The sequence below is a fragment of the Condylostylus longicornis genome, unplaced genomic scaffold (assembly GCF_029603195.1).
Source record: "Condylostylus longicornis isolate FDR11 unplaced genomic scaffold, ASM2960319v2 ptg000037l, whole genome shotgun sequence".
Lineage (NCBI taxonomy): Eukaryota > Metazoa > Arthropoda > Insecta > Diptera > Dolichopodidae > Condylostylus > Condylostylus longicornis.
In genome coordinates, this window is record NW_026578006.1 from 66588 (window position 1) to 138676 (window position 72089).

Genomic DNA, 72089 nt, shown 5'->3' on the forward strand with positions numbered 1-72089 from the left:
CTTTGTATTTTGTAGCCGATTTAAAAAATTTTAAAAAAAATTAACATGAAACATAGACTAAAATTTCACTACCTTCACCAGTTCACTTTTTTAAGCTCCGAATTGCAATTAATGGATTACGAGTTTGTGTCCCTTTTATGTTTAAAAGTTGAATTTCTTACACTTAGAAATTTAAATTTCTTACACTTAGATTTTTAAAAATTGATATGATTCTAAATCTGATATATTGTGATATACAAGAAACAGGCTTGCATGTATTCACGCGCATATATGTCACTGCGAAATTTACATCCAAGTCTTTTTCTGACCGCTCAGTTTACTACCCATGTTTACTTTGTATACAATTATACGTATATAATTGAAATTATACTGTGATACGCAAGTGCCCGAATTTTAGAATTGCTAAAGACTTGAGCGGTTGGAACAAAATCTCAGAGAGTTTCCCTACTAAATTTTACCAAAATTCCTACCAAAAATAAGTCAATAATTTATTAGCTGAGTTTCTTTCGCTATATATTATGGCATGGAATATCCAAAGGATGGAGGAAGCGAAGACCTTATATAGTCTCGGAGGGGTCCATTACTTTTTACCTCCAAAATTTTTGGTTGTATTCTTTGACTAAATACGGATACACAAGCATGTATATAGTAAAACAATTATTTTAATGAAATTTTTAATAGTTGCCAGTGTTAAATACAGTACTTGCCATACTTCCAATTAAAATCTTTAATTGTTATGATATCTAAAACTTCATATTGCGAGAACCTTCCATTTTTATAGCGGAAATTATAAGTATAATAATTTGAGAAGAACTTTTTTTTAAATTGCTATATCGGCATTGTTTCGATTCGAAACCAAATTCTAATTAAAAATTTTACTCATTCTTAGTTCACTAAAAATCTACACAACTTCGCATTTATTCCTAAATCACTGTATATACAAGGGGTGTCCCAGAATTAAGTAGAAAACACAAAAATTTTGAAAAAAAATAAGTCTGGCAGAAAGCACTGTCATTTTAAGAATTAACTGTTACACTTTTATTTTTTTTTTCTTTTCAGATTACCGACTATTAATAGCGAAGTTTTTCAGTAAATTTTTAATATGGTTAAAATTGGTCATCGTTATGTCATTCAATATTTTTATTTGAAAAGTCTTAGTCCAGCCGGTATCAAAAGTGAACTAGATTCTACATCTAGGGGAGTAGCGCAGTTTAAACGTGGATTCACCAGATTTAGCCCCTTCAGATTACTTTCTATTTCCAAACTTGAAAAAATGGGTTGGTGGAAGAAGATTTTTTACAAATGGTAAAGTCTGGCGTTGTTGGCTATTTTGCAGAGTTTCCCAGTTCTTACTATAAAAATGCTATCGAAGCAATTCAACACCATCAAGCTAAAAGGGGACTATGTTGAGAAATAAAAATAAATTTTGTCAAAATTTTTGTGTTTTCTCGGTTAGGCTACTTAATTCTGGGACAGCCCTCGTATATATATAAATCAATCTATTAATCTATTATCTGTTATTACATTTGTTTGTAATTTAAGAATAATAATTCAGAGTTTGATTAAATGTTAAAATTTATTCATTTGCATCTCAATATTTTGCAGATAATTTTAAAAATATTTTGTGTCATAAATATTATTTAATAATAATCAAATTATCTTATTTACATTCTAATAATATTAATAAATACAGACACTTTAATTACATTATATGCATATAATTATATATATATATGTATATACCCATTAATTAAATTAAATTGCTAACAATTTATTTAATAATTAAAACAAAAATTTGTTTATATTTAACTATTAAGTGTGTATGTACAAATATTTTGACTTCTGAATCTTATATATATTGTATAATTATTATAATAATTATTGCTTATATATACCATATACAAAATACATTCAACTTTATTTCTATCTCATTCTTTCACTCAATTCAATTCAAGAAACATTATTATGTATTAATAGAAATATCCTAGTTAACATTAAGAATAATAAGGAATATTAAATTTGAGAAAAAAAAAATAAAAATAAAGAAAATCCGATAATAAAATTTCCTTTTGCTTATACTCGTACTAATGATCTTTATGATAGAATTATCACATAAATGAATAGGCCAAATACCTATATCTATCTCCATCTCTATATAAATACATTAAACTAATGAATTGTCCTTTTAATGCCTTAATTGCAAATCAATAATTGAATTTTGTCCATTTTTAAGAGGTTTCTGTTCTTATTTCTATTATATTGTTGCATATATAGCGTATATAATACAAAAAAAAAAAAAGAATATAGAAATTATGAAATTATTTGCTTTTAATTAATATTAATGATGTCTGGTAACATTGATTTTCAATTTTATAACAAGAAAAATATCATTTCTATATTTCTATTATAATCAATGAATATTTTATTAATTGAAGTGCATAAATAATTTAGGCAATCGAATAAATTAATTGAATTGGAAAATTTCAAAAATAAAAATTTATATGCTATTTATTCTAGATAGATTGAGAGAATTTTGTTTAAAATCTGAAAATTTCTGGTTCTACTCAATGCTTTTAACATTAATCTAACTATAAAATTTTGATTAATTTCATAAAATCTAAATATAGAAATTTTAATCTAATAAAATTTTTTGAAATTTATTTTTTATTTAATTTTAATTTCAAGAGTTTAAGAATTTTTAAAAATTTATTCTATTTGAGATGAGGACTGCCACTCTACCATAAAATTTACAATGAAAGAAACTCAGTTTATGAAGGATTTAAGCTCAGACTATCCTGAATTATTAAATTTTAAATGTATTACAAATGTTTTTGAAAATTAAAAAATTTAAACTAAAATTGAAAGACTTACATATATAAATAAATACCAATCCGTGATGTACGAAAATGTGTTCAAATTATGATTTTTTACATTTTAAAATTCTATGTGGTTTTTTAAATGGTAAACAGTAAAGAAAAGTCACTAATTTGACAGATGGAGAATGTATTAAGGATGGTATTCATTTTTTTTTAATCAAGAATTCTTGATAATTTTTGCTACTTTATTGTTATACTCATACTATTTAAAATGCCACCTATCTGACAAAAATAGTAATTTAAAAGTTCATATTAGATAATATTGTGTAAAAGTAGCAATGACTCTGACTTGCAGTAGCAATGGACCTTGTAAACTTAACAAAAATTAATGATCCGAACGAAACACGTTTTTTTTTTACTCACTTTTATTGCGCATCATAGAATTTACTTAATACTCGTAGCTGTGTTTTTCAATAATTCAATTCCAACTTAGTACTAAATGTGTCCTATGTTTGATAATTGAGTACTGTATGTGCTATCAAAAAAATGTGTTTTATAATGCGGTACTGTGATTGTAGTTTGTTTTATAATTTCGACTACATTTTAGGATTTTTAAGATGTACTCGAAAAAAAAAACTCAGTTTTCATTTTATTGCAATAAAACTCATATTGCATGCCTTTTGTTTCGGAATCTCTTTTAAATGACATTTTGTGTAGGCTCGTTAGTGGGAAGTAAATAAGCGCCACAAGACACAAATTGAAGAGTAAATAATGATCGAACTTTCTTATTATATAAAACACTCCTTTTAAAATCTGTTCTTTTAATAGCACTTAGACCTTAAAATAAAATTTTTCACCATAATTTAAAATCTGTTTAAAAAAAAAATCTATATACGTCAATTTGAGTTTTAAATAAGAATTTGTACTGTGAAATATGAAATGAACGTTTTCAAACTTATGAAAACTTTTTAAAATAGAAAAAAAAAAATCGGCTATTGTTAAAATGAACAGGATGAAATATGGAATTTTTATTTTAAGATATGTAGACATCAAAAAATACAAAAGAAAAGCAAAACAGAAAAAAAAAGTTAAAATAAACAAAACTTTTTGAAATTTAAAAATTTTTTTTGTTGTTTTGTCCATTTTTAACTCCTTAGAAAAACTAAAAATAAAATTTTAAACTATAGTAAAACTTTTTTTTCTTACCCAAATGCCGTAATATGATAATAAACTCTAACATATGCTACCAAGGTTTTGAAATCAACCTCCTAGCTCTGTCCCCCGTATACATACATTTTGTATTTTTGATAAAATTATGAATATAAAATGACAAACCTAAAGATAAGCAAGCTTTCATGTTTCAAAAAATTATAATAGAAACCAAAATGTTCACTTCTCTTTCAAAAAAAAAAATACGCAATTGCAGTACATTTGCATTTTGAATTTTTGAAGATAAAAATATTTTCGTTAAAAATCCTGTTCTTTTCAATTTATGCAGAAAATTTAAAACAAAATTTTATTTTGTGTTTCATGTACATTATAACTTTTTTTTTTATAATGTGAAATTTTTCGATTGTTTGAAATTTCAATATCACAGCTTTTATAGTTTCTAAGATATAGTCAAATAAATTTTGAAGTTGTATGGCAGCTACCCGAACCAGTACCCCAATCATATCCAATTTAAATAATTTAAATAGATTTCTGGCATTTAATATAATAAATCATTTGTGAACATTTAATGAACTTAGCTTAATGAGTTTTTGAGTTATCGTTTGGACGGACAGAAGGACAGGCAAAACTAAATCGACTCAAAATTTCACGGTATTTTTTAGCATTACAAACGGTAAGGCAAATTTAGTATACCCTTCGAACATGTACGTTCGTACGGGTATAAAAATAATTTTCTTCCGCCCTCGATTTTAGAAGAATATTAAACTTTTCTAAAAGCAGACGGAAAAACGTAAAAACGGAATGAATGTAATGTGCAAATTTTTTTCACAATTTTTTTGGAAATGTATTAAAAAATAAAATATTTTGGAATTTCCCGAGATGCATCCGAAAAATTTTTGTACTGATTCCAATACCTTTTATATACGAGTGTGTTATACATTACAAAAAAATGGAATTTAATATTGCTAATCAATAATTAGATTGCGATAATCGCTTTTGATTGCGTTTATTTTTGTGTAAAAACCGGGTTATGTAAATATGTATATATATACATATACATATCTACTTATGCGTATAGAGTAAATTTAATTTCATTTCAAAATCAATTTATAAAAAAAAAAAATCTTTTTTTTTTAAATTTATGCAAACTATGAACTTTGGGGAAAATGAAATTATAATTGTTTTATGATTATCCTGAATTTTTTTTTTTTTTAGAATGAACAAAATAGCAACAAAAAAAATATTCCCTATATTGTAAAATTACGAAAGACTACAGTGGCTTTAGCAAATATGCTAATTTATTGTTCTGACATGGTTTATTTTTTTCTTTTTTATTTCTTTCGTTTTGTTGATTTTTCCTCATATTTTCATTAAAACTAAATTTATGGTTTTAGTTTTTTTTTTTTGTAATTTAGCGAATTAATTAGGAGGTTTTACAATTTTAATTGCCAATAAATTGCATTTAATAATCATTGAGTTCAAAATACAAACAAAAAAAGAAAAGGCTAAACGAACCACAAATTTCTGACACAAATACAACCACAAAAGTCAATTAAAAGATTTTATTAAATTTTTTTTTTTGCATATTATTAAAAAATCTATAATAACTTCAGCAAAAATAATATTTATGCGTAGTTGCTGTTGTGGTTTAAAATGTAGCCAACAGGTGCTGCTATATATTTTATATGTGTATGTGTATGTTTAACTAATAAATATAATTTTGATAATGATAAAATCTGATTATCAAAAAAGAAAATTTAAATTAATTAATGAAAATTTTGTTCGATTTTTTTTTGTCACGAAAATTTATGCACACATAATATTTAAGTTGTAGAGCAACACGCCTTTGTTTTGTGCTAATTTAATTGCATATTAATGGCAGGCATGAAATAATTTAAAATCTATGATAAAACAGTAAGTTAAGTTGACAGTAACTGGTTTTGGTGTGAATATAATGATTATGGCATGAAGGAATAGTGAATGTATTCATACATGAATTTTTATAAAATTTATTTAAATAAAGAGGTTGTTAAAGTAATTCATTATTTTTAATGTGATATTCGAGTGTTGAGTGAATTGTGAATTTTGAGTTTATTGAGAATATTTTAATGCCATTATTATTATACCTATTAGAAAAAATTGAAATTCAGAAATTTGAATTCTTCGGAAAAAAATAGTATATGTTCTTCTGTACAGCAATTATCTACAGAATTTTGCTTGTAAAAGTAGAGGGTTTTGATATGAAATTCAGTTGGTCGTGTCTGTTGATTATAATCAAGAATTATTATAATATGAAAGTATTTGTTTAGCAATTGCAAGGTAATTAATATGAGTTTTTGTGCTCAGAAGTGAAGACCTCATTAAAAGTAAACAAAAATTATATTTGACAACTTTTGAATGAAAGAAAATGAAAATTCTACCAGTGAATCAACATTTATTTTTAATAATTCTTAAATAATTCTTAAATAATTTTCATAATTCTTTACGATAAAATCAAATTGAAAATTTTTTATTTTTTACGATTTTCTTGAAACCACAATTTTTCATTTTGAAATTTAATTTTTAAATTTATTGAATTCATTTTTTTCTTGAATTGGTGAACTTTCAATTTCGAAATTGAATAATAATTGTGAATTTATAAGTTGATTACTGTTTGCAATCTCAAAATTATATTCGCTGTAAATTTTATTTCTTAAATCTTAAAATATAATTGTTATACGTATTCAAAGGACATATTCATGAAGTCCTTTTATATCATTTAAAATTAAATTACTTAATAAATATAATTTACATCAACAGATGTCTCTAAAAAATATTTTACTAATCTAGTGAAAAATAGATGTCACAGTTTGAAATTAAAAATTTCGGAGACACCTATGTGTGAAAATATAATTCGCATAAAGTATATGAAAATATAGATAATTAGAGTCATCTGTTGATTTATTTATCTTAATTCACAATAAACTAAAAAATATTTAGATGGCACTGTAAATTAATATAATAAGGATAATAAAATGAAATTTATACATTTTTCATGTTTATACCAGATTAATTTTAGTCGGGTTACAAACCAAAATTATTTGGGTATGAATTCTGTGATTTAAAAGAAAAAGTTTATGAAACAGATGTCGCTTTAAATTCTCTTACAATTTGAAATTTTTGGAGAATTCAAAAAATTTAAAATAAGTTTCCGGTTACGGCAGTGAAATTACGGAAATATAAGTAACAAAATAAAAATAAATAAATGGTAAGTACACGTAACTAAAACGAATGTTTTAATAATTTATTTTTTTCCACTTACATTAAAATTACATAACTCTTAAAGTAAATATTAATTTTCTTTTTAATATAATAAAGCTCAATTAATTAAACAATTAATAATTTAATGATTTATAATAGTTTTAATAAGGGAAAATATGATGATAAGGGCATAAATTTTATAATTTTTTTTGTATTTGCAATATTAAATTGCTTTTACTAATAACACCGAAATATTTGAAGTTCTTCACTTCTATCATATTAATTTAGTTGAATTAAAAGTGATAAATGGAATTTATATATACATATATAACTACATAAGTAAATATGTATATATATATAGAATTATGTGAATTATAATTACACTTTAATAAAATACAATTTTTATATATCAATAGCATAGCCTGATAATTTAACACCGGGTGCAATTTCTTCATCAACATATCTTGTTTGAAATTCATTATCACCAGAATTTGAATTATTTTGTTTTGAATTATCATTATTCGATGATGAATAATTATTTGTTTTTGGATTATCACGATTCCATGATCTACTATTAGTTTCAGATGATTTAAATTTATTTACTTGACTAAAATTTGTTGTTGTTGAATTTTCATTATTCTGTGATCCTCTACTATTATATTCAAATGTACTTGTATCTTCAGGTCTTGAATAATTAGTTTTTCTCAACATCGATTTAAAATTAAATGGTGGATTATCATTATCGTAATTATTGTCACTCTAAAATAATTTATTAATAAAAGAAATTAATAATTTTAAATTAATTTCATAAATGGAAAATAAAACTTACATTAAAATTTCTACCCAACATTTTCAATTCACTAACATGATTTGGTGGACGAAAATCTCGATTCACCGGTATATTATTATTATAATTTCGACTTCGATTCATTATCGATGCATCATTATTCTTTTGCATATGTGGTGGTAATGGTGCTGCATAATTTTTAATTGAATTCCTCCTTGAACCAGATCGACTTCCACCAGTTCCTTGACTTACCATTATATTTGAATAATTTGAATATCGTTGATTTTGGCTTTGATTAAAATTATCTTTCATTAAATTTTGATTATTACCAGAAAACATTGAATTTTCATTATAATTTTGTTGTAATAAACCTAAATTAGACATATTAGGATCATATTGATTAAAATTTGATCTAATGTCTGTATATTGATTAAAACCAGTTTGATTATTAAAATTGCGATTAGAATTAAAATTTGTATATGGATTGAAGCCAGATTGATTATCAAATTGAGACGTTCGGCTAGCAGAACTAGGTATTATATCTCCACCATATTGATTACTTCGTGCAATAACACCAAGCCTATATTCGTACATATATATATATATATAGATTTTTTAAAAATTATTTCTTAGAAGAACGAAATTCATAATTATATGTTTGGTTTTTGGAAATTTTTGAAATTTATATTAGAAAAAATTAATAAAAATAGAAAATACATAATAATATATTACGTTTAATATATGAGCCCTCTGGAATATTTAGCCGCAACTTCAATCACTTTAATTATTCAGTCATATCTTAATGCAGTCAACTATTAAATTACAAATGAATTAATGGATCAGAAATAATGAACGAATATTTATTACCGATTTAAAATTAATCTGGCAAATATTGAAGAATTGGTGCGAACCGAATCGAAATGTGTCGTTCATATGTGACATTATTTACATATAATAATTGTGAATATGTATAGAAATATATTTTTCAATGATTAAATTAATTATTAAATTGATTTTCGTAATTAAAATGAATGTAATTATTTACAACGAACGACGATGGAATTATTTTGAAATTATTTAGGATTGAACCAAGAGTTTAAAGTAATGTTATGCATGGTTATGTAACACTGGAACTTGTTTACCAAAAAAAATATAATAACAATCGGAATTAAACAATATTTGATGATTTAAAAATGTCTAATTTAAATTACATTATAATATTTGATTTATGTATATTTAAGTGTGAATTGTGTGTATTTACAATGTCAATGCAATAAATATGCTAACCCTCTTGCAATGCAGTATAATTATTCAACATATTTTTGATTTAGATTTAAATTAAATTTACAAATTAAAAATTCTTTTTGAGGTTCTCATTATAAAGCGGAATTAGTTAATATTTTAATTTAGGAAATATGTTTTAATATCAAGAAATGTGATCAATACATAAAAGAATCGATAAATGGCCACTAATAAATGAATTTATAACATTTAAATTCTTTAAATAGGGAAATTTTTGCGATCAGATCTTTAAGAAATTTTCTTGCTAAAGAAAGCAAATAGGGTTTCTCTCGGATTATATATGTATTCTCTATATATAGGATACTCTCTACTTTGTATATAGAGGATACTATATCTCTACTGTATATATAGGATTATACTGCATTAGATTTATAGAGGGTTAACGTATGTAAATGCTATTTTGTTTCATATGTACAAATGTTATGTGTTTTAAGAATAAATTTATTTGATTTAAAATTCAGTAACATTTTTTTTTTCTAATAAATATTGTATTAAATCTATTTTATTATTTAATTTTAAATTATTTTTGATTTATTTTTTAAATCAATTATTAGTTAAATATTAAGAAATTCATTCTATTAATTTAAAATTCGTCATGTTATTCTTAAGCAGAAAAATTCACCTAAATAGAAATTTTACAAATATGTAATAAATGTTACTGAACCCAGAATCAAAAAATTTTTGGTTTTCATACAAATATTTAAAATTAAAATTAAAAAATCTTACATAGATATTTATTTATAACTTAAATAATAATTAATAAAATTCTTAAAAGTCAATTTGAAATTTATTATGCACAAAAAAATTGCTTACTATTAAATAAAATTATATATTGGACAGCCGGCTGTTGTGGGGTAATGAATTTCGAATATAGAAATTTTTCGAACATTTTTAATTTATTAAATTTCTTATTTTTATTTAATTATTATTTAATTTTGTTTTGTAAATTTAAATAAAATCTAGTTATTATTTTAAATAATCAATTAAAAATTTAAAATCGAAATATATTGATTAAATAGAAATATACTTAAATCGATTTCTAATTTAATTCTATTAATAAGGTTGCGATAATCGATAAAATTTCATAAAAATCGATTTTTTGTTTTAATTCCTTTAGTTTAGTATAATAGCAGTTAATGTCATTGCTATAATTATACAAAATGACATTAAATTATCTCAAATTGACTTTCAGTAATACTTAATCTATGTAAAAATAAATTATGAACAAACAAACCAAAAAAAAAGAATTATAAATATTGAATGTTCCATAATAAATTATTTATTCCTACTTTTTCATCATATTTGGATCTCTAACGAATGGCTGGCATAATACATTATCACTTTCATATAATTTATCCCAATTTGTTTGACAACTTTGTTCTTTTTTATATGCATTATATGTCATTAAATATGCAGTTAATGATGGATTCATTTGTAATGGTGCATCCCATGGTTCTTCTTCTGGTTCTGTTGTATTAATTTTCATACGTGATATTGGATTAACTGGATCACACATATATGTTGTATCAAAATATGGTATATCTTGTAAACGAAATGGTAATTTACGTGTTGGTAATGGAACTGGTCCAAATGCTGATACATTAACTTGTTTTACATTAATTTTATCTAAATTAACACCTTTACATATATTCAATAATTGTGAGACAAATTTTTGATTAAAAAAATGAACCTAAAAATAAATGTTTGTTTTTTTGTTATAAAAATTTATTAATTACAATTATTTATAACATTGTATTGTTGTATAAATTTACCTGTTGGGATAAATTTGTAAAATCTATAAATCTTGCTGCACGATAATGTAATAAAACTTGAAATAAGGATTTTGATCTCCATTTTCTTGTATAACTTCTTAAAAATTGAGCTGTTTCTAAATTTAAATTACCGCTTTCAGTACATAATGGACCATATTTTGCTCGTACTCTATATCCTCTATAGACTATGTTTTCATATTTTCCATTTGTTCCAAATTATGTTTCCATTTCAATTATTTGTTTTTCAATTTAATTTTCATATTTTCAATAGGTTTGCATTCCAACAATTTATTTTGCATTTTTGTTACAATGTAATTTATGAGAAATTGGTTGCAGCCCAAATGATTAAATTCAAATATTTTAAAAGAAAGAAAAATAAAAAAAAAAATTCATAAAAAATGTCCTTAATTTAATTAAAATTTCATTTATTTTTATTGTCATTTTTTACTTTTTTTTTATAAAATTAAATTGAAAGTGACACATTTAAAAAAAAGTAAAAAAAAAAAAAGTATTAATGCGTTACGTATTCAGTCTGAATGACAATCAGTTCGTACAATCATCATCAATGTCGAACATTATGATTATTTTTAAAGAAGATTATGCAAAAATGTTGCCAATATGCAGCGAATTAAAAAGGGAAGGAAAAAATTTTTTTTTTAATTTTTTTCTAAACAACACAGAAGGTGTTTAAAAAATGTAATCCAATTTAAAAAAAAGTCAAAGTTTTCGGTAAGTACAAAAGTGTTTAAAGTGAAGTGGAAAAAATAAAAAAAAATTATTTTCCCGCGTTTCTGCTTTCCCGACCCGACGATTTTCAATAATTTTTGTGTTTTTCTTTAGGAAATAATAAGAAATTGTTTTTGTTTTTTTTTAAATTATTATTGTTAATATTTTTAAAATATTTCAAATTTATTTTTCTCTCATTCTTCTTCTTTTATAATACTTTTAAACGTTTTTTCTCTATATGGTCTAAAATTTAATAAAATATTCTTTTATTTCTTTACGGTGTAAGTAAATATATATATATGTCTGTATCTATGTAATTAATACTTAAATAGGTAATTAAATGTTGAAATTAAAAATTTATATGTAGTATTTTTGTAATAAACTATATGATTATCTCAATAATATTGTAAGAAGTCAAATATATAATATATAAAATATACAGTTATTCAAGATTTATATTATCGCCGGCAACACTATTTTTTTGCATCAATTCATAATGAAATTTTAAGATTTGTAGTGTTTACTCGTATTGTGAATTAATTTGGAACTTAAGAAAAAAAACATGTTTTTGAAATTACGGAAAATTAATTCAATAATGAAAAATTTTGAAATGTGCCAAGAAAATATCAATGAAATACGCTTACGTTTCAATACTAGTTCCATAACTAATAATTCGAATATTTTTCTAATACATATTAAGCAAACATAATTCATCTATTTGCAACCGAAAAAGCACAATTAAAATGGTTGGAAATTTTTAAAAACACCAATATATGTGAGCATGTTTTGATTTATTCAATTTCGATATTAGGACATTGTGATTTTTGACATATGTATGAAAACATGCATAAAATTTATTTTTGAAAATAATTATAATTAAAAACGGTAAAAATTAAGTAAATTGAAACATATAAAAACAGAAGAGGATAAATAAAATAATTTATCTGTCAAATAATATTAAAAAATATTTAAAATTGCTATGTCATGTAATCAATATGCGGCGATGCAATAACCCGAGGCTTACTGTATATATTAATATTTTATAATAGTGAGAACACATAATTTTAATATTATGCATTTTGTTTTATAATTTATAAATTTATATAGCGGTATTATTTCTATTCTTCTGTAATTCTTATTTATTTTTAATGATTCTTTCATTTTAACTTTAAATTTTAGACCGGTTTTCTACTACTTTGTGTAAATATAAAATATACATAAAAATGTATATATGTATATATGTATGTATGTTTATAAATAAACTATTGTAAGTATATAGTTTTTAACATTATATAAATAATGTTTTTTTTTAGAATACTGTTTTTTTTTCTTGCAATGTAGTATTAAGATTTATATATTTTTTTTCTTTACTCCTCCTTAATTGAATCAATTGTGGTTTTAACAGCTTCCTCAGCATCTGAAGGTATGTCACTTGTAGACATATAATCAACTTCAGATGCTTCTGATACTAGCTGTTCACTTATTTCATCGTCATTAGCATCATTATTTTCATTGGATTCGTTTGATTCATTAGGTTCATTAGCCTCAGTAGGCTCAGTAGGTTCAGCGGGTTCGGTAGGTTCAGTGGGTTCAGTGGACTCAGTGGGTTCATTAGGTTCTGTTGGTTCATTAGTTTCGTTGGTCGTTTCGTTGGTGGGTTCATTTGAATCATTAGGTTCACTAGATTCAGTAGTTTCCTCACCTTTTTGTATTGTAGTGGCAGCTTCATTCTCTTCTGCTGTTGCAGGTTTTGCTAAATGCAAGAAAAATATATTTATATGTGTGTATGTTTTATTTATAAAAATAATTTTAATTAAATAATTTTTTTAAATTAAATTTAATAAATATTTTAGGTAAACAGAAAACTTACTTTCTAATGGCCTCTTCCCTTCTTTCATTCTACGTCTTGATATGTAAGATCTCATCATCGATTGAACTTTAATAATCTTCTTTACTTGAATTTCATATAATCTAGCAGAAAAAATTATTTTTTTCAATTTTTCTTAATTTCATAATTTGTTTTTCATTACCTTGACAGAAATTCGTCGTTGTAATAACGTAGGAATACTTTTGATTTACCGATTGCCCATCCTTCCATTTTAAGACGAATCAATAACAATCGGCAATTATCTTTTGTGACATCAACAGTTTCATCAAAGTCAAATGCAAGAAATTGATACCTAAAATAAAATTTTAAAATTCAATACAAAACTAAAACAATAACAAAATACTAAAGGCCTCAATATTAATTAAACAGAACATAGCGCGTCGCAGCTGCCGGGAAATGGACAAAAAGGAGACCATTTTTCACTATCTCTGCGAATGTCCGGCTCTGTGCGGTGCTAGACTGGTCATGTGAGATAGAGCATGTGTGACGGGGCTTGACAAAATATCGAAAACTAGCACCGGAGATTTAGAGAGATTTCTCAAGAGAACCGGGTGGCTTAGATAGGCTACCTATAATCGTACGCTTAATGACACCCTAGTGGTCAAGGGGTAGTGGTAGTAAAACATTTGTGCTAATTGGGGTGAGGCAGATCTACTACACCTACCACGTCAATCAACTAACCAAACAACATTATACACGTTTCTCTTTAATATTGATATTTCTCACCCTTATGAGGTGCGTAAACAACATATGATGAAAAAATGTTGAAGTGAGTAAAAAATATATGTATATGGTGAAAAACTATTGTTTACCTTTTTAAGAATTCATGGTATGATATTCTACTTGAATATCCCTGTTGTCTTGCTATGATGGTATCCATAACAGCTAATGCTTTCATTTGTTGTTGTACCATATCTGGATGGAAATTTCTTGGTGCATATTCTAAATCAGCTCGAATACATCTAATGAAATGAAAGCCTACATCTGATTGTTTGGTACTCAATAATTTCATCATTTCTAAGCAAACTGATCTAAATTGAGCTGATATTGTTCTAAGATTTGTAGCTTGAGAGTATTGTCCCCTCGATAATGTATTCAAAACCTGTTTTTTTTAATTTAATGACAGAGAATATAATTTATAATTGTTGAATAGCAGAAAAACATTTTGTTTACATAAGTTCTTTGTTTTCCTTCTTGTTTCTGTTCAGTTTCAAAATCCATTGTTAAATTTCCAGTTTTTGTTAATTGATTTGTAAACAATAACTTAATTGTTTCATCTAATGATGTTCTTAATGATTCAATCATTTCTGGTGGCACAAAATCACGATTTTGATCAGGTATTACTCTCAAATCATATACCACTTTTCCAGTATAATGTGCAACAGCAATTTCATTATTACTTTGCATTTTAATATATGCACTTCGTTTTTCAATTACAGCATCTATTAGCGGTGAAGTTTTATTTTCATTTCAAAATTTTTCAAAATATTTTTTTCTAAATTTTACCTGCGATCGACTCATAACTAAGGTTATCTTTAGTTGCATCATCGAATTTGTAAAAAAGACCTTCTGGCTTTGTTAAAAGTCGGTCTAACGTATCTTTATTATCATGATAATTCAATTGAACTGGAGGTACTTCATCTGCTTCCTTAATCAAATAAAATTAAAAAATTTGAAATTAAAATAAAATTTTAATAAAATTGAGATTTTTTTTAAATTTTTTCTATTGTTGAAAACTTTCCCTTACCTGTTCAAACATTTCTAATGCAAACGTCTTTTGGTTATAGTGATATTGCATCTGTTCATTCATAGTATTGACAATCAGTTGTTGAAGATCATTTCGATGGAAACACTCGAATCCAAACATATCATAAATAACAATAGCATTTGAGTCACCACTTAAAGTTATAAAATATAATCTATTATACTCAACTCAGTTTTGTAGATTTTATATGCTTTGTACTTACAATACAGCTCTGGCGAATGCTAAATTCATATTAATCTTAGCAACAACCCAATCTACAAAACGACAATATATTGTTGCAGCTAATGCATCTCTTGCATCTCTTGCTTCCTCTGGGGTATATTGGCAGCGTTCAGCAATACCACCTTTAACTTTGATATATTGAGTTAATGACCATTGGAATTTCTTTTCATCAACTTTTAATAGATCACATATTTTTGTAACAATGTTACTATCTTCTAATTCCGCACCTTTACTTTCACTTTTAAATCGTATATTACCAATAATAAGAATGGCAGCCAAAATATTACGTACACTTTGTATATTTATTTCTGACATATCTAAATTCAATAAAATTTCTTCGAATTCCTTGTATTTTTCGGCATTCTCTTTTGGTGTATCACGAACATATTTTAATTTGGTTTCTACCTTTTCTTGTGGTACTCTCAAATAACGATAATTTCTATCACCTTTCAATTTATAATCTTTATGTTTATTTTCCGATACTAACCAATCATAGAAGTAATAAAAGATGTGGAAATTATGCTGATTCCTAAAATTGAAAAAAAAATGACAACAAATTAATAAGCAATAAAATTCTTTCTAAATAAGCAAATAAATTCTATGAACATGTCATAAACGTTTCATTAGCTGGAATTGTATTTACTATGAATATTTACATACTTACATGTCAGTAGTTGAGACACGATATTTCTCAAGTAAATTCAATATAAATACGGCTCCACTCATTTTACCAGTTGTACCAAAAGTAATATGATATTGAATATTACAGCGTGTGGAATTATTATTGATTGGTGTACCAGCATTTGTTAACATTAATATTGCTTTTAAAGCATTTTCAATACGTGTTGTTGCTCCCTTATTACCACCACCCAAATAACACAAATGTTTAATAAATAGATGAACATTTGTTGATTTTCCCGAATAAGTTTCACCAGCAAAAATAACATGTTGTGGCACTTTATGATGCATCATATCTTGATAAGCGAGATCAGCAACCGAAAAAATATGCGGGGCATTTTCAGAACGTGATTTAAATTTATATTTTTCATGAAACTGTCCAAATAAATAATTAAAAATAAAAAAAAAATAAAACAATGCCGACTATCTATTTTGATATAAAAAAAAACTTACGCTTTCATCCATGTTAAGTTCAATTTCATTCGAATTCAATGAAAGCAAAATATCGCCAATGAAAGTATAAGATATTCCTTTACTCATTCTGTGAGCTAGTGTTTCTAACACAATACTATCAGCAACATTATCGATAGCAGCTAAATCTTCACAAAGCATTTTTTCCGGTTTTGAATTATATTTTTTAATAAAACCTCGATCAACTAACACTTCTTCAGGTTTTCTATAACTTCCACCTTCTGATTTTTCAATTAAAATTTTTAATTCTTTTTGCATCTATGACAAAAGCACAGTTTTTACAATAGGATAAAAATGAAATGGACTAATTTTTAAAAAATTTAAAATTGACTTACAGTTACTTCATTTTCGAAAGTTTCATTCAAAAATGGATGCTCAACAATTTCCAACATGTGTGCTCGATTTTCAGGATTTTTTTCCAAACATTCAGCAATGAAATCAAGAAAATTTTGACTCCAAGCCGATTGTTTTATTAAAGTTGGCGGTGGATTTCTTACTATTTGAAACATTGCTCTCGTTGGATGCATATCGGCAAATGGTGGTTTACCATCAGCTAATTCAATAGCTGTAATACCCAAAGCCCAAACATCAGATCTGCTGTCATATATTTCGGTCTCCTCTGTTTAAAAATTTAAAATTTTAGAATGAAAGTGTTCAAAAATCAGTTTCAATAATAAAACACCTACTTTTTTCAGGAGCTGTAACAATTTCTGGTGCCATCCAGCATGGTGAACCGATACATGTTCCGGTTTTACCAAAAGTTGAATCAACTTCTCTTGTCAATCCGAAATCACTTAATTTTACTTCACCATTCTTCGTTAATAAAATATTACTTCCTCGAATATCACGATGAATAAAATGATTTCGATTCAATTCGATAGCAGCTTTTGCAGTTTCTTTTAAAATAAATGCAATATGCTCTTCTTTCATTTTTTTATCGAGTGATAAAAGTTTATTAACCATTTCAACAGCAGTTCCTCCATCGCAATACTGTATAAAATCAATTTGAACAATTATTAAAAATTTGGAAAAAATTAAAAATATTTATTATGTGAAATTGACATTAGTTCAAATTTTTGAAACTCAAACACAGTATACTTTGAAACACTATTCAAGCAATAATATAATTTTATACGTTGTCAAAGTGATTGTTATTGTACTACCAATTCGTAAATTGATTGCAATTACAAGTTTGAATTTTTGATAATAATATCGGTTAAGATTGCAAACTGTCTGTTATTTAATGACTTGTGGTTTGTAATAAGTGTACTGACTAGATATACACTTGTTCAAATTCCGACACTTTTAAGTTTTTGTAACATCTAAATAATTCAAAATATATAAAGCGTTCGATCTAGATTTCAACAATTTGTCATAAAATTTAGCAATCCGTCAAAAATTTTGATTCGGTAAAATTCATGTCTTTAGGCTAAGATTTCAAATTAGATTTGAACATTTCAAGCTTTCATGCGACAAATCTCTCTAATTATACAAATGAGTATAAGTAATTGGGTTGCAAAAGAGAAGTGTCAAGTGTCAATAATTTTTATAAATTTAAATTAGGAAAATGAAAACAAAATATCATATTGTAAATGTGTCATTCATTTCTTTACGTTTTATCGTAACGTAAAATTTATTTATTTTTCTGACACATGCATATGTACATATATACATACACAAATATAATTTACATTTGAATTATGTGATAATAGAAAACCATATAAGAATAATCTTCTTAAATCATAAGAGAATTTCCAATAGTTTCTTGTTCACGCAAATTATAATTGGATCAAAAAAAACGTAAAAAAGAAAAGAAGAAGTTATTCAGAGAATAGAAAATAAAGAAAGAATGGGTTTTGATTACATAACATTATCACTATATGTAATTTTCAAGATATGTGAAAATTTTTATTAATTTTTTAGTTTAAGGCTTTTTTTTTTGGAAACTATTTTATTTCTTTATTAGTTTGTGTGTCATGGCCAAAATTTTTATTTAATTATTTTAATTTTTCAGGTACAAATTAGGAAAAAATTAAAATTTTTACCTGTAAAATAAACCAAATATCATCAGGTGCTGCACTATTCTGTTTTTTATAAGTACCATAAAAATCCGGTAAATTTGGGAATCCAGAATGATCACGGAATATTCGATATTCTTCTTCAATTAGAAATTGATGCTCTCTATCGTATGGTTGAATTTTAATTGCAACAATACGACTGTTTTGTAAATCTCGTGCTTTCCATACCTGTAACATTAAATTTTTGAAGTTAATAATCGAATAAGGTTAGTCCAATCAAATCTATAGCTTAATTTTTCAACTTTTAAGCACAGAATATTTAAATTACGTAATGTAGTGGGTTGGGTAAAATAAATTAAATTATGACTTAACAATATTTTTAATTAAATTAAAATAGGCATTTATACGAATAATTATTTAAAAAGGCTAAAATTTTAAATTTTTGCAAATATTATAAGGGGAATAAATCACTTCAGACAAGAGAATAAGTGTTTTCCACATAACATGGTAAGTGCTTCTGATATAAGATAAGGGTTTTGTGTTCTAGATCAAATCCACTCATAGTTTTATGTAAAAAAAAACACTAGAAATAAGTTATTAATATCTTATTCTCTCAATTTCGTTCCATTTTGAGAAAATTTGTTGTTTTTTTACATATTTTGTTCAAATTTAGAAAGAGTGTTTAACTGATATTCTCTTTTTCTCTCCTATATATCTTGCTGGTTTTAATAAGAAAATGTCAATTGAACAAATTCGAATAATAGTGGAAAACAACTCTGCTTCATTGGAATATTTTCTATAACCTTAAGTTACTAAATTTTAAGAAAGCCTACAGTTTTCAAAATTGTAGGCATACTTGAATTTAATTCTTTGCAGGTTTCATAATTTGAATAACTATTATGTCATACAATTTCTCTATACGTCTAAAATACAATACAGTAAAATAGACACCAACGAATGTAGAGCAGAAATTTTTGTAAATTATATAAATAGCTTAGTCAATATTTGTGATACACAAAAAAAAATTCCAATTAAATGAAATTTTCAGAGGTATTGTATGTATATTGTATGTTTTTTCATTTAATTACTAATAGAAATTAATTTTAGGTGAGATGAAGTGTTTTTTGTTTAATATATTACCACAGTTCTTAATTACCTTTGCACAAAATCCAGTACCTAATTCTTCAAGTAAAGTAAATTTATCCGTAGGATCAGGAAGTTGATCATAAGGCATATGCATTTTGATGCAAATTTATTATTTTAATCCTTTTCCTTAAAATTTATATTTTTCCGTTTCGGAAATTATTTATAATAAATTACTTAATTAATAATATTTAATTATAAAGTTTTTAAAATTAAATTTAATTATTTTGATTTTTTTTTTAATATTTTTTATTTTAAATTTTTCTTTTAACTTTTTAAAAAATTAAATTTTTTAAAAAAATTATTCAAAATTTTTTTTTCTTTCTGTAATTTTTAACAATATACGCGATAATATTGTTTTACACCAGTTTTATTGAATAGCGACACTTGCTGACTGATTGACTGAAAATTAAAAAGAAAATTAGAAAAGAAATAGAAACCTTTAATTAAATAAAAAATATAAAATCTCATTAGGGAAATTGTTAACTTTAAAGAAGCCCTAATAATGATTTTTTTAAATAAAATAAAATCAAAAAGTAAATAGAATAGATAATAAATAAAATGTAGGTATACTTGAGGTGTATGTATATGAATGTATGCCAGGTATGGATTTAAGGAATAGGTGAGTTCTTAGGAAATATTTGTAAAAACACAAAAAGGTTCTTTTATATTTCTCTCTTTTTGAATTATTCATAATGAAAATTTGAATAAGTGACTTTGCACTAATCATTTGTGAACAGTAAATTTGGGGTATTATTTTTCAGCATTCGAGAAAATCGAGAATTCCAGTAGGACTTGCACCTCATATTTTTTGATTTATAAATAAAAATGTTCAAAATTGTATGACTTTCAGAAATTTCAATTTTGTGGCCTCATAACTGAAGAATGAAGGCCCAAAAAGGAAAATGTCAACTTGCTTTGGGAGTACCATTGAGTTTCGAAGACCTTGTACATAAATGTCGGATGAAAAGTTTGTAATCCATTCATACATATTAAAACTTTTTAATGTTCAGGCTTGTATTTGAATTATTTCTTAAATTTATAGGTCTATAATTTCTGAAGAAGGGGAAAACTATAAACAAAAAATTTATTCAATCCAAAAAGTTTGTGTAAATGAGAAACAAATTTGGATAAGACTGAAATTGTCGCTTGTAATCATCGAATTAAGAAGTACCAAATTCGATTTAAGAAGTTGTTGTTTGTAACCACAGAATTATTCTGCTTTTTTCAAAATACATATAAATAGTTATAAGTAAAGGTAGATGTAAAAAACCTATAAACATCGATACTAAATATTAAGTACATTTTTGGTTATGCCTTTTTAAAATATTTAAAAAAAAAAGAATTAGTTAAAGAAAATAAGTTGAGAAAGTAGAAAAATTGCAATTTTAAAAGATTATGTTATAAGAAATGCCTTCGTTAAAAATTTTGGTTTTAGAATATTATGCAAAAATTTACGTTATGACGAAACCTTCTTATATTATAGCGTTACAAATTACTTAGAAGGACATTGAATTTAAGTATTTAATTTTTTTTTTGTTTTCTTTCAAAATTTTCAAGAATGTTTAAAATAAGTGCAATAAATGTTGCAACATATTTGCAAAATTTGATGAGACTACACTTAAAATATTTTATTAGGTAACTCATGTTTTTATTTATTTCCTTGGACTTTAAACCATATTGATTTTATTTTTACAGAATTTTTTTTTCTATTGTTGATAATATCGTAAATAATAAGGTAAAGAAATATTTATTAAATCCTTATACATATGGGTTTGTCATGAAATATGGTGTTTATTCAATTTTGAATTTGTGGTAATAGCAAATGAAAGTATTAAGGAATCTGTTAATATACCTACCACCGCCTATTAAGAGAGTTACAGCCTATCAGCTTGCTTTTGAAATTTTATTGTCATTCAAGGTCACAGGCACACTCAAAGAAGTTCTACAGCAGTTATATTAAAATTTCAAGAAAATTTATTGATTTTTGTTAATATATTTGGTATATAGAGTGATTTGGGTATTGGGTATTTGGGTTATAGAGTGACCATATTTATTGAAATCCAAAATAAATAGTACAGTTTAAATTCATTTCCATATTATGTTCAAGTAACAAAAATTCCAAATCGAATTTCTAAATCTATTCAAATTTAATTCTCATGCAAATTATTATATAAGAATATAAGAACTTTTTAATATCGGGTTCGAGTACGTATACCTCGTCAATTATCTGATAATTACGAAATAAAATATAAAAAAAAACCTACTATTTTATATTCTGTAAAAAATTTTTCCGATTGACTAAATTTCACACTACAATAATCTGTGTTAAATAAAATATTTGCTAAATAAATTAAAAAAATTATTTTATTCTTTTAAAATGCACCTACCGCATTTAAGTGGTTTCATGTCCATATTCGAAGTGAATATAATTTACACTAAATAAATATGATAGATATATACTAGAATAATTTAAGTGCAAACTTAAATTAAAAATACGAGAATAAGGTGAAAAACTATAATCTATTTTTAAAACTATTAAACATTTTCGATAAAATGGTATTGTCTAATGCAATGAGACATCTGGATAAAACTGATCATTTGTAAACAGAATATAATTAAGAATGCTATTATATTGCGCCACTGTATTTTTATTATATAAAATTTTTATAATTTTATGGCAAGAACTTGTGTTAAAACAAAAATGATTTATGTATATACTGTCAAGTTTTCTGTATTTTGGTCTACATGATCTTAATATTTGGTTCTACGATTGTTATAGCTATAGTAAAAAGTAGTTTAAATTAAATTAAAGATGGGAAACATATTGAATACGTTTTTTAATGAAAGTTTATTTCAAGATAAATCAAAAAATTACTAAGAAAATTAATAATTATTTAGTTATATACGCGTTATATATGTTAATATTGCTCGAATTTCCGGGTACCATAACTTCTTCTACTTCTCGTAGCAGAAATAATACTAATTAATATTTGCATAAATATATTTGAATATTATTATATTTTTGATATAAAAATTAAATTCATATTCAGTAGAAAAACATCATGCAAATATCCAATATAAAGATTGGGTTTTCTCAATTTGCTGATTGAAAAAATGTTGCAATTGTTCTTTCAAGTCAAAAACGTTGTCTTTCCTTTATCATTTAGGTGGCTGTACAAAAAAAAAACTGCTACTAGTTAGCTTACTCGTAAATAAAATTATAATTTTTGATTTGGTATCCCGAAAGTATGCAAAAAATTGTTTTATAATTTTTGTGAATATTTATTCAAAGGGCTTAAATTACCAACGTTTAAAAAATTTCAAATATTGTAAATGAAGACAGAAAATTGCGAGCATTTTGTTTTCATTTAAAATTATTGAGAGATTTTGAAAATTATTTTTCGTCAAAAAATTTCGTGATTCATTTTAACAATTTAGCAGTTTAGAAGAGTCGAAGTTTGAGGCGAAGTTTCTAAGTCTTACAAATTTGAATTTGTAACATTTTCTTAATTTTTGACTGCTTAAAATTAAGTTTTTCTAAAAATTTCAATTTTTTTTTTTAAATTACGATTTCAGAAGCAAATACAAATATTTTAAGGGCTACTATCGTTTTTTTGGTCACATAAATTTTTTAAACCTCAATTTTTCTTTTTTATTTAATTAAATTTCAAATTTTTTAAATACATATAACAATATTTTAGATTAATTTTAGAATATTACACTGTTCAAATATATTTTACTATTTTAAAGTGTCTTCCAAAAGAAAAAGTACAATTATGTAATTAAATATTGTCCATTCTATACGAACCGAAGAGATTCGAAATTCATTTAAGAGAACTAAAAAATTAAATTAATAATTTAATCATTTTTAATATTGTTAAACATTATAAATATTTTGCACAATTAAAATAATTTCGTTTTATTCAAACAAAAAAAAAACAAAAAAATAATAAAGTTTTTTCCGAACTGGACAATTGTAACATAAGAAATAAACTGAAATAAGTCCCTTTTAATCGAATATGATTTAGAACATAATATTCGAAATTTCACCAAGAAAAATTTAAAGAAACCATAAAAATAATGAATTGTATCGAATAATTTGTATAGTTTTTTTTTTTGTTTATTTAGAATCGATTATATTGTGTTTCTGTCATTATTATTTTTATTGTACTGCTTATATACCATATATATTTGTACATATACATACAAATCCCCTTTAACTTACAATATTTCATTAATTTTATTTTATTTTTTACTCTGAAATTGGATATGATTCTGATCGTTCTACAAAATGGAAATGACCTTTCATTATTTTGTTATTTTTTCAATTTTAATGTCAATATTTTTGAATTTTTAAAGTTATTGAAGGTAAAGTAGGCCTACACTTTGCATAAAATAATAAGTTCGAGTTTCAAAAGTTTCTTTTAAAATTTTACATGAAGTATTTTATATTGAAGAATTGAAGCTCTCAAATTTAATTGGTTATTTTGAAAGAAAAGTAAGAAGCAGTATGTATTAGAATAATGAGCCAGCATGAGTAAAAACCAAAAACTAAGAGTATACTTTCTTCTCTAAGAGAATGGCCATTTGTAGCTTCGATATGGTAGGTGAAGCTTTACAATAAAAATTAGAAATTTATTATATTTGTACTCAATTTTTTATTTACTCGTTTTAGAGTGTAGGCCACTGCTAAAATTTCTCTCTTATCATAATATAAAGAGAGTTGTTGAAATAAATGAGAGAATTTGATGAATCGAATGACATTTCATTCGATCACTTTAATTCTTCTTTAAATACATCAACCTGACAAAATCAAAAAAGAAATAATATCCTAGACTGATTATTGGTGATTTATTTTCCGCCCTTTTTTTTTTTCATTTAAAATGTAGAATTATGTTGTTTGCAATTAGTTCTTGTTTGTCAAAAGGATTAAACAATGTAAATAATTCTATATAGCATAAAATAGTAAATGAACAATATACTTTTCTTTTTTATTTTCTATTGTTAGAATGGTATGTAAAAGTCACTCAATATACCACAAAAAATTTGTTTATTATGGTGATTACAGGGATTAAAAACGAAAAGCGAATATATATAATTTTGTGGTTTTTTGAATTTTAAACCTTATAATGCTCATTTGGGTTATTGAACAATTTCCATGAAATTCTAAACTTATAAAAATTACGGTATTATGTAGTATATATACAGTGAAAAGGGGAGAAATTTGATTGCTTTTGAAAATTTTAGAGAATGTTAAAGGGGAGCATTATAAATATAAAATAAACAAGTTAAAGTTAAACTATTTTTTAACTGGTTAAAAAATTTAAACTTGTTTTCAAGCTATTCAAATTGATATTATTAAAATTATTTATAATATAAATTATTGGTTATTTTTGGGCTTGTAAAATTTTTAAAATCTAATCTTAATCCTTGTTTATTCATCTAACTATGACTATACTCTTTATAATACATAGTTTATTGTAATTTGTGCTTTTTCTGTTCTTGTGAGTTAATTGTCACCGTGACATCATCTTCATAATCCTGTTAAATGAGTGTTTTTAGATATTACGTTTTTTCATTTATTATCGTGAATCACGTGCCAAAGTATTGTGTAGTGCAGTAGTATTTTTTTCGTTTTCGAGTTTTATTTTTTGTTTCTTATAAATCTAATTGTAATATTTTGTGTAGCCTTTCCAGTAGATACCTAAAAGTATAAAACTTGTGTTGGTAATATATAGGTAGCTTTTGTGATCATATAGCTTCATTTTTTTTGAGCTCAAGTCATTTAGAATTTCTAAAATCGATCACATTTTTTTTTCAAAAATTTTTAATGAAAAAAGTGTTGCCGTGCTTGTCAATTAAAACGAAATTTTTCTATTTTTAATGTAATATTTATTATGAATCACAATAATTAAATTTTTTTTTTGTTTTTATATTTTTTATCGTTTATTATTTACAACTTACGATATATAATAAATAAATAATTGTTAATTATACAATACAATGTGTTTTATGATCTAATATCAAATATAAATACAAAATATTCTAAATTTATAATTAACTATTTTTTTTTTGTTTTATAAAATTTTTTTATTTTTTAAATTTTTTATTTGTTTGCTTGTTCTCTTCAATATTAATTTTTAATTTTTTATTAATTTTTTTGTTTTAATTAAATTTTAGTATTTTAAGTCTTTTTTTTTTTGTTTTACCCTGTATTGGTTTTGTATTTTGTGTTCTCAATTAGAAAAACATAGGGGAAGAATAAGAAAATAAAAAATTAAGAATTAAATTGAGTTTAAGCCAAGAAAAGTATTTTCTTTTTTTATTTTCAAATTATAATTTGTCGATTAATTTTCGTTTTGCAAAAAATTTCATATCTAAATTATTTTATAATACTGATTGATTTTCTTTTTCGTTTCATTCTCTTATGCAATATTCTGTAATTTTTGTATATTTTGTTTAATATTCGATTCAAATTTTTTTTATATTACAAATTTCTTTTTCTTATTTTTAATAAAAGATTTTTTCTTTTTTGTTAAATAAAAATTGATTAATTACAAACACTAACCCATTCTTCGACTTGACATTCTTCACATTCAACATAACAACACCAATGAAATTTACAATGACAACGTTCTGAACGTTTTTCTTTTACCAAATTATAGCCTCTTCCACAGCATAATGATGCACAGCCATCGCTGTTTGTGCTGGTACGATTACATTTTCTACCAACGGTACCTGAAAAATATTAAAAATTAAAATTATAAATTGAAATTAATTTTGTTTTTACAATTAATTTGACAAGTATTTGACAGTTATGTAACACATATAATTGTTTGATGATTGTTTAATATTTTATTTGAATATCATTAAAATATTTTTTATATAATTACCTTGAATATCAGCACTTAAATCTTTTTCACAAAATGTTGGTGAACGCTGATAATAAAATAATGCTGTCTCTAATTTACGATATGCTCTCGCACTATTTTTATCTAATGCTTTTCTAGGTGGACGATTATTATTATTTGCTGAATTTGATGATTTACCACCACCTCTACCACGTTTACTTAGTACAACTAATGGTTCACCATTTCCTAAATTTGATTGATCTACTAATATGGCTCGACGATATTGAGTTTTTAATACTCTGCCAATAACATGAAAATCTGGTGCAGATTTCCAACATGTTTTTAATTGACAGCTACCTGACATTCCATGACATTTACAACGTATTTCCATATGATTTGATACAGCCTATAAAATAAATAATAAAATTAAATTCAAAATTAATTTTTAGAAAAACAAATATTTAAAGAGATTATTACTTTTCTTCCAGCATTATTATTGTGCAAATTTATTCTTGATTGAATATCACCAGCCTTTTCACGTGAATCAAGAAATAATTTAGAGAATTCTACACCAAAATCCATATTATGTGAACAACCACCCCATTTCCAACGACTTGCAATTTTTGATCTTTCATAACGTTTCTCTTCTTCAGGTGTTAATACCTGATTTGTTTCTAAATATTCTAAAAATTCTTTTTTCTCTTTATCTAAACTCTGTCGTAAACTTTTCGTTAATGTTTTTCTATTTACAGATGGATCACATCCACACGATACTAAACGTCCTTGACTACATGCTCTAGCTACACTTTGCGCAACACCAGCTGCTGAAATTGCAAAAGCAAATGCACTTTCTCGATATCCTTTAATAAAGAAAAAAATTATAATAATTAATAAATAAATTTTAATTTGTTCAATGTAGATTTTTTCAGAATTAATAAGAAGTTAGAATTTTGATATCTTAAAGTAATTTGATGACGGGTTGAAATAACAGCAAAACAGTAATTTAGGTTAATATTGCATAAACTGCGGAGTTAAATATATTGTGTCTATATAAACTGGACTCAATCAACAAATAGCGGGAGATGGAATTATAGTTAGGAGTAAATTCTAAACTAAATATATTTGGAATCGAAACCTATGAACACATTGTTCGTGGAGAACTTACAGATAAAAATACAGGAAAAACGATCGGAAGATGGAAGATGAAAGATCTTTTCATAGCAATTACGATCTACCAACATTCCACCTACCTGAATTTGTAATGCAAATTGCAAGTAGGAGAGGAAAGATTTACGATAGTGTTACGCTGAGTTACTCAAATTAATTTTTGTGGTTTTTAAGAAGATACTATTATAGAGGGATGCCTCACATTGAGACCACAGATTTATACCGTATTGCGATAGTGTATTATAAATCTGTTAGTGTGTTGTACAATCTACTGTTTCAAAATTTTATAAGTAATTACATTGCAATTCTCTTGATATTTTGTATCCCATGTTTACTTTTGTGACATAATCTTGATAGTTAGTTTAAATTAAGGAATTTTATTTTATTAAAAAAAAAAAAATTAACTAAATTTAGAAATAAATTGAATTGAAATACGCACATCTGTATAAAATACTTTTATAAATTTTCGAATAAAATTAAATTCTATTAATCTGCAAAAGAAGATTCCATAGATGTTCATGACTATCACTAAAATATTTATTACTTCTTATACACTTATTTATATTTGTATTTTATTTAATTTGTTTGTATATAAGAGACGCACTTTTTTCTTAAAATTTATAAAATGAAATTGAAATTGAAAAATGTCAATTATTTGCTTTATTATATTCACATCAATGTTGTTTTGTTAAACATAAAACAGACGACCTTCAGCCACCACAAATTCAACGATAATTTTGACCAGAACCTATCATCAACTATTATCATCATTGTGTGAAATGACATGTTAAACGAAGAAATTGAAAAAAAAACATATTCCATGAAATTTATTCACTTTTTGTTTTTATTTTTTTTTTTATTCTTTTATTCATTATTATTGTCTTTTGTAATCAACAATATTAAATTTTTACATGGTTTCACGTAAAAAAAGAGCGTAAAACAATCGCGCGCGAATCATTTTTTTTTTTCGACTTTTGCTTTTTTTTTCTCATTTTTGGCTCACAAAACGAGAGGAATAAAATGATCCGTGAAAAATCTTAAAATGATGAAGATAAGAAAAACAAAAAATAAGAAAAATTTTACGAAAGCTGATTGAATTTTAGAATTTCGAAGTTTAAGAAGAATCTAAAAGGAAAATATTTTGGAAATTTGTGGACACTATAAAGAATTTTAAAATTCTCTTATATTTTATTGTTACATAGTTATCCATTAATTCTAATGATAATAATGTTGAATTTTAATTTCATGAGAGACAAAGATAATCGGACTCGAATTATCGCCAAATCTACCAATAATGGGAGCTTTTAATTCAACTTAAAACGCACCTGAGTGATTATAACCCCCTAAACAGCTGGACTTACTTAACCGTTACTGTTATTCTATCACATTTTTGTGTTTACATTCCATAAAGGAAAACATGGTAAAGTGCTGTCTCAAGATTAAGAATTAAAAAAATTATTATCAAATCAGTCTTCATTCAAATTAATTACGAATGTCTTCATTCAAATAAGTCGATTCATGGCAATGTTTATTTCATTGTTGTTATCGTAATATTTCACTTTATTAACCGACATTATGTCGAAGGGGATACACAATTAATGGAAGAAATTTCTCAGTTATTTTCTATGAATATAATTATTCGGAAAATATTTGAAACATAATGGATTTTTGGAATAATCATTTTGAATTTATGATAGATACGTTCTATTAGCATGTACTTTTTAGCACTTTTCCAAAAATTTTTTGAAAAAAAGTGCTTATTAGTTTCACTCTGTCGTCCGTCCGTCCGTCCGTCCGTCCGTCCGTCTGTCCGTGTGTCTGTTTACAAAACTTCTACACCCTTGAAGATAGAAAGCTGAAATTTTATATATACATAGATCTTTACTAGAAACTTATTTCTGTAGAACAAAATTTTTACCTATCTCCTCCCCTCTAGAAGTTATACCCCCCCAAAACCCTAAAAATGGCCTTTTTTAACTATTTGTTGCAATGAAACCATAAGCATTTTTGAAATTTTGCAAACGCAGAAAAGCAGTGGCTTGCTTCCCCTAGCGCGGCATACTATATTTAAACTTTAGAAAAACAAAATGGCCGTTCAAATTTACCGTTATCTAAAGTCCTTTTTTTGCAAATTTTTGATGTCGTTTTTTTTCCAAACTACAGCCTGTAGAAGCTTGAAATTTTAGGAGCTTTTAGACATTATCAAATAGTTCATTTCGCTAGAAGAAAATTTTTTTCCATCTCCACCCCCTCTCAAGTTATCACCTCTTGAAATTTGTAAAATTTGAATTTTTGACACCTTATATTTCCGAAACCGCAAGCTTTTTCAAATTTCTATTAACGCAAAAAGTTAACGGTAAATTCCATGAAATTAAAAAATATAATTATTTTTCTTAACTCACAAAATTAAACCTTAAAATCGAGAATTATGTTAACCCCACTTTATATTAATTTTTGCTTTATTTCAAAGACTGCATAAATCATTCATCCTAAATATATGCAATCTTAGAAATAGTTTTGTATATGAATGAAAATAATTTTAATAGTGTGATAGGTACATAGACTACATAGACTGTATTTAAAAGCAAAATTTTCATTTGTTGAAGGGAAAAGTGCTACAATACAAACCATTGGTTTGACCCAACTTTTTATTTAAACGAATATTAGAATACCGAAAAATTTACGATATACAAGCTCCAATCCTTTCGTATCTCTTTATGCCCGTTCGGTAAACATTCACATTTTCACAAAATACATTATACATTGAAGCAATTTTCTTTATCAGGATAAACTAAAATTGTTTTTTATTTTTTATTTTATGTTTAAAACTATTCCAAAGACTCCATTAACTTCTCTATTTAATTTATTTTTAATTTTAATATTTTAAATCAACAATAATACACGTTTTACCAATTTCTACTTAATTTTTTGAAACGAACAGATCACTTGTTGGTCATATTATATAAAACACAGATCAAAAGATTAAAAAATTTTATTTGTATTATAAATATGTTTATATAGCATACAATATATTTATATAATATTGTATATTGCGTATATAAACCTAGTGTGATGTCTTTTGAGAGAAAAAATAATCAGATGATGAGATTTTATACTTTGGATTTTGCATCATATGCATATCTTCATCGTATATCTAAATAAAATTGACAAGCTTACAGTAGTACCTTTTAGTATATTAGTATATAAAAATTTTAAATCAATATTAATACCTTAAGAAGCGATATAATTCCTTTTTATACTGTTGTTTCTTTACATGATTATAAAAGAATAGAATTTTATAAATTATACTTTTGAATCACATATAAGTGCATGTCGAATAAAGAAAATTTTTTGTTATTTTGTTTTGGGCTCAAAAGTACTGTATTTTTTTTTTTAGTTTATTTTCGAATAAGAAAATTTTTTTTTGTAAATTCGAAAAATAACAAACAAAATATATTGCATATAATAAAATGAAGCATAAAGTATAGAGAGGAAGCACATTAAACCAACAAAAAAAAAAAAAAATCGTAAGATTAACAAAATTCCATCAGAAGCACATTATTCATGAGGAATCTTCAAGGAAAAATGTGCACCATGAGCTCATCTACCATCTTATTTTGTTTTTTTTTTCCTATTTTAACTTATCAAAAGTATAAATAAATGAAATGAAAAGAAAACACAAACAAAAGCAAAAATAATGTTAACCAAAGAAAAAGACCAAAAAAAATTTAAAATTGAAAGGTAGAAAACAATCCTAAAGCATCATCAAATCGGACAAAGCCGACATTGCAATAATTTATTTGCATTCATATTATAAATTATATTGTAACCAAATCTCTTCATTCAATTTCAATTTAAATTGTTATCTTGACAGAGTAAGGACGATATTTGAATAAATCTTTCAAATTTAGTGCAAAAAAAAAAAAAAAAAAAACAAAACACAAATGTATAAATTGAGAAGATTGAACAAAATTTTGTTTTTTTCTCTCTTATTTTATTTAATTTTATTTATTACTGTTGTTATTATTATTATTGGTTCGTGAAATTCATTCAATTGTTGAAACAGTTGTCGACGACATGTCTTTGAATTAATATAAATGAATGGCAGACAGGTAAGACATTCTCATAGGTTTTAAATTTTTTTCTTATTTGTTTTTGTTTTTGCAAAATTTTTGACTTGATTTTTTTCTATAATATTCCTGAATTTTTTGTTTTCTATATATTCTTTTAAATATAACAAATAATTTTGAGTCAATGTGTATGGTTATGTTTTTACCGTATTTAGATTTTTAATAGAAATTAAAATTTTAATAGAAAGGCATTTTGTAATATAAATGGTTGACAATATCTTTGGAGGAAGTGTTCTCATATACAGAAGTTCATTGAAATTTCAACGGCACCAGAGTGATTTTATCACTTTAAGGTGGTTTTCAAAAAAAATTTATTCAACAAATAATATTAAAATAAAAATTTATGAGAGATTTCGCATGATTTTATACGATTTTAAAAAGCACTTACACATATAAGATTTTATTACAATACCGTAAAACTATGGTTATGATTAACGATACCGTAAACTATGGTTACTATTATTCATAACGTATTATAGTTTTAATTTTGAAAATTTTTATTTTGCTAACAAAGGATGTAGAAGTTGTCTCGTTCCGCATTACGAATTACAAAATAATAAGAAAAAGAAAATTTTTGAGACTTCATCAAATATTTTGCCCCGAAGAACGGAATGATATAGGTATTGCAATTTTGAAAAAGCATTTCATCAAAACGGTTTATTAAATATTGTGTCCGATATTTGCACTTGTTGTTGTTTATAAAAGTTGCTTCTTAATTGCCATTTTCCAAAAAAATAAAATTAAATGATGCTGTTCCCAATGAACTATATGAAAAAATGCTTTCAACTATTTTCGAAAAATTTACGTTAAACAACTATGAACAAGTGAGTTCATGTATATGAAACAAATTTCATCCCCCGTAATTATAAAAGTACAAAAACAAAAAAAAAAACAAATAATCATATATGAAAAAAAAATTTATAGCGGCACAAAAAAAGAAAATAAAAAACAACAAAAAAAAATGTGTGTGTTTTTTTTTTAAAAGGACACTCGTTATTAGGTCTACCAAAACGTATTGACATTAACTTGACATATCGTGGCATTCCATTTCAAAAACAAGAGAAAAACATCAAAACAACAACAACATCAACAATAAAAAATATTACAAGAAACAACACATAAATAAAATGAAACAAAAAAAAAAAGACAAAAAATTCAAGGGAGAAACCGAAAAGAGAGAAAAATATGTGAAATCTTTTCAAGGAGAACTTCCAATCTTTTATTTTATTATTAAGGAAAAACAAAAAAAAAAACAAAATACTTCCAATCAATTCAAAAATCCAGATTAAAGGGTAAGAGGAATTTTTTTTTTTTTTTAGCTTATACTCAAGAAAAGAATGTGCCCTTTTATTTTGATCATCATTATTGTCATTTACATCGGATTGATCATTACTATTAATATCAGTTTTCATCAGTTATACTTGTAATCATCATCATCATTTTAATCAATATCATTATCAATATACTCTTATATGTATATTGAATGTTATTCTTTCTACTTTGTACTTCTACTTTGTTTGGTTGATAAGAAAATTTTTTTTTCTTATTTTTCTTTTTTTTATTGTGCCATTGCATCATTTTGTTGCATTCAGAAATGATCAGAGCGATGTCATCCATTGTCATTTTATTTATTCTTTACTTTTTATTTTTTGTTCATTTTAAAATCGAAATTGAAATTTTAATATCAATTCTAGTTTACAATAAAAAAAAAAAAAACAAAAAAAAAAGGATTTTTAAAATTTTCCAGAATTTTAAAAGTTAAAATGTTGTTACGTCTCTTAAATTTACTTTGATTTTTATATTTTACATTAACATTATTTCATTTGTTTTCGACATTTTACTCTATAGCAACTTTCGGAGAGAGAACCATCAAAAACCAAAATGAGAAAAAGCTAACAAAAAAAAAAAAATTAAAATTTTCTTTAATATTATTGTTGTTGTTCTTGTTGGTAAGTTTCAGCCTGCTGTTGAGACTTACCAACAACTTGTACATTGCTGTTGAAAATTAAAAAAAAAAAATGTAATTTTGGTTTGGTGGTTTCAGAAAGAATTTTAGTTATTAATAAAGAAATTTGAAGCAAAGTTTTGAAAATAAAAATTTTTTTCAATTTCTTATAAAGAATTTTTTTTTTTGAGTTTGAGAGGGTCAAAAAAGTAGTGTTTATTTGAAAATCGCAACATTGAACGTCATGAAGTTGAGTTGCTTTTCTTTTTGTATTTGAAATTATTCCTCTTCAAAAGAAAATCAAACTCCCCTAAAAATATGCAACTTAACATAAAAAATTCTATTAAGGTGCTCAATGCAACAATGGCTCAAAGTTGCTCAATATGGTCAGAATACAAATTATTCATATGAATTTTTTTATAAAAATATAATCGTTTAATATAGGATTCTCGTCAACAAATATAAATGGCCATCAGCTTTATCATTAACTTCAAAGCGTGGTAAATTTGACAAGTTTCATTGTGCAAGTGTTATTATTTTTCAATTTGTGATTTTGACTTTCAATTCATTTATAAAATTTTTAATAAAATTAAAATTATTTAATTTTTAAAATTAAAATTTATACAAAAAAATAGAAGTATAAGCTTTTAAACGGAAGCTTTTTGACAAAAGTCTAATATTATTCAAAATGAGCTGAATGTTATGTATGTATTTCAAGTGTATAGCAATCAATTTTTTAAAATGTTGCTCGAATGACATTACCCTACAAAAAAATTTTTTTTTGTTTGTGTTTTCTTGCGTGTATTGGGAGCAAAGATTTATATGCAATAGCAAAAATATTTGAATGAATCGCTAAATTTAAAAAGATAAACGTAAATAAATGAAACAAAATTAAAATACAATGTAAAAAATAAAAGACTTGAGAATTGAGATGAAGTTTCGTAGCTCTTTTTATACCCTGCACTTCGTGAAGGGTATATTAACTTTGGTATGGAGTTTGTAACTACTTGAAGGAGTCATCTGCGGTATGGACATATATATATATTCTTGCTCAGCGTAAAATTCTGCGTCGATTTAGACATGTCCGTCTGTCCGTCCGTCCGTCCGTCCGTCCGTCCGTCCGATCGCACGATAACTCAAAAACGAATAATGCAATCGACACCAAACTTTCACAAGTTTTTTCTTTTGTGCCAAGGACGAGCCCTATTGTTATTGGACTAATTCGGACAACGGGTTCGGGTAGCTGAACAAAATTAAAATACAATGTAAAAAATAAAAGACTTGAGAATTGAGATGAAGTTTCGTAGCTCTTTTTATACCCTGCACTTCGTGAAGGGTATATTAACTTTGGTATGGAGTTTGTAACTACTTGAAGGAGTCATCTGCGGTATGGACATATATATATATTCTTGCTCAGCGTAAAATTCTGCGTCGATTTAGACATGTCCGTCTGTCCGTCCGTCCGTCCGTCCGTCCGTCCGTCCGTCCGATCGCACGATAACTCAAAAACGAATAATGCAATCGACACCAAACTTTCACAAGTTTTTTCTTTTGTGCCAAGGACGAGCCCTATTGTTATTGGACTAATTCGGACAACGGGTTCGGGTAGCTGCCATACAACTCAAAGAGTTTATTTTAAATATTTCAAAAACTAATAAAGCTATTAATATAAAATTCTGTATACATGTGTCCAATTATATTCTACACATGCTCTAAAAATTATAATGGGATAGCTGCACCGGTTCGGGTAGCTGCCATACAACTCCAACAGCAAATTTTTTATATTCGGAAAAATAATAAAGTCAGATTCATGAAACTTGGCAGTCATGTGTCCAATTATAGGTCAAATATATTTCTGAAGTTTTAGAGGAATTGCTTGACAGGTTCGGGTACCTGCCATACAACTCCAGAAGCTAATTTTAAATATTTGGAAAAATAATATAGTCAGATACATGAAACTTGACAGTTGTGTGTCGAGTTATAGGCCAGATATATTTCTGAGGTTTTAGTGGCATTGCTTGACAGGTTCGAGTAGCTCCCATACAAGTCTAAAAGCTTATTTTAAATATTTGGAAAAATAATAAAGTCAGATTCATGAGCTTTGGCAGCCGTGTGTCCAATTATAGGTCAGACATATTTCTGAAGTTTTGATGGAATTGCTTGACAGGTTGGTACTTGCCATACAACTCCAAAAGCTTATTTTAAATATTTGGAAAAATAATAAAGTCAGATTCATGAGCTTTGGCAGTCGTGTGTCCAATTATAGGTCAGACATATTTCTGAAGTTTTGATGGAATTGCTTGACAGGTTCGGGTACTTGCCATACAACTCTAAAAGCTTATTTTAAATATTTGGAAAAATAAAGTCAGATTCATGAAACTTAGCAGTCGGATGTATAGGTCAGACATGTCCGTGAAGTTTCTATAGAATGATTTCACAGGTTTGAGTAATTGCTATACAACAACGAAAGGTGCAGGGTATAATTCAATGGGTTTATACCGACTGAAACGTTTTTACTTGTTTCCTTTTTTTTTTGCTCCAAAAATTGATGTATGGTGATGTTTGCATCTTGATATTTACTATGCTTCTACAATCTACAGTATGCAATTATTTGCATTTTATTTGCTTCATCTCAATTGATTTTCCTAAAATTGATTGAACACAATGATGTTAGTATTGGATGATATTGATGATTTGGGCGATGATCATATATTGATGATCATATAATATTGATTAAGAATATAAAGATAAAGAAATAGGATTGTATAAAAGAGTGTTTTTAAAATAAGATGATGATAAGAATAAGAAGATAAAGACAGAAAAGTAAAAAATTTAAAAGAGCAAGAGCAAAAATAAATGAAAATCATTTTTTTAAGATATTTTTTTTTTTGTTATAGAATTGAATTGAACATGTTGAAAAGGTTGAATTGATGGATTTAAATGATTCAAGAATTTATTACATATATAAAAGTTTGTATAATATGCTTTTGCATTTTGTTTTTTAACAATACTAATAAAAAAATAACTAACCGAATAAAATAACTTAAATAAAATAAGTAAACAATTTTTGATTGGCAGTTAATTTTGTGAAGAATAAAAAATATTTTATTTTTCTGCAACATTTTGTAATTGAAAATTCTAATAAATACATACATATATACTTACAGGTGTATATTGAAACATAGAGAATTTTAAAACATGGCATTGAAATACAAAAATTTTATATTTGCAAATTGTTATATTCGTGAACGAAACAAGTATAAAAGAACTTATTTATTATGTTCCAAAATCTCATTGCCATAGGATGAATTCAAAAATTGCATGTAAGTATATTCTTGTTATATTTCATTTCATTTATATACCATTTACAATCTATACAAAATTAACTTCTTGTAAGACAGAAAATTTTATTACAGAAATGGCAATTTAAAATCTAAGAATGGCAAGGTTATTTTTATGTATAAGGCACGGGAAATTGATAAAAATAATTCAATAACATAAGTAATCAATAAAATGAAAGAGTAAAACTTGTCAACAAGAAGTTTATAATCAATCATTCCATCAATATTGTTGCATAAAATATTTTGTTTTGTTCGGTTTTTGATTTTTATTTTTTCGGATAGAATATTTTTTTTTTCTGATTATTGTGAATATTATATTTTATTTTATTTTGTTGTTTATTGACAGTAAGAAGAGGTGAGTGTGCATGCATATCAAATCAACATCATTTGCAATCACTCTTTTATCTTTTGATTCCTTTTGATTTGTTATATAAATTTTTATTTATTGTTGTTTGTGTTTTTACTTTTTGGTAAATTTAGTATTCGCTTATTTGTTTAGTGAGTGAGTAGATCGCTCAATGAGTGATACATCAATTTGATGAAACAGTGATGAGATATTCATTTGACAAGTTTATATTGACATTTTATGCACTTTTGCAACATATTTCTGTTTAGCATTGATTTTTTTTGATTTTTTTTGCATTTCTCAATCAATTTAATATCTTAATAATATGAGATGTAAATAAAAAAAAAATGTATGTATAATAATAAATGTGTGATTGAGAAAAAACAAAAAAAAATTGAATGACGAATTGTGATGAATTGATTTTATTTGAGTGACGGAAAGGACAATTGTATTTAAATAAAAACTTAAGGTTTTTCAAAATTTGTACGATTGTGTAATTTTTTTTTTTTTGTTTATATGTGGGATGAACTTGATTGGTTTAGAATAATTTAAAAATTAGTTTAAAATTTTACAAAATGATTTAATTACTTATATTGTTTGATTACACAAAAATTACAAAATTGATTCAAAAACTAGTGCTTCATGTAGAGCGCCAGCAAATCAGCTATGAGTTCATATGAAACTGTGACAGGAGCACATACGACGTCTTGAAGTCGTATGTAACTTGCTACGTCGATTACCGGAAAAATTCTCCACACGTAATTGGTACACGAGAAATTCGTATATAAACTTTTTGATGCCATTATAATAGGAAATAATACTCATTATACATCTCAATATCTCAGTCCTTCAATTGTGCTGTTCTCTCAATTTTTAAAAATCTTCCATATTTGTAGGGCTATAACATAAAACACTAAATATTAAGGTATAAAGTCACGGCCTGCTTCATTGCTTTTGGGAAACTGCAAATTCCTTTTACTGCTAAGAAAACATTAGACCTGTTTTCAGAAATAGAATTGCTTTCGTGAGCCTTATTATAATTGGAACGATTGAGATGAACGATTGATTGGAAGTACATATGAATAAAGATATACGTTTTCATTAAGTGATTTTATATAAAAGAATAAGAAAATGAATATGTGGGAGTGTTTAAATTGAAAAAGAAAATAACTTTATTATCAAATGGGTGGAGTCATTATATCGGAAAATTCTTGAAATAATTAAAGAAGCACAATCATACTTTCATGTTCTTAAAAATTTACAAAAATAATGAACATTAACTACAAAATGGTTTTAATTGTTATACGTATAATAACAATCGATATACGTATTGTATATCGATAGAATTGAAATACGCGCAGTTGTATGGTTAAAACAGAAGTGAGTTTTTAAATTTTAAATTTTAAATCTAAGTACTTAGACGACCTTACCTATGTATAAAGAAATTGCAATTGTTATGAAAGTTTCTCTTAAGACTTCACCTAAATTAAAAAATTTTTTGAAAATTTTTTGTCTTAATGTCTAATTAGGTGTCAGGAGTTTTTGCGCGTCTATTCCGCATAATGGCTTCATAATGCGCATTTTAAATTAATGTCAAATTCTAAGATTATATTGAAATTTAAAGATTACTATTTACACATAGTTTATATAACAAAATTTTATTTACAGCGGCAATAACTCTAAAAACCTCGGAGTTGTACAAAATATTTTTTTGAATGAAACGCAAAACTTTATTTATAATTTTATTAAAGTAACTTGTCGAACACATTTATTTATTTTCATAAAACAATTGTCTAAGATATTCGAAACTCACTTGTATAAAGCCCAACTCTACAATCTATTAAAATACAAGTACAATTTAAAAATAGTCATTGATCTTGATTCTATTTTAAAGTTTACACAATGCTAACTAAAATAGAATAAGAAAAAAACAAGTAAATAATAAATAGACGTTATAGTAATTTCAATAATTTTATAAATGAAAATTGACAATTTAAACAATAAGTTTTCCATTTTTTTCAAAATAAATTAAAGAAAAATATAAAAAATTAAAAACGAAAAAAAAAAAATTTAAGAAATGTCAACGCCAAATTTATGTCAAATCCTTCAGAATTTTTTTTTTGTTTTTTGAAATTTCTGTAAAAAAAAAAATTTAAATGCAACATTAGCATAGATGGCGATAAAATCAAAACAGAAAATTGAAAAAAAAAAAAATAAATTTCAAATAAAATAAAAACAATTAAAATACAAAAGAAAAGGAAAAACAAACAACAACAACAACAACAATGAGAAAAACATAAAAACAAATATTAAAAACCACACACGGCGCCGTTCAATCAATGGTAAGTCAAATTGACACATGTAATTAATAAACAACAGACCATGAAAACCTGTCACAAGTCTCCACAAACTTTATAGTTATATTGTCGAACTGTTTATGCTTCAATTTTTTTTTTCTGTTTTCTTATTGTCATTGTTATTATTTTTGTTTTTATTTTTCATCTCCAATCTGCATACAATCAATAAAATAATAACAACAATAACAACAAACAAAAAAATTACAATCTAAATATAGTAAGAGGTTTTATTTTGATAGCATAAATAATCTAGATATCGATTCAATTTTTATATGTATGTATGTATGCTATACACATATTGCTACATATAATATATATTTGTTATTACATAAATTGTGTGCATATTTTATGCATTTTGTTTAAATGTGAGTTATATATGATTTTAATCAAGCTATATAAAATTATAACTACCAATGAACTGTCATTGATGTTACTGTGAAATGATGCTGCTACTGTTCTTATGTTTCTTCGAGATTTTTGTTTTTTTTTTTTTTTGTGTTCTTAAATATTACAATTACATATAAAGCTTGAGATAAGAGACTAGTATACAATCAACAAAATCAGTAGCTATAAAATTACTATTCGATATTCCATATAATTTTTATGGTTCTTAATAAAATATAGAATGAACAACGAAATGCTTGTATAATATGTGCATTTAATATTTTTGTTTCTTCTTATTAACTATTCATATTTAAATAATAAATTTACTCTGAAATTATTTATAAGTAAAGTAATAAAAATTATATGGTATTAATATAGGAAATGCATATACATTAGGTATAATGTAAAGTGATTTTTTTTCGAAAAAATAAAATATAAATGTTTAGATTATCTTCTAGTTGTGCTTAACCATTTATAGATTAACAGGTTGAAGTTTTATTTTTGTGTGCACACATATAAGAAATTGAACTCGTTTTGCAAATTATTGTTTTAAAATATAAATTTCTGTTAATATTTTTTTTTAATTAAAATTATAATCTGATTTAGCAATTAAATGTACGTCTGTTCGTCTTTACAGGAAATTTATGTAAACAGTATGTTCGGAATACGGAGTACATATTTATAGTTTTGTTTAAAAAATAGCTTAATAGAGAGAGTAATAGAAAGAGAGCGAAAAATAGACGGTGCACTTTTCCACAAAATTCCAATATTTTTTCACAAAATAGTTTTAAAACAAATTTGCGTACAGAAATCGGTCTTACGAGTATTTGATTCCTACTAAAATTTTTCTTCTTTTTCAATTCTTCTATAGGCTATCATTAATAGGTGAACCAGTTGAACACTACTGGAAGTTCTGAAAAAAATATATTAAATACCGATTAAAATTTATATATAATTAAAAAGGTTTACAGCTATCATAATCACAGTTTTGATTGACGCTGAGGGACGAAAGTGCACTTTAAAATAAACTATCATATTAATTGTATTTCAATAACTATTAAAAATTTGTTCATACAGCCGCAGAGCAAATAGATGACGTAATCAAAGAAACGAATCAAATTCGAACCATTGAGCTACCGCTTTCTAGACGGACACTTTAAATCTCTTGTAGTTGTCTATGTAGACTATTCTCTGATATAGGTAGATTAGATATAATTCAAGATAATATTAATAAGATCCGGAAACTTATATACGAGTACCTTCGCTTTTTTAATTGTGAAAATTCTCTAATTAATTTTAAGAATTTCCTAAATCTTTGGATTTTTTAAGTAAAATTTTTTTTAATATTATAATTTTCCAGATTTGTAAAGACGATTTTAAGTACATAGATTACAGGATTACCTCATAGGTCTTTAATATTAAAATTTATCCTCGGGCCTACAGTTAAACTTCAAAGTAATTTGTCAATTATTTGGAATTGAAAGTAACCTTAAATCTAATAGAATTATAGATGCTATTTTAACCAGCATAAATATAAATCAACAACACTCACTCTATCCTATCATGAATATTGTTGAAATCTAGCAATTTCTTCAAGAATAATAATTCAAAAACTCTTCATAATTTAATTTAATAATCATCAATTCAAATTGGATTTCCTGAATTTAAATTATACTATTGTGATAGAGAATAGACAAAATAATAGAAATTGCAATTATAATTTATCTATCAATTTTTTATCATTAATTTAATTTGTTAAAATATTAAAATAAAGAGTACCTATTCGTAATAAATTCGTATATTTACTATAGATGCACATAAATACTGTGAGAAGAAGTCATTAAATAAAATGTTGATTGGCTTATATAGATAATAATTGACAGCCGCTTGTCAGCATTGACCAATTAGTGTTAGAATTTTCAAATGAATAAAAAAAAGGTAAACAAATGAAATAAAATGCAAAAACAAAAAAACATTATTTTATTTATAGTTATGGGTGATGCAAAACAATTCAAAAATTACAGATCTCACATATAGATGGCCATTCTAAGAAAATTGTAATTGATTATATGCTACAGATATATCAATAAGAGATCATTTGAATTAACATTTACAATCGAATTCGTTTTGCATATAAAATGCATTTCAGTTTTAAGTTTGAAAATAATTTTCTGAGAATAAATTTTTTTATTTTATTTTTTCCGCGTTTTTACCTTTTGTTATGTTTATGTAGGTATTTTCAATTGTTTTTCTTAATATACAATTATTTTATTGTTCGTTCTCATACAACAAAAAAAAAATTTCAAACAATTTATTATAATTTGGTTACAAAAAAAAAATTCGAATATTTGAAATGTTGATGAGAAAATTAAATTAAATTTTTAATGATTCTTGTAGGGACCTATGTGAAAATTTGGCCAATTTTTTAAAAGAAAATGTCCGTGTACTTTTTCTCCGAAAATTATGTACTTAGATCAAAAATTTTATTTCGTCAGATTTAAAAGTTTTAACCAAATTCGTTAAAGTAAAATTAAGAATTTTTGTATTGTTCAATTTTGAGATTTGCTTGCTTAGCTATGTATACGTTAATATATTAACATGTTTAATAAAATGTTATATAGCAGCACACATATTTTCTACTACAGACAAAATTTAGTGAAAATCAACGATAGCAACGTTGAAATTGAAAATTTCCTTGATGTCACTTAGCACTTATACACGAATGCTAATAAAACTTGTCTAAACAAAGTACATGCAAATTTTCGAAAATTTTCTTTGTTGGATTATTAATTTAATATTTTAACACATATACATTTTCATTAATAAAATTGCAACTTTTCAATTATATTTTCTTTAAAGTTTGTCAACCTATACAATAAACAAAGAAATAATATTTAATTTTTTATTAATGAAGAAAATAATTTAACTGCAAAAAATTAAAAAAAAAAATAGTGCTTATTACCGCCTTTGTACATACGTACATATATATATATATTTTCAAACAAAATGTATGTATGTATGTACATATAAATGAATTTAAACTTAAATTCTCATTGCGAATTCATTTAAACGCTTGTATCAATGAGTCAACAGTGCATTTTATAATTTATATACAAACATATAATTGAAACTAATATACTCTTTGTTTATGTTAAGTTGAAAGGTAATTATATATACATATATATATATAGACAACTTATAAAATTGCTCAAAGATTTAAATTTAAAACCCTATACACCTTACTTTAAACATAGATTAAATAACCTAGAAGAAAGAATTATTTGTAACGCATCGATGATATAAAAGCACATGCGCTATAATAGACTTAAATAACTATAGGTATACAAATAATTGGAAAACTTGAAGGTAAAATGTAAGACAAGTAGAAAATTAAAAAAAAAAAAAAAACAAGCAAATTAATATAAGAAAATCAGAAATATATAAAATAAAAATAAACTAGACCTGCTTGCCTCAATAAATATTGTGATATAAGAGATCATCATAGTGACCAACATTAAGAGTTTCAACAAAAGTTGAAAATAAACGAAATAAATCAGAAAAAAATGTAATAAAAATAAAAGAATTTAATTTTTTTGCTAGAAGTCATATCAAATTAAGTCGACTTTAAAAAGGATTATTAGAGACAATCTATCAGTAACAACTTCCTAACATGTTCTTAAGTTTTACAAACCACATTTTACATTTTTGCCATAAGACTATTTTACATGTATGTATGCATATATATGTATATGTGGAAGCAGATTAATGGAAAATCACCATCTGACATTAAATGTTAAAATATAATTTTATTTAGACTCTTTATTTTTGCTTTGTTATTACAAAAATTACTTGTAGAACATTTTAAAAATACTTTTTTTTTTCCTTAAGTTTTTTTGTTACTTAAACTGTGTAAAACATTTGGAGTAGGGATTGGGGGGGGAGGATAAAGAGATTAATTGGGATGATAATAGTAATCAAGTATTTAATCGTATCAAAATACAACAAATAAAGTTATTGTAAAGCGTCAAATTACATAAAGACTTTAAGTAAAAATTAAACATGTAGGAAGTCAATGTGTTATAACAATATCAGAGTTAATTTATATTATGAACTGGTTAAGAATATGAACAAAAAAAAAATTTAAATTTATATAACAAGTTCTTATTCGAAATTAGAAAAAAGAATAAAATTTTTGCATAAGCTATGTAAAAAAAGACTAGAAAGGAGAATATTATAAATGAAAATATTAAAAGTAAATATCGCCAAGTGGTAATGATTTCGAGATTACTATAATTAAAGAAGTGATTATGTCGTCAAATTTAAAAATTAAAATCTTTATAAGAGGAAAGTATATTAAACCGATCGCAAATGAATCGCAGAAAGTGAAAAATTGTAATTGAAAACTAAAGTGTGTGAAAACTTAATTATATAGTTAAGTTTAAAGCATTTGAATTTTGCAAATAGACACTGAAGAGAGAGAAACTTCTCTTCCTGTTTTAACAATATATAATATGTTTCGGGCAGAAACAGTTAATGTATAAAAGTTTCGTCACTACTTTTAGGAATCCATACAGGGCCAAATCAGATTTATCCAGTTTTGCGCTAGTTATTTCAATGAACAATCTCCAGTAAAAAAATCTAATGTAGTGTTAGCTTAATTTCTTTCGTTGGAAGAATGGAATATGGAATGTATCCTCACATGATCACGCCCTCCCATGTTTCAAACAGGTTAATAAGTCCGCGTTTAATAGCAAAATTGTGTTAATTTTATGAAGGGGATTGATGGACGGATGGCACTGAAAACATCAATACATTTTTCCGGGACCAGAGAAATCAAGAATCTTATATACATATATATCAGATCGATCATGGCTAATTAACTCAATGACGGTCATTGAGGTTGATGATTCCAAGCGTATTAACGGGTGTCCAGTCGCATGCCGTATATATGTATACTCGAACTAAGATTCGAGTTCTACATGGTTGAGTTAGGCTTAGTATCTATAACAGATACTGAGACATAATACTTCTATCCCTAATTAATTACACCAAGTCAAAGAGTAGGTGTGGAGTATAAGAGCAAACATTTTGTCCTAACAGAACAAAAACTTTCTTATTTTTTAAATGAAAATTAAATGCAAAAAATTAAAATATAACATTTTTAATACATACCTTTTTTTAATAAATTTGAGGAATGAGGATTTCGACTTTTTGTACTTAATGAAGAGCAATTCCATCGATGCCATTGAAATTGAATTTGACATTCACGTATCGCTAATTCAAGTCCTTCTAATGCAGCTAATGTAACATCACTAGCTTTATAACAAAGATCTAATTGATCTTTTGTTAAATCAGGTACGGAACGGCACATTGCACGTCCGTCCGGTGTACCGTATAGACTATAAGTAAAAAAAATAATAAAGATAATTGAATTTTGAATTCATTCTAAATCTATTGTTAAATTTACAAAATTTTTAAATTATATTTGAAAGAAATGTAGGAGAAGGTTAAAAAAGAATTGTAAATAATATTAAATATTTTCATTTTGTTTTTTGTTTTGTTTTTTTTTTCACTAAATTTAAAAATCCATTCACAATTTCATTCACAAAGGAAAATGTGTTGAATCACGTATATTTAAATAATCATTTGATTTGATCATAGAGTATATTTTATAATAATTATACAATATTGTGTTTGTATGTGTGTATACTTATATAATACAATATATAGCATAAGAACAATGATCATCGTATAATATTCAGTGACCATGAGTCGTGATTATTAAAGAAGTTCATCATCTGTCAAAAAAAGGTCAAAATATATTTCAAATAAATATGGAAAAAAAAGTATGAAAATGTAGAAATAAAATAAAAAAAAAAAAAATAAAATTATGACAACCATTTTTTTTTCTCTTTAGATTTCAATGAGAATGAGCGAAAGAGTATCTACATTAAATTTTGTGATGTAAAGTAACAACATTATCATGATCGCCGTCATCATCATGAAATCAAGACATCAAAATTTCAAAACAATATAAATATACACATATACATATATGTACATGTAATTTATGAAGTAAACGGCTTTTTATAAGTATAAGTATATGTGTATGCAAAGTGTATAACAGTGTATAATAAAGATGGAGAACTGTTGAAAGGCTTTCTTCTTCATTCTTGAACAGTTTCAAAATAATTTTATTTTATTAACATTTTATTACTACATAAAGTGAGTGGAATTTTGTTGTTTGAGTTATAAAAGAACCTTTTTTTTTTGTTTGAGTAAAAAAGTTATGATTTAAATGCTTTTTTTTTCAAATTCATTTTTGCCGTTTTCTTTTTATGGTATAAATATGTGTGAGGTGATGAATCAGGCAGAGGTCGCTTACTATATACTAAAATTTTCGCGTATAAATTCTCTTTAAAATTTCGATAAGAACATTCATATGCTAGTTCAGGTGATTATATGATAGCTTTGCTTGCTTGCTGCTCCATTAATTTTGATGCGAAAAAATATTCGTACGCAGAATTTTATATAAAAATTAAAAATAAACAAAAAATTAAACAAAATAAATGTTAAATAAAATTAAGATATGAAAAGGGAAAATTAAAAGAAATGGGCAAGATTCATTGCACACTTGAATGAACATGATCGGAATATAAATTTATTAATTAATTCGTTTAGAATTTATTATATGCATTTATATTTCGTAACATTTAGCTTTATTTTGCTTTAATGAACATTTTTTTATATTTTGTATTTCTTTTTAGAAGAGATTTAAAATTAAATTTTTCCAGAATTTGTAATAAAACCAATTTAAGTTAGGCTTTATAAAACGAATGAGTATTAAGCTAATTCGTCAACTGATAGAACATTATTAGCTGGTGAAATTAAGATAAATGATGGATTTGACCTTTTTATTTTTGAAGTGGCAGCATGGGATTGTTGTATGATATATGTATTAGTTGCGTGTGTCATCAAGATATTTTCATTGTCTGCGCAGCCTGAAACTCTTCTGAGTAGATTAAGGTGTTGAAAAATGCAAAAGTGGAATATTTTAAATTAAGATATTTAGTACTTAATTTGATGGCTTGCGCGGCTTCTTAATTTGATATTATTCAGAAGAATGGATGGACGAATAGATTTGTACATAGCAATTAAATTTATTTAATAAAGCAATCAATTGTCATGATTTTAATGTAAAACTCATTTATTTTCTTGTGCTATTCCAAAAATTAACAAGTGTGACTTCTTGATTTATTTCTTATATTTTTAAAGTTTGGTAAAATGTTTTTTAGAAAATTGTCAATTTCACTCTACATCCCTTTACTTTTAGTGTGGATATACAAGAATAGAAATTTATTTATAACTTTTTCATATGTTTCCTAATATTTAATTATAAAAAAATTTTTAATAAGAAAAAATGCATATTTTTAGGCGTATCTAAAAAAAAACAATTAGCGATTATCTTTAATTGCTAATTATTTCAGATTGTGTAGTTTACAATTTAACGAATAAATATTTAAATGGGTAGTTTTATGCATTAAAGGGTTAAATTTAAAAATAAAATTCATTTTAATATATTAAGCAATTAATAATTTTTACTTCTAATTGATGAGATTTCGTCTTCTCTTCAGAATTCTTGTTTATCAAAAATCTTATGAACTTTTTTTTTCTGCCGTTTTAGGGATTTGTTCTCTTGCTTTTTCAAATCAATAATGCAAAATTAATAAATTTAAACCCAAACCAATACAATGTGAAAATAATAATAAAATACAAAAAATATTGTTAATCTTTTGTATAAAAATTCTTTTAAATATAATTCGTATTAGGCGCCCTTAATCTTTAAAACTTATAACAACATCATAAATTTGTACTAATTAAAAGTTTAAAAATTTTGCTAAAAATTTGTTTCTTTAGATTCTAATCTAAGAATTTAGATTTTCTCTTCAATTTAATTTGATTATACACACATAGCTATAATTTTTTTAAAAATAAGAATTCAATAAAATAATCAATGAAATTTTTAAAATTCAGTCTGCATTCATTTTAGTAAAGGAATTCATTTTTTGAATCCCCAAAAAAAAAAAAAGTAAAAAAAGTAAGGACAAATCAAGAAAAAAATGTTTTAATTTGATAATTGAGGGCAGAGAGACAAAAAAATTAAAAATTAAAAATAAAATGAAAGGGAACGATTTCGAAAATTTTGACTCTATTGTCCCGCAGACACATGAAATATTTCTTACACTTCAAATATTGAAATATTTATTTTTTTTTCTGTATTATTTGGGTTTTGTCTTTTTTTTTATTAAGTTTTTTTTTTGTTTTGGCAAGTTAGCCTTTCTCAAAAAATATTTCCATGGGAACTGAGTTAAAATGAATTTCTCAACTATGGTTATTTTCATATTGAAGTTGTATATATGCATTTGTGTGTGTGTAAGCACATATTTACCGTAAAATAAAATCCAATAAAAAATCTCTACATAAGCATTTTCTTTAACTTTCAACTTCTGGTTTTTGTCTTTTTTTTTTCATTTTTTTATTAGCAGTTAGGCAAGAATAATCAAAAACGCATTTTTGTTTATAAAATTTGATTATAAACCAAAACCAAACAAAACAAAAAAAAAATACGGAAAACAAGAGCAAGAAAAAAAATTGGGCATAAAGGGGGAAGCAAAATACCTGATTTTCAATCCTTTCAGTTTATCTTATGGAATGCAAAATATTTTGTCAAAAGACTGATTAATTAAATTTATAACAAATTTCTTGGATCATAAGTATGTGTGTGTATGTAATATATATAAGAAATAGCTTTTAAATGAAATCTTTACTATGTTTTATTTCTTCTGTTTCTATCTATATAATTTAGTATATTAATATTTATCTACATAGTATATGCACATATACATACAAGTAATGATATTAAGAAAATATTATATATGAAGTACAGGAATTACAGTGTAAATTGTATAAGATGAAAACTGAGAAGGAAACGAAAATTTATTTAAAAGTTCAAAAATCAAAGGAATACAAAGACGAAGAAAATTTGCAAAAAAGAAATGTAAAAAAAAAAAATTTAACATGAGACTGACCAGAAAGAATTAAAGAGAAAATTTCAATAAAATATTTTTTAATTTTTTGTATTTTTATTTTAATTTTTGATTTCATTTTATAAGCTACAGTATACAAAACTATTTCGACATGAAGAAGAAAAAAAAAGGACAACCAAAAGAATTTTTCAGATTAAATATTATTCAAAAATTCAGTGGTTATCTTTCACTGGATTTCATTTTAAAATAATTTCTTATTTTTTAATTTTAAGCAACTACACAGAAATTGTATAAGAAGATAAATTAAAAGTAGTGGCAATAATAAAATCCAAAAAAAAAAACAACATTTGATAATTTTTCTCGATTCCTCACACAATATGAATAAATAGAGAAAAAAATAACAAAGAATCGTGCTGGATTTCTCACCGAATTTCTCACCGAATTTCTTCTAAACTCCTAGATTTAAAATTATTTTTTAATAATAGATTGATAGTTAGAAAAGGTTCTCTGGACTTAATGATAGCATCTCGGTTTAATTCAGATCCGATCATTTGTATAGATTTACTGGAAAAGCGATCTCTGTTTTTTTTTTAATATTCTGTACGATGTTATTATTAGTCTTACGAATGATTGTAATAGACTAATAATATTACGAATTCCTACGAAAATTGTAGGAAATTGTAAATTTTGTTTGCAATCTTTTAATTAAATGCAACATGCTTCCGAAAAATTCTGTCGTTTTAAGAAAACACTTAATTAATTGAACTAAATAAAGTAGACTAATTAAATTTTAATAGATTAAAATATATAATTTGAATCACAGAAATTTTAAAATCTAATTGAAAATTTTGAACTTTGTTGGTTTCTATTTTTAATCATAGAATTATGTATTTCAATAAATTTAAGCGTACTTGAGAATTTAGACCTATTGAGAATGAATAAAACAAAAGTATAGGAAATGAGATTCTTTTACTAGGAACCAAAATTAAAATTTGATAGGTCGTTTGCCATTATCCTAACTCAAAATTTTGAGTTTTTAATATTAAATCTATTTAATTTCCCTATTTTAACATAACGGGAAAATAATAAAGCAATATAACGAAATAATAATCGCCTATATCTATGAGAAATCTTTGCAAAACAATCTCATGTACAAAATAATGTTCTATATAGGATTTTTTGTTTCCGTCTTGCCTCTTCTATTTAAATTGAATGAATAATTATTATTAGTTATCTAAAGCTTGTTTCTCACTCTTTCATATTACATTATTCTATAGAATAAAAATTCTTTCTTATTACATTAGCTATGTATATGATTAAATATCAAAAAGTTGTTCTATGTATTATTGAGTTTTAAGGTTCGTTTAACTTCTCTTATTCTTATTATTTTATTTCTATTATTTTTCTTTTACTATTGTTGTGGTTTGTGGTTGTCGGAATTCTTCAAAAATTATAAATAAAACTTTTTAGTAGAGTGAAAAAGAGATAGAATATATGAAAAGGATGAAATTTATAGAATTCTATTTCTCTATAAAATTTTGTACAATCAAAAATGGTTGATGTTGTTATCATTTTATATGTTTTACAAAAAAAAAAAAGTTTGTTGTTTTAAATATTTTTCGGGTTGTAAAGTTTACAGACAAAATATTTCTTAAAATTATAAACTAATCAATATTAAGAAAAAAGAATTTTTGTGGAAATTTATATGCTATTTAGAATGTTAGTAAAAATGTAAGAATGTTAAAGCATATAGAAAATCGCTTAACTAAAAATTTTCAGCCTTAAATTAAATGTTCGGCAAACAAACACTTTCAGCCATTTAGGAGTACATATTGAGCGTTTCATATAATTTTGGTAAGTTTGTATAACATTTTTTCCATTTTATTGTTCGGTTTTAACAAAAATAGCCTCCAAATATATGCAGCAAAATAATTACAGAATTATCTCCCATATTTTTTTACAAAGTCTATTAAAAATGCTTGAATTATTGTAACCTTTATATCATAATTTTGTAGTATATATGAAAAGTTCTCCCTGACAATTTAAGGGTTAATATTCAATATTAATATTTCATACTCATAAATCACTTGTTTAATAAATACGTTAAAATATTATTACACTTAGTTCATAACACTATTGTTCTTTTCAAATTAATTTAAGTGAACTTATTCATTTTTAATAGATTAACTTCATCTCAATTTGTGGCACAAATCCTTATAACACAATATGTAAGTCCTGATTAAGAGCACTCAAATTTTAATTAACTGTAAATTTTAATGTAAATATTTATTAAAATTACAGCTCTTTAACTTTTGTTTTTTTTTTTTGTTTAATTTTAAAAGTGAAATACCTTAATAATTCAACAAAAACAGCAGTTTCCTATTCAATGTTAAAAGAAAGTAACGTTCATTTTAATAATAATAAATTCATAATTTCTTGTTTTTATTTTATTAAGTGATTGTTGTTCTTTTTTATTTTTTGTTGTTTTTCTTATATTTATGTCACTTTATGACTTGCCATTCATAATTCAAAAAGCGGAAACTTCAAATGAATTATGAGAGGCCACTTATCATTCAATTATTAAATATTATCGGTGTGTATGTGTGTTGTTTTTTTTTTACATTTTTTTCTTTTTTGCTTTTTTTTTTGTTCAAACATAATTTATTACGTCACAATATATATAATGCTTTGCATATAATAAACATAAGTAGTCAACATTAGGATTTTGAACGATACAAGAAAGTTATTTTTTTTTTTTATGTTATTTGTGTGTGCAGTCGCCACCGTTGTTAGTGCTTTTGTCGTTAATTCTTATTCTACCGTAATTATTTGCATATTCAATTACATGCATCGGAAATTTAAGAAAATCTTTGTGTATTATCGGGGTGAGAAATACGAGAATACTGAATATTTTAAATGTACCACCTGATTTTGATGCGTGCATATATGGGAAGAAGTGATTATTATATATGTGTCTGTATAAAAGTATATGTGTATATATGTCTGTAGTTAATTGTATATGATTATATTGTGGTTATATTTTTATTTTGTTGTGTTTCTATACATATATTATTACATAATTATGTACTCGTATGTAAATGTATATAATGCAAAAACAATTACATATTATGAAGTAAACAAGTGAATTTTTTTTTGTAGTGACAGTCACGGATAAAAAGAATGCGCTATATAGTTGTGAATTAAAAATAAAGTTTTATGCTTTTTTTTATTAGAAATTAAAAAAATTGACTTTCGTCTTTTCACTTTTTTGTTATCTTTCTTTTTGTCTACGCTTTTTGACGAAACATTGATGTGAAGTTGAAGAAATTTCTTAGTTGACCACTAAGAACATAAAATAAGAATTTAGAAATAAATTTACGATATCGAAATTCACAAATAAGCAGCACAATCCCGCGGTCGATATATAAAGTATTTTTCATATTTCTTCGTAGATTTCATTTTTATTTTATTTACAAGAATTATCGAATTAAGCAATTGATCAACTGCACAGACCAACAAACATTGCAAAATAAGCATTAGAAGAAAAACAAATATATTCGACAATATTTCTGGAAGTGGTTGAAACGTTTGATAAAGTTTGATATTTATACGTAAGAGATACATTTATAATTCGAACCTGCTCTGATTCCTCTAAACCTTGAAGACGAAGAGTCCACCTTGAGACCTTGAGACGAAAGTTTAGAGGAATTAGAGTAGGTGTCCCTCAAGGTAGTTCTATGTTCTATTTTAAAACCTTTTCATACAAGTAATTTATCATAAATAGAAAAAGCATGTACGGCTACATATTTTTGCTGACAATATTACAATATTGATTGCGTAAACTAGTGTTGAAGAATAGGAATTGGATACAAGCAAATAGAAAAGTAAATGGAAAATAATACTGAACACAGAAAAATATTTAGGAATGACTTTAGACGTCAAAATCATATGGAAAGAACATGTCAAAAAAAAAATAGAATTAAAAAACAAAATATAGCGAAAACTACTGGCTTCTAGTTTGTGGACATTGATTGACGACAACCTACGGCAAAGTGTATGAACACATAACTTATAACCAAATAATAACGGCATAATAGTATCCGATTATGGTTTATAAAGCATAGGATAAGGAAGGAAAAACTGAAACAAGCGAAATCATTCAATTTGGCCTAAAGTTGTGATACGGTAATTCTTTGCCTTCCTTTACGGAATCTAGATATAAAAATAGATTAAAGTAGTAAAACTAGTGTTTAGTCAATTTTGGCTGTTTTTGGGAAACCATTACCGCCCAGATGCGTATTTGCTTAAAGTCTCCAATTTTTGATATATTTCTGAATAAAGTATATGAATTTGAATATATCTGAATAAAGTGTATTACCTGATTCGGCAAAGTTTAGGCAAATGTTTATTTATTTTTAAAGATTGTGAATAATTTTATTTAAATCGGATTGTTGAGGCAAATAATAGCAAATTGTACATTTAAATGCTTTGATATTTTTATAAAATTAAATATTCAAACAGAAATATGTTAATGTCATACCATGGTATATGGTAAGTCACTGTAAATTTTCATATAATGCCCCATATAACAATAGAATTTAATAAACAAAGAATTCTTCATGGACTTGATTACAATTGAGCAAAATTTTTTTCCTTTCTTTTTTTTTTTATTCTCTTTTTCTTCGTTTTTGTTTTAATTTTTTTTATTGTACACCCTAACAAACCTTTGAAGAAAATAAAAAATTTTAAGTAGAATCAAGTCATTAAATACCTAGGTCTTTTCCAAGTCAAAATGCACATATGTATATGTACATATATGTATATGTAAATTAAATATATCTAAGTACTTTAAAACCGTGAGTATTGAATGCCTTTTCTGTATTAAAATAATAATATATCTATCTCTGTCACACATATTTACATTACAATGTATTAACCGAATTCGTAGTATATGTATATTATTCATAATCATAATTCTTAACATATTATTAAGAATTTTAACAACTTTATAACAACGGGAAAATAATTAAAATGAAAACCGAAAAAGGGTTATGGATCATACGTAATCCATTTGTAATGACGTGTTAACACTATTATTGCACATACATTATTAGGGTAAAAAAAAAAAAAAATATAATATATTTTTGTTTTTTTTTTGCGCTATCGTGTGGCACTACTTATTGTAAGTGCATGTATAATGCGTAATTTACAAATTACAATAATTTCAAGACAAAAGGATTAAAAAAAAAAAGCAAAATGAGAAGAAAAAAAAAACAACAGTGATAGCATAATTTTGATATCCAAGTCATAACTTAAATATATGAGCAAATTTTTTTCTAAATTTACTGTAATAAAAAATATACGAGAAAAGAAAAAGGGAAACATAAGAGCATAAAAGTTTAAGTGTATAGGAAGGGAATAATAATGATAAACAACAAAAAAGGATAACATTCTGTGAGAATACAAAAAAAAAATTTAAATATCAAAGGAAAAAATTTTTTTTTTTTGGCTTTAAAAATATTATTTAAAAACATTAAAGAAAAGAATTTTTGTTTAAAATTTGTTGTAATTGCAGTAATATAGAGGACGCTATTCTAGGTCTTAAACATTAAAGTACATAATGAAAAATTTTTGTCTTTGATGTAGTTTTTCTTTTTTCTCAAAAAATAAGGTTAGACTTGTTGAAAATATTGATTTTAGTCTAAAAATAAAGAAAGAATAATTTTAGTTCATGACCTAACATAAATATGGCATAGAGGTACAGGTGACATTATTATTTTGTCTAAGTAGATTGTTCGAGTATCTTAATTATAATTTAGTAATCTTGATGAAAAAAAAAATTCATTCTCCTTATTTAAAATTCATTTGATTGAAGTTGAAGAATAAATTTAAAGTTTAAAAAATTATGGTCTGGTATTTTAAGTAAAATTCGTTAAAAAAAATTTATTAGAAAAAAATTCGACATCTTTCATATTTTGTAAGCGAGAACATCAAATATGAGATATAAGATATTTGCTTTGAAAATCAGCTGTACGTTTGGAAAACTCAGATTAGTTTTAATTTTTTGCAGTGCACATAATTTTTTGTCTAAGTGTAAGCCATGCGTTGTGGCGTATAAATAAAATTTGTGGCACATATATGCTTTCAAAGATGTGAATATGTGATTATACCAAACGTCAAAAGACTGGTCATACAAAAGAGAGTATATAGCTGTTGTAAATGAAAGTTGGGAAGGAAGTCGGAATTTTTCTATTCAGGCGCGTTTGCAGATACTTTGATTTTTGTATACTAGGGCGTTCAATATTTTTTTAAAGGTCGGTCATTTTATCATTACAATGTAATGAAATTAAATACAGACAATTTTATATAGCAATTGGTTGCCTTGTTATCACTTATTTCTTACATTATGAACGGCTTCCATATTACGAGAAGTTAGAAAATGTAATGTTCCTAAATAGTAACCAACCAAAATCCGATCAATAGTCTGTAAAGTTTACATTTTGAAAATATGTACCTGTTATATAATGTTCATGTAAATATAGAAAAAAATTTAATTAAAACTTTTGTGTAAGCTAGATTTAATCCGCATAAAAGCATCCTTAACAATCCTGCACCAAAAATAAATTATCATATTGTATTTATATGTATATTAAGAGTAAAGTAAAATATATTACTATTTAAGGTTAAAAAAAAAATTAAATAATTTTTGGGATCAAATTATTAAGTTAATAATTTGAGTTTTTGGGGGGGAGAAAAGAATTTAATAAGTAAAAAATTGTTACTTTGCTACTGAGGCTTACTATTTTTTTTATATTTTTATTTTATTCTTTCCCCTCGACATTGTGAACATTACAATTAAAATAAATAAAAATAATATAATAAAATAAACCCTGACGGAACTTTCTTTCCCTCTTCTTTTTTAACGTGCACGTAACTGTGAATTTAAAGTGATAATTCATTGTTCCACAAAAGAGAGAAAAATGAAATCAGAACAATAATAATGTAAAAATTCATTCAAAATTGCCAACCTTTTCAAAATGTTTTTATTGCATAAATTTAATAATGTGAATGTTTGCATTACACTTCATATTAAAAAGAACATTGGTTTATAATGTTGTAATGACCATGTGGGATAATGATACCTTCATTATTATAAATTCCTATATGGGGTTACTTTTATTGGTATTTTTGTAACTAGCTATACCGTCGCGAGTTGTTGCAATTTCAGAAGAATGAAAGTAGTATTTATTTTTATTTATTCATTCAATAATCGTAAGTGGCCTCTTGATAAATTTTTTCTTAACCTTTACTTAAGTTTATAAAATATTCGTTACTTTTGGGTCACCTGGAGCTTCACAGGGGTAGTTTCCAAAAATCGAGATATCGTCGAGACTTTTCCAACAATCCAAAATTTAGTTAATGAAAATTTCAACTGAGTTCTTGTAGATGCTTATTTCATTTGAATGATATTTTTTTTCTACCGAATTCATCCCTAAGTTGTTGCCACCCACAATAATAGTATTGGATCTATTTAAAAGCAATTATAATCAACAGACTGTAAATATAATATTTTTAGAGCCAAATGTAATAATAACAAAATATTCTTTAAATTTTTAATTATTATCGCCGTTATGAATGGGCACTACATTTTAGTCTAGATTATTACTATGAATCATGTTGTTTGAGTGAATTATTTTTATTAAATAATTATTAACGTTTTGCTAAAGTATATAATAATAATTGTTAAAATTATATACATATATACATGTATATAAAAATAAATAAAACAAGTAAGTCTTAAAGTTTGCAATCTTATTACAGACTCTATTCAACCTCATTTTTAGTAATATAATCGGCCATTATTTTAGTATATTTTTATGCAATAGCGGAGAACTTTATTGTATGCACAAATTCATCATATATATACAAGTACCGTTATATTCGTATAAAGTAACTTTTTAAAAAGCATGACCGAACAGAGAAATTAATGCAGAGAATATTGAAAAAATCCAATCATAAATCAAAATAATAATTATATGAACAATGAACATAAAAATATAGACTAACATCTATTCCTATAAACAATTTCTATTAGTATAAACTTTTACCAAAAAACGAAAAGACAAGAGAAAAGCAATAACAAAATTTTGATTTTAATCAGCTTATGTACTTGCATATATGTACACCTACTTGTAATTTATAAATTGCTTGTAATCTATTGTGCATGTAAACGTTGTAATTTTTTCTACAAATACTCCATATATTATGTACGTATATAATATGTGTGTGCCTTAATATACAAATAAGCTTTACCATACAAGCCATTTAATTTTTTGTTCTTGTTTTTCATTTTTTATATTATTTTTCTTCTTACATATATTTTTCAATTAAAAATTACTCCCAGTTAACGTAATCGTTTCATTACTTCTACTACGCCAATTTAATATACAAAAAAAAAATTTGAATTTAATGTTGCGTTTTTTTTTTTTTGATTTTTTTTTTCTATTTTTTCTAAATTGCAAAACAAATTTTCTTCCAGTTAACGTAACCGTTAATTGGAATGCATATTATATTTCCTATGGAATTTAAATGCACACATTTACCTATATGGTATTAGCATAGAGGTATTATTTTTTGTATAATGGTTTGTAAATGTATGTGCACTCTGTATTCTATTTGGGTAAATGAAAAAGTTCATTAAGAGAATAAGAAAACAAAAGGGGTGTTAAAACAGAAAAAAATAAAAAACAAACAAATTTTGTTTTTTTTTTAAATAAATACAAAAAAAAAATCATAAAAATAATAATAGCAAGGATAATAAAAGTTAATAATACAATAAGAAAAAAAACAAAAAAACAACAATATAAGTGGAAAATTTGTGGCACTTACCACTCAACACTTGCCAATAATATAAGAATAAAAAAATGATCCTTTTCTCTCAGGTATAACATTTCGGCTTATGTTGAAACAAATAATTTATTTCTACGATGCCGTTGTTATTACAGTTATCCTTTATTTTAAAAAATGTGTGCATTTTTGTGCACTCATGAATATTTACTGTTATAATTTACTTCTTATATATTTTATTTTTTTTTTTTGAATTTTATAGTTTGTTTTTTACTTATTTGTTTGTTTATATTTATTTCTTTTAGGTTTAATTTGCTTTCTAATAGTTTTATTAATATTAATTTCACTTATTTTATTTTTTTATTTATTTTCATATTCTCTAAATCAAATGCGAGTTATATATATATTTATAATAATATATATTTTATATTATGCTATGTTAGTATGTAAAATAGATGTAATTTACCTTGAAAATTATTATTTTTTTTTTTGTTTTTTACGCTAAATTGATATTCTACAATTTATGAGTTTGCATTTTTTCATATTCTCTATATGTTATGTATGTTTGTGTGTATAGAAATAATTAAAAAAAAAAATAACTATATAGACTAAATTAAATTTAATTGAACATTTTAAATTTATATTTCTGTGACAATAAGACAAAGCTGATTAAGTCAACTCAGTAACAAGTTTAGACGCTTTAATATACGTATTTAATTATGTAATCCAACAAAGTTTGTTTTAATCTGGACAGCTTTAAGATAATTAAGTCAATTCAGAAAACAAAAACACAACGAAAATAATTTGAATAATTTAGAACTCTGATTATGATTAAAAAAACTCGACTATATTGTTTGTTTTTGGAAAGACTTGTTCAGATTCCGAGAATATCGATCAAGTTTAAGAAATAATTCTAAAAAAAAAATCTAAAAACTGACATTTTAAGCTAAGTAAAAGATAAAACAGTCAAACAAATACTATGGGCTGTCTCAAATTAATTAACCTAATCATGACTTCTGTAAATTAATATGTTTTTACTGAGTTTTTATTTTAAGCAGCCCAATTATTAAACGAAATCGCACATATTTCTCCAACTTAATTTTGAGTTAATTTTTTTCTAAAAAATATTGTTAAACTAGACTTACTCAAAATTAATAATTCATGACTTAGGCACAGTTTTGTCTTATTTATCATATAGAAATAATAAAAAAAAATACGTTATTTCACTTTTATGATGGTTTTCCGGGGTAAGAGTAAAAATTTTCATAAAAAATAAAATTGTTTAAAAAATTTTTTTAACACTACTTTTTATTTTTTATTACACTTCCTTTACACTTTCTTTGAATAACTGTATATATTTTTATAATATGTACATTTCTTGTATTAAATATTAAGTATCTACTTAGTACATGTTTTTATTTTTGTATTTTACATTTTATTTAATAGGCTTAACAGATTTTCAATGAAATAAACAGAAAGAAATGTAAAAATATAAGAAAAAAAAAAACAAATTATATTTATAATTTTAATACACAACTTAGCGTGTCAATTAATCACAAATTCAATATCACGCTTATTTCTCACTTTTAAAAATTTATTTTCATTTTCGATATCATTCTTTTCAAGTGTTTTTTTACTTTTATTTTTTTATATTTAAAAATATTTATATTTAGTGATGCATTCTTACAGGTTATATGATTGGAGGTTTGTTTTTTCTGTTTTGTTTTTGTTGATGTTATTTTTTTGTGTTTGTATTTTTCATTTCAATTCACAATTTTATAATCACATTCACTATTTTGCGTGTTTTAAAGTGATATTTATTTTTTAAACTTTTAAATATTTATTACATTAACTGATAAATTAAATCGTTTAAAAATTGAAATTTTTTATCATTATTTAAAAAATTTTTTAACTAAAATTTAAAAATAATTTATTTTTATTTTTTTATTTAATTTTTTTTTACTTAAATTTTGTATTCCATTTGTATTTTTAATATTTCCCTATTTAATTATGTATTTATTTATTTATTTATATTTACAAGGATATTTCTATTATGTAAATATTATATTAATACATTATAGTGTATACCAGTTTAAGAAGGAAAAAAAAAATAAATGTTGTTGTTACCATTGTCAGAGCATTAATGCAAAAGATAAAAATTAACAGAATACAGCATTCTATATACTCAGGTGAGTATATAGAAAAGTTAGGCAAGAAAAATCATAATAATATAAAAATCAGAAAATAATAATAAAAAAAAAAAATAAAGAGAATTATGTAAAAATTTGAAACTCGTATACTAAAAAAAAAAAATGAAAAAAAAATGAAGGAAAGAATCAAAAAAAAACAAAATAAAAAGTATGAAGATACGAAAATAATAAAAAAAACAACAAGCATAAACAAAAACAGAATATAACAATATTATTGTTATATGTATATAAGTTTCGTATATTCCATGAAAATATAGTAAAAATGTAAGAATATTTATGCATAATGTATGAAAAAGCATGATATTTGCTTAATGGTGTATTAGTTTTTCAGCTGTCTGTGAGAGATTTTGTTGTTTTTTTTATTTTGTTTTTCTTATTTGCATTTTTTTTTTATTTTTGGTGCCTTTTTGGGGAGCTGTTTTATAAGACAATAGGTGAAATTAATTTTGATAGAAAATCAAAATAAGAAAATAAAATATAAAAGAGAGAGAGTAAGAGGGAGAGAGAGAGAGAGAAAAAAAAAACATTTTTGCCAAAAAATTTTTTTTTGTTTTATTCAACTATTCATTATTATTTGTAAATGTCAACTTTCGATTCTCGAATTTTATGTTTTTAAAAATTTATTTTTATTTAAAATATTCTTACGGTAATTATAATGATTTTTGACGAATTTTAACGTTTTTTAACGATTTTTAACGAGCTCTAACGATCACAAACGAACAGTAACGATCATTAATCAACATAAACGATCTCATAACGAGCAGTAATAATTGTTTCATTTGAGTTATTACATTTCAATAACATGAAAAAAAAAATTATATTAATGATTCCCTATGTATTAATTCTATTATTTCAGGAGAAAGGAAAATAATGTATAAATTTGAAATTGAAATAAATTTGAAAATTAAAATATTTGAAATTTATTTTCTAAAGAAATATATAAGGCTATTAAACAGAATAAATCTTGTTATCTCTATTCTATACATTTGTATTTATAATCATTTTTTTCTTCTGTCATAATTGACTAATCACAATAATTCATATTTCTGGGACATAGAATCAGTAGTTTTGTTATAAGAGTGTAAATTATTAGTTTATTATTAGAATAATTACTTAATTTAATTTATTTATTGAAAATTAGCAAATCAAATATCCTATATCTGTATGACTGTAGATGCTGAATTTATGAAGCCTCCCACAAAACTTCTTTTGAAATCTATTTACTTTTGTATTATAAACGTATAAAGTTTATATTTATACACATTAGGTATTGTGTGGCTAATGGTCATTAACAAAATTAACGATTTTTATCGTATATATGAGAATATTACAGTTGACATTCATTTTCCCAAATAAAGATCTGTTATTTGATATTCAATAAATTCATTACAGTGATTATTATTTGTTGAAACGAGCGAAACAGGTGGCGGATTAATTTTTATAATAATTGAAAATATTAAACGATTTGTTTTATTTTTTGTGTTTAAAATCAACTTTTCTATTTGATTAACAAAACGATATTAAAATATTTGATTTTTTTTTTATTATAAATATTATTTTTTGTTTTAAAATAATTTTTTATTTGTTATAAAAATTTATTTGTTATTAATTTTTTTATGATTGTTTTGATTTTGAATCGCGGTTTTCCACATTAATTATTTATTTAAGTAATTTTTTCCTTTATTTTTATTATTTTTCTTTTATATTTGTTTGCACAATGTGTGGAAATTGTTCCGAATGACATATGGTGTGACATGCGTTACCAAAATCCTACGTAAACTAAGAAAAACAGTAACAAATTGATGTGCGAGTAAAGTGCATGGAAACCTTGAAGCATTTTTATTTATTTGTTTATTTATATTTTAATTTTTGTTTTTGTATTTCAGTTGCTTTTTTCATTTTTTTTTTATTGTTTTGTGTTTTTTTGTGTGAATAGGGGATTCCAAGGTGTGAAAATGAATGAGAAAAACAAAAGTGTATACACACTTTCATTCATTAATAATACAATATTGTGTGCTTTCTTATAAAAATGTTACTGTAAAAGTTCGCAAAAAAAGACTTTTGGAATTTGATAAATTATTTCCAATTTCTGAATTTTTTTGTTAAGAATTAATAAAATAACACTTTGAGTCCGCTTATAAATAAAAAAGAGCAGAAAACATATTTACTAACGGTACTATATTGCAATTTCACTCATAAAGAATATTTTGAATGCATTTTTGCATAATAAACATCTAGGGTGAGTATAAAATTCAAAATATTCTAAAAAAGTAATCTTATTTTACAAAAAATTCATACCAGATCATATTACGTCTTGAATTCAGGAGATCATTTATTATAAAGCTCTTATCCTTGTTTTGATGAACAAAATTAATTAAATTTAGTTCAGCTTGAATTAAATATTGTGTTCAGGATTAGAAAAAAAAATTTTTGTTTTAATTTCGAACTTTAACAGTAACATAAGAATATATATTATAATATGTAAAGCAAGAAAAAAAAAAAAAATAAAGTGATAAATGCAGAAAAGAAAAAAAAATTAAAAAAAAAAATTGTGTTTTGTTATGGGAATACTACTTATCATTATTATTATTTTATATAGGTAGTACTCTAATACCATATGATTTCCCTGACAATTTTACAATGTGTTCTTTTCTATTGTCTGGTTAATATTTATATAATACAATACCTTCGAATTGTATTATACGTGTAAGTACATATACATATATGTATATGAAATTTTCAAGAGGGATGTCAAAATTTTAGTTACACTTGATTATATGCTTTATTTCCTAATTATGATTTTAAATAGGAAAAAAATTGTTTGCCTATATTAAATAAATTCACTTATATTAGTTAAAAAAATTTGAAAATGAAAAAGTACAAAAATTGCATATTTTCAGGTGCTACATTTGAATTCAATTATATTATTTCCTATCTCTTGAAAGCTATCACACTATAATATATATATAACATGAACATATAAATTTGGCCCAAGGTTTAGGAATATCAGATGCTCGAATATAAGAATTTTTAACAAAAAGGAATTAAGAAAAATATTTATGCACATTTATTCCGCTAGATGACTATTTATTTTACTGAAAATTTCAATCAATTTATTTACATACATTATGTTAGTGTGTATCTACATATCTATATTAAAAATATGCGGTAATAACAATAAAGTAATTTAAAATGAATAAAGTTAAAAAGTTTGAATATTTTTAAGTGCAAGCAAAATTAAAAGACCAAAAGTATCCATAAATTCATTCATTCTCTATAAAGGAATGATTGAATGGCAGGTAGTTACGTTACGTACATACGATAAATGCTTAACTTTTAATATATTATAAATTTGTATGTAAGTTTAAACTCCTATGTATAACAATTTTGATACCTTTTGAAGAAGAATCCCTGTGTCAGTTACAAATCATTTAAATTTGTAAGAGCTTTGTGTGAGACCATTTTTTTAACGCGGCAGAATATTGATTCATATTATAAGCATACAAAATATTTAATGTACATAAATTCCTTAAAATCAAAATTACTTGCATGATTTTATTGCCATATAAATTGTATAAGTGCATAATATCCATTCAAAATAACATCATCCCTATACGAAGGTGATAACGATGACATTTTAATGAGTGGTTGAATTGTATTATTACACCATTTGATATTGTTTATAAAGTTTAATCGGTATGAGTTTTATACATGCATGCACAATATACGAGAATGTATATACATATATTAGTATAATGAAGAATATATGAACGTATATAAGGTATCATTGGAAAAAGGGTAAATATTTTTGTCCGTAAAAAAAAAAAAAATAGAAGAATGTTATTTTTTTTTTTTTTTTGTGTATGAGTTAAAATGCAACAATAACAAATTAGAGTAAATATGCTTTAAAAATAATAGAATGTAATATTGTTTTTTGTTTTTGTATTTTGCATGTATTTTTAGTATTTTTTCTTGTTTTTGTTTTTCTTACTTCTATTTTTAAACATTAGGATAGAAAGCAGTTTAAGGAACAGCAACAGTAACAGTTATATACTATTTAATAACAGGAATAATATACTTTTTAATTATGTACGAGTATTTTTTTTTCATTTATATATAATATAATAATGTATGCATATAATATATATATATATATATATATATAAATTAGAATTACAATAAAATTGTAAAATATCCTTAAAATCATGCATGTAGAAAATTTCTTCTTAAAGCACATTTATACTATAGCATTTATCTATTGTATATGAGTAATGGATTAATGAATTTGTTATATTAATAATGATTTTAAATGTTGATTGATTATTTAATTAGAAAAGAGTAATATTATCGTATTTCTATATATATATATATATATATATGCATTTAACACTTTTATGTATATATACTTGTATATATTTTCTTATTGTTAGGATCATTTATGATTATATTTATCATTATCAATATCATTATTATATCGTTACAATATAATAATAATTGTCGTTATATTATTATTATTTAGGGTAACACGGATGAATTAATTCATCTTATATATATGAATAGAATTTATTGTTGAATGGTATAAGGTACAAATAAAAAACAAAAACAGAATACAATATTATTATTTATATGAAGAAATTTTTATATATATATATATATATATTCATATGTACGTATAGTGTATGTATAAATATATATATATATATATATATATGAGTATCATGTTGAGAAGGATAATGTTGAAAATCATTCTATTGAAAAAGAAATGAAGTATGTAAATTATTTGTTTTTGTGTATGGATGTGTGTTTGTTTTTTGTATTTAAATTAAGAGATTTCTACAATGAATATCTAAATGTATAAATGCATATATATATATATATGTATAGCTACATATATATTAATTATTTTTTTATGTTATGTATATGGTATTTTTCAACTTATTAAAATAATAATAATAATATAGTAATTAATTGTAGTGTAAATTGTAATATTCAAAATAGAAAATATACATTTAGTGAGAGTATATGAATCTATATATTTATGTCAGACGAATTGTATATATATATATATATATAGTGAAAATATCATAAAATATTTTTATTATTTTTTAGGTAAGGTTTTCTTTAATATGTAATTTATTTATAATACTGTGCTTTATTGCTGTAGGTTCCTTAAGTTGTTGTATTTTTTGAGGCACAACATTTCTATATTATTAATATTTCGCATATGTGAGTATCAGTTTGTTAGATTTATTTTAAGAGAAGGCAGTTAAAGTGCCGAAATAAAAGTCAAGTTCCGTCAATTTCATATACAATTTATATATGGATAGTAATATTCGATATGATTTGGAAATTACTTTTTTGTATAATATAATAGAAAAAGAAATTTTCAATATTCATAAGATTTATTTAGAATTACTCACGCAGACAAAAATAATTTATTCAATACTGAATTATTTACGTATAGAATAAGTTTTAATAGCTACAAGAATGAGCTACTAGAATAAAATAAGTTTTTTTTTTATTTTAAGTGAAAATTGTTACTCCACAAACATAATAAACTTCAAATGACATTAAAATAATAAATTAGACTCAATACCGAGCTATTTGTTGGAAATTTTATATGAAATATTAATAATTATCAAATTTTCACTCCTAGGAGGAGAATAGGGCTAGTGCATGACATCATAGATAGTCATACCAAAGTTTCATTGCGTCATAGAATTTTAACTAGGTAGATGACTAGCCTGCCGTAATCGACATTAATTACTGGTGAAATTCTATCTTTAGAGTTCTCCCTGATGTAAAGGTTTTAAGAAATTTCATATCTTGATAATATATATACATACAAGTGAATTTTGGCTAATAATTAGTTAAACTTAAAGTATGGTTCTAAAATATTGATAAAAATTAATTTATTTTTAAACAAATTAAAGCGTAAACTTTAACGATGTTTGAGCTATGTGCCATTTTATATTCGAATATAAAAAATTAAATTTTAATTATAATTTATTGCCAATCTTTATTTAACGTGAACATTCAGAGTTGCTTTTTACAAATATATCTAAAACTATGAATAATATTTCTATCTATCTATTAATTCTCTGGCTCCTAAAGTATTCCATTAGCTTATCTATTGATGAGGACGGCGACCAATTGGAAGGGCGGAATAACCTTAATTAGAGTATAATAAGACCATTTTTGCTCTTAAAATTAAATATTTCAATAATTAATTTGAAATTTTTTTAAAAAAAAAGAACGATTTAAAAAATTTTTTAATGATAAAAAATATTTCAATGAGCACTGGAATTTTTATACGAGTATGTAAAAAAACTTAGGAATTATATTTTATTATTGAAATATAATCCCAAAATGTTTCATATCTAAGAATGAAATTTTTCAATAAAAAAAAAAATTTTAATTGATTCACAACACAATACAGTGTATAGTAAGCTAAATGAATTAACACCCGAGCAATGACTGATTTTGGTAAATGACAGCCACGACAGTTTTATTATGACAACAGTCACAACAGCTTTGTTTATTTATCGAAATCCTCCCAATCAAGTAAAACGGATATAGTTAACCCGTTAACTATAAAAATTCGAGTTCTGAAAGGAATGTTATACTGAAAATTTATAATTTCTAAATGAATTATATAATATTACACTGTTTGTTGACTTTAATTAAAATAAAATTCTGCTATAATAAGATATTAAAAATTTATAATTCGTCTGTGTTAAAGTATGTCTTCTGTACAATTTTTGAAAATATTAAATATATATTGAGCTATTTGAATTCTTACGATAAAATTATTGATTTCAAATTGATTTAATTATTTTTATTTATTTATCATTTTATACTTTTATATTCTGTAATTAATAATTTTATATTAGAGAATTTTAAATAACATTGTCATATTAAATTTATAGATTAAAATTTATTTTTTAAAATATTTTACAAAATAATTTTAACACTACTATAAAATACTGAACAAAAATTTTATATTTAGAAAGAGATTAAAAAAAAATTACAACCACAAAAAATTAAATATTTTTCTTCAAATTTATTTTATCCAGAACAAAAATTAATTTTACATAGAAGAAATTTTTATGACAAAAATTTAATTTGTTTTATTTTCATTTAAAAGAAAATTTATTGCTTATTTTTAAAAATTTTGAATTATTTATTAAAAAAAAAACAAACACACGCTTATTATTTCTTATATATTTTATTTATTTATTTAAATTTTTTATTTGAACATAAAATAAAATTCCACCCTAAAGGGTTCTTTGTTGAAATCAAACTGATATTAAAAATTTTTCCAATTATCCAAGACTGAGTTAAATTTTTTTTTTTATTATACCTATTTTATTTTATTTTATAATACACAATTTTAGTTGTTGTTACGTTCACGGCTCTTTTTAATTATACATATATTTTTTTATATATATACATAAAATTTTCTAAATATATAAAGAGCGACTAGCTAAACTAATAATAATAAGAGTAAAAAATAAAAATAACGTACATCATTCTATAAAATACTTGAAAATTAACAAAAAAAAAAAAACAATAAAATAAAAATCACATATAATAAAAAAAAATTACCATAAAAAAAAAAACGGATTTTTTTTTTTTATTTTCGAAGTGATTTCTTAAGTTTAAAAATCTGCGCCAGTCTCATTATCCCATCAGTTTGATAATAAATTTTTTTTTTTGGATTGTTAAATTAACATTCATACATACAACATACATTTATATAGATAAGTACTTAAATATTTATATATGCGTGTGTATATTATTGAAAAAAAAAAAGTATTTTCTGCATGCTGCATGCACTTTTTATAAAAAAAAACACATGAACACAAAAACAAAATACTGAACCACCAGTTAAAATAAATGTTAATTTTATTATTATTATTATTATTACTGTTATATAAAGTTAATTTTTAAATGATTTACATATACATCTACATATATATATATATATATATTAAATTTTCATATTTAGATCTACACATACACATATTTAATTTAATAAAATAATATACAAAATTTGTTATTGTACACACAATAAAATTCAACGATATACGTAATTATATTTATTTTACATCTATATTTAGATCAACGCACACATAAATATAAATATGCAAAAAAATAATAATAAAAATAAAAAAAATGGTAATAAATAAAAAATAACAACAACAATATGATAATTGTAATTGAAACAAAATAAAAAATAAAAAATAAAAAGTCCTGTAATTGCGCAGCAGCAGTTTCAAGGATTAAAAATAATAAAATATTTATTATGCATGTGTGTTTTAATGACAATTTTTATACTTTTTTTTATTATTTTTATATTATTTTTCTTTTAGGCTTTTAGATGACATAACTAAAGATGAATTAGGGAAGATAGTAATTTTAAAAATGCATATTAATAACAAAAGTCCGTACAATTATCCTTTTTATTCCAAAAAAATAATTAAAAAAAAAAACACAATAAAAATTAATCTCAATAATAATAAGTTACAGAGAATTAGTTAAAGAGAGAAAGTAAGGGAGAATAAATCGAAAATGAGAGATAGAGCGAGAGCAAAAGAAAAATAAATAAGAGAGCCAATAAAAATATAATAACAATGCTATTACGAATTTTTATTATTTTCTAATATTAAAAAAAAAAAATTGGAATAAAAAATTGAACAAGAAAATATTTAAAATTTTTATCAACCCTAATTTTGTTCTCCTCTTATGTTTTACTATTTTCTAAAATCCGAAACAAGAAATCAACAACTAAACAAATTACAAATGACATAATGAATATGGCATAAAGAATTGATGAAAAAGGAATTATTTTACTTTCCCAATAGCTAAAGGACATAAAGAAAAATATATACTATACAAGTCATTATTTCAATTTAATGTTTTATTACTCGTAATAGTTTCACATAACTACCTCAATTTATATAATTTTAGGGAAATGCTCTATGAATCAGACACTATATTGAAAAATATATTCCAGCAAAGGGTTTAATTTCATCTAAATATTGCAACGTATTCATTATAAATGTTTAATGATGAAACCACCTATTAAATCAATTTCGTGATTATCATGTTAGTTTTTTAAATTATATGACAATATTTGAGAGAAGTTTTAAGCATTTGAATTTTCTTTTACCCTCTCAGTTATTGTGTCGCACTAATTTCATTGTTTGTGCAAGTAAATCGAAAATATAAAACATATTTGGGAATAATTTAATGTCTCAACTTTGACATTGTTACTATTTACTAGTAAATATAAAATTTGATTAAAAACATTAATAACTATATAGTTTGATTGAACACAGGAAGCGGTGTAGAAAAATTTAACAAATTTTATTAGATCAATTTGTTGCAGAACACTTTTGAGTGCACTGGGTGTCTCTTTCAGATGGGCTTAAATGTCATTAACGGATTGGAGTCAAGTAATTCTTGCAGATGGGCTTAATGTAATTGAAATGCTGGCATACATCATATCCGATTTATCGTTCCATTCGAATTACTAGAGCAGCATCATCAGTTGCCAAGTTCCATCAAAATGGCATCAATCAAATCACTTATAAGACTAAAACATAGCTTTATTCAAAGTTTTCTTGTTGCGTTCCAAGTCTTTCCACATTTCCTACCAACGATTGCTTGGCTTTATTGCCGCATAACGTTCCATAATCTTGTAAGTATTCACCGGTATACACACAATTTTTTTTTTCGGTCGTATTCCACGATTAATATTTTATTTTTTCCTTCTCTATAATAATATAAAGGAAGGGTTATGGAAATAAGTTTTTTCAACTCTTTATGCGATTCTATTCTGAATATTTTAGAAATTGATTTCACAGTTTATTTGTTGTGGTTTTGAAAAAAAAAATAAATGTGTTCAAAATGATCACAGATATTTCAAGTACATGTTCAAATTATTTTTAGTAATTGATATTCGTAAAATAAAAAAAAATATAATTTTTTACATACGTGAATAAGTGCGTGCACTTATAAATGTTTGATAGTTTTAATATTTAAGGGTAAGTAGACGATCTGATTGTAAATGAAAAATAAGTAATATAAATGAATCTAACGACAATAAAATTTAATTGTCTTATTAAAACTTGTTTTTTTGTTGAGATTAGGGAGAATTGTTAAGAAATTTATATATCATAAATAGGTAAATGTTTAGGATCAATTTGGAGGGGACAAACTATATTTGGAACAGTATTCATTTATTGTATATCTCTTGATTTGATAATCGTATTTGGTGCATTTTCTATTACGCCAGCGCTATATAGTATAATGATGGTTTCATTATATGGTTGATACGATAGGTTAGATGTGCCCCTAGGATGAATTCCTACTATCTCTGTTTTCCTGCCAACATCCCATGATTAAAAGACCGTTAGTAAATGTTTAATGACAGGTTCTCCAAACGGCAAATAACCCAATGGTTCGTGTACCCTTCCGTCAAGCCAACTCTCCAGACACATCTATGCCCTCCAAAGACATCTGTGCTCTCCAGAGACATAGGCACTTCCGATTGTATTGTATTTTGACCACATTTTCCTTGAAATTTTACATGTAAACAGGTCTATTCTCTTGTGATCGGTGACCGATACATAATGTTTACATATATTTCGCATTATCTTTAATACCGAAAATATTAAGTAAATCAACTGTTCTTAAATTTCCCACTACAAGTATTCGCTGACCTGCGTTGCATTATTATTAAATAATTAAAATCTGTAATTAAATAATTGCGGAAAACTATAATGTGGTGTTTAACTTTGATGAAAAATTGGAAATACGTTCAAAATTATAAAAAGCCAAAAACTCTTTTTTATTTACGACGAATTCTTAAAATCTTTCAATTTTTAGAATTAGCTGCCTTATCCCTAATTTCAAAAATGAAATAAAAATTTTATATTTTTACCATTTCTGTTGTTAATTTTTGTTTTTTTTTTTCTTTCTCTTTATTTTTCTGCTACTAATTTACACAGAGAAAAACATAACTATTCAAAATATTTCATTCATGTTCTCGTTTAGATTATTTGCCTAAAGCATTTGCCAAACCCAATTTTTTTATACAATTTTTCAAATACAAGAACATGAAAACAACTAACCACTTAACGTTAAAATAAAACAAAACTCATGTTCAAATACATACCCTTTATTCAGCTATTCTTGAAGAAATATAACCCTTGAGTAATAATTTTTGTTTTCATTAAATGTATTATGTAAGAGTATAATGTTATACTTCTTATGTTATTTAGTAATATTTATTGGAACATTTATAATATATTTCATAAGTTCAGTATGTAAAAATTAAAATTATTTTAGTTTACATAACAATAGTAAGAGCTAAATATTGTGCACGGAATCTGAATATTACATAACTAAAATTTTTGCTATATATTTGTAGATTACTTTAAGAATACTTTGATT

The 72089-nt window shown here is 24.4% G+C and overlaps 2 protein-coding genes across 2 annotated transcripts; both read right to left on the bottom strand.

Moving 5' to 3' along the window:
• Positions 1-7238: 7238 nt before the first annotated feature.
• On the bottom strand, positions 7239-21988 carry LOC129608825 (neither inactivation nor afterpotential protein C). Its single transcript, XM_055520561.1, has 19 exons — positions 21858-21988; positions 20012-20400; positions 18883-19083; positions 17524-17827; positions 17173-17456; positions 16820-17095; positions 16353-16741; positions 15669-16217; positions 15449-15599; positions 15208-15349; positions 14875-15143; positions 14514-14803; positions 13844-13993; positions 13684-13784; positions 13516-13566; positions 11088-11272; positions 10605-11005; positions 8056-8593; positions 7239-7985 (listed from the first exon to the last, which is right to left on the bottom strand). Exons 2-19 carry the CDS (start codon positions 20093-20095, stop codon positions 7629-7631), a joined length of 4722 nt encoding a protein of 1573 aa, XP_055376536.1. The 5' UTR covers positions 20096-20400; positions 21858-21988; the 3' UTR covers positions 7239-7628.
• A 4374-nt stretch (positions 21989-26362) lies between these two features.
• On the bottom strand, positions 26363-58654 carry LOC129608881 (protein Wnt-10a). Its single transcript, XM_055520649.1, has 5 exons — positions 58459-58654; positions 45695-45921; positions 27330-27712; positions 26895-27258; positions 26363-26739 (listed from the first exon to the last, which is right to left on the bottom strand). Exons 1-5 carry the CDS (start codon positions 58518-58520, stop codon positions 26552-26554), a joined length of 1224 nt encoding a protein of 407 aa, XP_055376624.1. The 5' UTR covers positions 58521-58654; the 3' UTR covers positions 26363-26551.
• Between the last annotated feature and the right edge of the window lie 13435 nt (positions 58655-72089).

Bases quoted from the DNA above. Each gene is read 5' to 3' on its own strand.
- LOC129608825 (XM_055520561.1), bottom strand. From the start codon at position 20,095: ATGCATATGCCTTATGATCAACTTCCTGATCCTACGGATAAATTTACT. The intron at 19,084-20,011 runs GTAATTAAGAAC...TTAATGTTACAG, and splicing joins GTACTGGATTTTGTGCAAAG to GTATGGAAAGCACGAGATTT. The intron at 13,785-13,843 runs GTAATGAAAAAC...TTTTTCTGCTAG, and splicing joins AACGACGAATTTCTGTCAAG to ATTATATGAAATTCAAGTAA.
- LOC129608881 (XM_055520649.1), bottom strand. From the start codon at position 58,520: ATGTTATACCTGAGAGAAAAGGATCATTTTTTTATTCTTATATTATTG. The intron at 45,922-58,458 runs GTAAGTGCCACA...TTTTACTTATAG, and splicing joins TTATTGGCAAGTGTTGAGTG to TCTATACGGTACACCGGACG. The intron at 27,713-45,694 runs GTATGTATTAAA...TCTTTATTAAAG, and splicing joins CTCAAATTTATTAAAAAAAG to GATATCGAGAAAGTGCATTT.